The 66,699-nt window shown below is 42.6% G+C and overlaps 2 protein-coding genes across 3 annotated transcripts in view; both read left to right on the top strand.

The window, feature by feature from the left end:
• Positions 1 to 8,850: 8,850 nt before the first annotated feature.
• On the top strand, positions 8,851 to 52,032 carry LOC143131798 (transmembrane protein 236). Its single transcript, XM_076291389.1, has 4 exons — positions 8,851 to 9,122; positions 27,159 to 27,231; positions 48,588 to 48,711; positions 51,353 to 52,032. Exons 1-4 carry the CDS (start codon positions 8,851 to 8,853, stop codon positions 52,030 to 52,032), a joined length of 1,149 nt encoding a protein of 382 aa, XP_076147504.1.
• A 6,087-nt stretch (positions 52,033 to 58,119) lies between these two features.
• Positions 58,120 to 66,699, top strand: part of mrc1a (mannose receptor, C type 1a) — an 80,475-nt gene continuing 71,895 nt past the window's right edge. The window contains exons 1-3 of one of the 2 annotated variants that reach the window (XM_076290024.1): positions 58,120 to 58,870; positions 61,093 to 61,497; positions 65,493 to 65,666. In XM_076290024.1, the coding sequence (XP_076146139.1) occupies positions 58,798 to 58,870; positions 61,093 to 61,497; positions 65,493 to 65,666 (652 nt within the window). In that variant the 5' untranslated portion in view covers positions 58,120 to 58,797. Of the gene's footprint in view, positions 58,871 to 59,489; positions 59,548 to 61,092; positions 61,498 to 65,492; positions 65,667 to 66,699 lie in introns of those variants that run through there. The other variant, XM_076290025.1, reaches the window with a different exon arrangement.

Below are 66,699 nucleotides of genomic sequence, written 5' to 3'. Positions count from 1 at the left end.
GTGTGTGCTAGAGTGTGTGTGGGTGTGTGTGTGCTAGAGAGAGTGTGTGTGGGTGTGTGTGTGTGTGTGCTAGAGTGTGTGTGGGTGTGTGTGTGCTAGAGAGAGTGTGTGTGGGTGTGTGTGTGTGTGTGTGTGTGCTAGAGTGTGTGTGTGTGTGTGTGTGCTAGAGAGAGTGTGTGTGGGTGTGTGTGTGCTAGAGTGTGTGTGGGTGTGTGTGTGCTAGAGAGAGTGTGTGTGGGTGTGAGAGATACAGAGAGCATATGAGTGAGGGGGAGAGAGAGTAAATATGTTTCATGCAAGACAACTCAAACGAAAGTGTTTGTTTGTTAATTGTATATCTAATATAAACATTTCCAATACATTTATATTACATTTCCAATACATGTCCAATACATTTATATTACATTTCCAATACATGTTCAATACATTTATATTACATTTTTAATGGCGCGAAGGGAGGCACTTACCCCTGAGATGCTCCAGGGAGTTTAACCCGGGCAATAAGTGTCTATGCATTGTCTGTGTCTATATGTGTCTGTGTCTATATGTGTCTGTGTCTATATGTGTCTATATGTTTCTAAAAGAAAAAATAGCAAATTATAATAGAGCTATTCGGAATGAGAGAAGGAACCACTTCTCTAAGGTAATTGCTGAAAACAGTGGAAACTCTAGGGTGTTGTTCTCTACCATTGATAGGCTACTGCATCAAACACCTTTTGATACACTCAGTCAGGCATCCTCTCTAAGATGCGAAGAATTTGCAGACTTCTTCAAAAACAAAGTCATTTCTATAAGGGAGGCTATTGGTAACACAAGTAATATGTTTGATAGTACACCCAAAAACAGCCCCCCAAAATTAAGGTCCTTTAGCACTATTACTCAATCTGAGCTTAGTAAAATTATAACTCAAACCGGCTCCTCAACATGTGTTTTAGATCCAATCCCTACTAGATTCCTCAAAAAAGTATATGATAGCTTAGCTCCCTTTATTCTCAAGGTAATAAATACCTCATTAGAAACAGGTATATTTCCAACTGCTTTTAAAACCGCTGTTGTGAAACCTTTACTTAAAAAGTCAAATCTTGACCATACCAATCTGAGCAACTACAGGCCTATATCAAATCTACCGTTCCTGAGCAAAGTACTTGAAAAAGTTGTTTGTAATCAGTTAAATACCTTCCTCAACGAAAACAGTATCCTTGAAAAATTCCAATCAGGTTTTAGATCAAATCACAGCACAGAAACGGCTCTAGTAAAAATAGTCAATGATCTCAGACTGGCTACTGACTCAAACAAAGTCTCAATCCTTATTCTTCTGGATTTGAGTGCGGCATTTGACACCATTGATCATAGCATCCTAATTCACCGCCTTACGAAGTGGGTGGGTCTCTCTGATAATGCTCTAAACTGGTTTCAAACCTACATTACTGGCAGAGATTTTTATATCAGTCTAGGAGATCATGTATCTGAAAAACATGACTTGCCTTTTGGTGTGGCCCAGGGGAGCTGCCTTGGTCCTCTGCTATTTTCCCTATATATGCTTCCATTGGGAAACGTCATAAGTCAGCATAATGTAAACTTCCATAGCTACGCAGATGATACCCAATTGTATATTTCTGTGGAGCCAACTAACCCAGATGGCCTTTGCTCCCTCACTGCATGCCTAACCTCCATTAATGCAAAAATTTTCTGAAACTAAATGATGACAAAACAGAGGTACTTTTGGTGGGACCAAAACTAAAGCGAGATATTGTTCTTAGTAATCTGGGGAACTTGGCACACCAGGTCAAACCAAAAGTAACAAGCCTCGGTGTCATCTTAGATGCAGAGTTAAGTTTTAAGCCCCATATCAGTAAAGTTACTCAAACAGCCTATTTCCACCTGAGAAACATTGCCAAAGTGCGGCCCTTTTTAACTCAACAAGATGCAGAAAAACTAATTCACGCCTTTATCACTAGCAGGTTAGACTACTGCAATGCACTTTTCACTGGTCTTCCCAAAAAACATCTAAATAAATTGGCACTCATACAGAACTCTGCGGCTAGACTTTTAACTAAGACTAAGAACACATCACCCCTGTGTTGGCTAAACTGCACTGGCTCCCTATTTCCTATAGAATTGATTTTAAGGTTATGTTAATTACTTACAAAGCTCTGAATGGCATAGCACCTTCATATATCTCTGAGCTTTTAATATCTTATCAACCACAAAGGAAACTTAGATCATCCAATTCTAATCTTTTAATTGTACCCAAAGTGCTTCACAAAGTGGAGAAGCTGCTTTTATCCATTATGCCCCCAAACTATGGAACACCCTGCCTCTGTACATCAAGCAGGCGAGTTCAGTAAATATTTTTTAAAAAGATCTGAAAACATACCTGTACAGGAAAGCTTTTAGTTAACTCGTCTTATCCTGTAGACTACTTTTTCAGATTATTCTACATCTGCTGCTATTGGAGGGTGCAGCTAGCCAGAAGCAGATGGGCTCCCCCTATTAAGTCAGGTTCTGCTCAAGGTTTCTTCCTGGAATATGGGAGTTTTTCCTTGCCACAGTTGCCATATGGCGTGCTTGTGGGGGGTAAGAGGGCTAAGGCTGCCAGTCTTATGACATGTCATTTTGTATATTTTTGATATGTTGCTGAGTGGATCATAAACGGCCCCAGCAATGAAAAAATGTGATTGATAATGACTGACTGACTATTATTGTGTTACATGCTTCAAATGTAAAGCACTTTGAGCTGCATTCTGTGTATGAAAGGTGCTATACAAATAAAGCTTATTATTATTATTATTATATTATTATTATGTGTCTGTGTCTATATGTGTCTCTATGTGTCTGTGTCTATATGTGTCTGTGTCTATATGTGTCTGTGTCTATATGTGTCTGTCTGTGTCTATATGTGTCTGTGTCTATATGTGTCTGTGTCTATATGTGTCTTATGTGTCTATATGTGTCTGTGTCTATATGTGTCTGTGTCTATATGTGTCTATATCTATATGTGTCTGTGTCTATATGTGTCTGTGTCTATGTCTATATGTGTCTATATGTGTCTATGTCTATATGTGTCTGTGTCTATATGTGTCTATATGTGTCTGTGTCTATATGTGTCTATATGTGTCTGTGTCTATATGTGTCTGTATGTGTCTGTGTCTATATGTGTCTGTATGTGTCTGTGTCTATATGTGTCTATATGTGTCTGTGTCTATATGTGTCTGTGTCTATATGTGTCTATGTCTATATGTGTCTGTGTCTATATGTGTCTATATGTGTCTGTGTCTATATGTGTCTGTGTCTATATGTGTCTATGTCTATATGTGTCTGTGTCTATATGTGTCTGTGTCTATATGTGTCTGTGTCTATATGTGTCTATGTCTATATGTGTCTATATGTGTCTATATGTGTCTGTGTCTATATGTGTCTATGTCTATATGTGTCTGTGTCTATATGTGTCTGTGTCTATATGTGTCTGTGTCTATATGTGTCTGTGTCTATATGTGTCTATATGTGTCTGTGTCTATATGTGTCTATATGTGTCTGTGTCTATATGTGTCTATATGTGTCTGTGTCTATATGTGTCTGTGTCTATATGTGTCTGTGTCTTATGTGTCTATATGTGTCTGTGTCTATATGTGTCTGTGTCTATATGTGTCTATATGTGTTTGTGTCTATATGTGTCTGTGTCTGTGTGTCTGTATGTGGCAGTCGTGGCCTAGTGGCCTGGTTAGGGCTCCGGACTTGTAACCCTTGAGCAAGGCACCTAACCCCTCACTGCTCCCCGAGCGCCGCTGTAGCAAGGCAGCTCACTGCTCCGGGTTAGTGTGTGCTTCACCTCACTGTGTGTTCACTATGTGCTGTGTGTGTTTCACTAATTCACGGATTGGGATAAATGCAGAGACCAAATTTTCCTCACGGGATCAAAAGAGTATATATACTATCCTAATATATGTGTATGTGACTGTGTGTTTCTGTCTGTATGTGTGTGTGACTGTGTGTGTGTGTGTGTGTGTCTGTGACTGTGTGTGTGTGTGTCTGTGTGTGTGTCTGTCTGTATGTGTCTGACTGTGTGTGTGTGTGACTGTGTGTGTGTGTGTGTCTGTCTGTATGTGTCTGTGACTCTGGGTGTGTTCGAAACGGGAGACAGCTGCCTACTGCCTCCCTCCCTACATAGAGAGCTGTCTCACTAGACATGACTTTGGATTAAATGCATCTTTTAAAAATGAGCGTAGCACTCTAGAATCTTTGGTTAACACTACGGTATGACGTTAGCAAAGGCCTGACGTTAAACTAAATTAGCTTACGTAAGCTAGCAGGCTAACGGTATAAATTAGTTTTACGGCCGGCAGATATATCAGACCAGACGCTATTAATGGTTACAACAATGGCATAATCAGATAGTAAGTTGTTTATTTTTCATCTCTTATCTACAAATCTAAGCAAAATAAGGTCACACAAATGACATTTTAAACAGATTCAGCAGCCATTACCGATGTCATCCGCCATGTTTGTTTACCTTTCACAGCTGTTTCAGACGTTGCCGCAAGGGATTAAGGGTAGGAGGGAGCATGAAGTGTGCATCGATGCTGCCTCCAAAAATGACCGTTATTTGGGAATTCTAAGATATCTTAAAAGGCAGCAGAATTTGTTTTTTCTGTTTGGAACGGCATTTGCTGCCTTGCCCCCCAGTTAGATATCTTAAAAGGCAGCAACTTTACCCGTTTCGAACACACCCTGTGTGTGTGTGTCTGTATGTGTCTGTGTGTGTGTGTGTCTGTGTGTGTATGTATCTGTGACTGTGTGACAGTGTGTGACAGTGTTGTGTGTTGTGAGTGTGAAGTTAGGTGTGTGTTTGGGAGTGTGTTAGTGTGTGGGAGAGTTTTGTGTTAGTGTGTGTTGGAGAGAGTGTTTGTGTGTTGGAGAGAGTGTGTCTGTATACGTGAGTGTGTGTGTGTGTGAAAGAGAGAGAGTGTGTGTGACTGTGTGTATGTGAGTGTGTGAAAGCTTTGTATTAGTGCGTGTATTTATAAGTGTGATTGTGTGGTGTGTGTGTAAGATTGTGTGTGTGTGTGTATATATGAGTGTGTTTGTGTGTGTGAGAGAGAGTGTGTCTGTGTGTATTTGCATTAGTGTGTGTACTGTATGTATAAGTGTGATTGTGGTGTGTGTGTGTGTGTAACAGAGTGTGTGTATCTATAAGTGTGATTGTGTGGTGTGTGTGTGTAAGAGAGTGTGTGTGTGTATATGTGAGTGTGTTTGTGTGTGTGAGAGAGAGAGAATGTGTCTGTGTGTATGTGAGAGTTTTGTATTAGTGGGTGTATGTATAAGTGTGATTGTGGTGTGTGTGTGTGTAACAGAGTGTGTGTATCTATAAGTTTGATTATGGTGTGTGTGTGTGTGTGTGTGTGTATGTTTGTGTGTGTGTATGTGTGTGTGTAAGAGAGAGAAAGAGTGTACTGTATGTGTGTATGCGAGTGTGTGAGAGTTTTGTATTAGTGTGTGTATGTATACGTGCATGTGCGTGTGTGTGTGTGTGTGTGTGTGTGTGTGTGTGTGTGTCAGTACTACACAATGCTGAGTGCAGGGTAAGCATTCTGTTGCCCCATACACACAGGCAGTAGAATATGCTAGCACGGGGCAAACAAAGGGCTCCACTGCCCCTGCCCCTCCTCTCTCTCTCCTTCCTCACCAACTCCTCCCTCCATCTCCCCTCTCCTCCCTCCATCTCCTCTTTTCCTCTCCTCCCTCCATCTCCTCTTTTCCTCTCCTCCCTCCATCTCTCCTCCCTCCATCTCCTCTTTTCCTCTCCTCCCTCCATCTCCTCTTTTCCTCTCCTCCCTCCATCTCTCCTCTCCTCCCTCCATCTCCTCTTTTCCTCTCCTCCCTCCATCTCCCCTCTCCTCCCTCCCTTCTTCTCCTCTGTCCCTCTTTCCTCTCCTCCCTTGCTCCCTCTCCTCCCCCTCTTTCCTCTTGTCTCTCGCTCCCAGAATGGGATTTGACATTCCCTCTCTCTCTCTTCTCTCTCTCTCAATTCAATTCAATTTTAATTCAATAAGCTTTATTGGCATGAATGTAAATTTTACAGTGTTGCCAAAGCATTCAATACAATAACAATAACAATAATAATAATAAAAATAATACAGATAATAATAATAATAATAATAATAATAATAAAAAAACCAAAACTATGGATTATTATGTTATTGATCATGTAACATGGGCTGTTCTCTCAGGATGTGGCAGGATTGGATGTACTCAGCAGCTAGGTGGACACAACTGTCTACTTCCCCCAGGAGGAATGATAGTTTTTGTTCATTGTTTGTAAGAAAATGCTGTTCATTTTCTACTACATTACCGCAGTGAGCACACATCCTTTTTTCAGGGGCCAGCCAGGTTTGCCTCTGTTAAATATATGTGTTGCCCCTTTTCTATAGCAAGGCTATGGTCGCTGAGCCTGTACCTTGTCAATAGCTTTCTATACTTATAGTATAGATATATGGTGCCAATTTGTAATCAGATTTTATTAATTTAAATACATTGAGTTTACTTATTTGTTTAATTTTATCCCTCCAATTGTTAATGTAATTTTCTTTCAAGGTTTTTTCTAATTGTTTTAATTTTGAAGCAGTGGTTGAGTCAATTTTGTTTAGGTCATGTTTTTCAATTAGGTAATTTAGGGGGTTCTTCTCTGGGTTTCCCTCCCTCAGCTGGGCAGCAGTCTGGCTGGTATCTGCTTGGTTCACTGTGTTGTAGGTGATGCCAGAATTTTGCCGCTCTTTTGTGGATATTGAGAAGGAGAGGGAATCTTCCTAATTCAGCTCTACAACCCATATTCGAGCAACTTCTGTTCACTCCTAATATATTTTTACAGAACTCTAAATAAAAAAATTTCGGGCTGGCTTTTGTCCCATTGTCTTTGTATTTGGAGCCCCAAATCTCACTCCCGTATAATAGGATTGGTTTAATTACAGAATCAAAACATTTTAACCATATTTTTAACAGGGGATTGTATTTAATTAATGATTTCCTTAAAGGAACACGCCACCCAATGTCAGTAGTAATATATGTTCTTACCTTAACTTTCACGAGTTGAGTCATACCTCTCCCATGTCCGTACGTGCACTCAAACGCTCTGGTGCGCGGCTGGACTGTGTTAGCATGTTGCTATGCTAGCGGGCTTTGACGGCAACTAAGCGTAGAAGTAATCAAAAACATCCACGTTTTACCGACTTAAATACAGTTGCACGAGTAGTTGATAGAAATGCTACGGCCACGCAACGTGAAACGTGGCGATTTTCCAAGCGAATAAACCGGAGAACTACAATGTGTGGCGCAATAGCACTTGGGAGTACTTCGACCTAGCGTAGTAGTATTGTTAACACCTAATTGTAGATCCTATCCACCACAGAGTTTAGAATCCATGCTGGATCGACCCTCAGCGTCTCCCTCCCCTCTGAGCGAGAGAGAGGCACACACACTAGAGATGCGCTGATGGGCTATTATTTCAACCATAACTGCATAGCAAAACTTATCATCCATCAGCCATCCATCAACACCAAAGTTTTTTGACCAATCTTCGAAACGGCACCCGCACCATCCGCTGGTTGTTTTAATGTAGGCTATATGGGTGATGCAGCGCTGCTGACGTGAGGCTAGAAAGCCCTTGTCTGTTCTAGGAAGACTGATCCAATGCAGCAAATATATTAAAAGGCTAAAGTCGTACATGCAACTGTATTTAAGTCGGTAAAACGTGGATGTTTTTGATTACTTCTACGCTTAGTTGCCGTCAAAGCCCGCTAGCATAGCAACATGCTAACACAGTCCAGCCGCGCACCAGAGCGTTTGAGTGCACGTACGGACACGGGAGAGGTATGACTCAACTCGTGAAAGTTAAGGTAAGAACATATATTACTACTGACATTGGGTGGCATGTTCCTTTAAAATGTAATATGTTTTTCTTGCCTTTTCTGTTAAATCTATGATTGCTTTGTCAAATTGTCCGGTATATGAGATTATTAATCCTAGATAACAATAATGTTTCACTTGTTCTGTTGATTGTTTGCAGATTGTGAAATGGTAATTGTTAGATGTTGATTGTTTTTTTTTGGAAGATCATCATTTTTGATTTTTCATGATTGATTGGTAGGGCCCAAGTTGTGCTATATTTGTTTATTATATCAAGGCTTTCTTGCAGTCCCTCTGCCGTTGGCGATAGTACGAGCAGGTCATCTGCAAAGAGTAGACATTTTATCTCTCTACCCAGGAGGTTAAGCCCTGGGGAAGAAGTTTTTTCTATGTTGGTGGCCAAATCAGTTATATAAAGGTTAAATAAAGTCGGACTAAGGCAGCAACCTTGTCTGACTCCTTTGGTATGGCACCACCATGAAATAATTTATTTGATTTGGGTCTAGGTCTGTTATAGCATAATCCACCACACTGCTGCCCAGGGATGAGGAGTAAGTGAATTTGCCCAGAGAGTCACCCCTTGTTCTGCCATTGACAAGGTACATAGTACCTTTACAAAGTTGTACAAGTTCCTTGCCATGTTTATTGAGTATATAGTCAAAAGTATGCCTTTGTCTACTCACCACAGTGTTTTGTTGGGGTGTTGTAATATATTTTAGGCCAGATGGGTCAACATAATCAAGGTCATTAAGTCAGGTAGTAGTATTTTCCCAATGGGTTGAAGTTCAGTGATATCCTTTTTTAAGATATCAAATGTATCTTCAGAATAATATGGTGACTCATAGGGAGGACTCTCTCTCCTCTCGTCTCTCGCTCTATCACTCTATCAGGATGGGATCTGACATTCCCTCTCTCTCTCTTCTCTCCTCCCTCTCTTCTCTTGCTCTCAGGATGGGATCTGGTTGGACTCTAAAATTCGCCGTCTGTGAGCTGCTGCAGTTTGCTGCTCTGGCCACGCCCCTCTTGGTGGTGATGCAGCGTTTTGCCGCCATCGTCTCCCGGGCGAAAGAGGAAGCAGTACCACCGGGCGACGCCCTCACCGCCTATTGGCTGATCGTAGCGTCGGGCGTGGCCTACATCACCACCGTGGCTTTACTGGTCTGGCTGCCACTCAAGTACATGGTGTTCATGAAAAAGAAGATCTTCAGTGGGCACAAGAAATGGTGAGAGAGAGAGAGAGAGAGGAAGAGAGAGAGAGGGGGAGAGAGAGGGAGAAAGAGAGGAAGAGAGAGAGAGGGAAGGGGAGAGAGAGAAAGATAAGAAGAGAGAGAGGGGGAGAGGGAAGGAGAGAGCGCGAGTACATGGTGTTCATGAAGAAGAGGAACTTCAGTGGGCACAAGAAATGGTGAGAGAGAGAGGGAAGGGGAGAGGGGAAGAGAGAGAGGAAGAGAGAGAGAGGGAGGGAGGGTCAAAGTTCATCCGTGTTGAACTTTGACCCTGGTGCGCTGTAAACCATAGGTCTGTTGCGATGAGCCCGACGGCAACACAACACAAATCCTCAGGACATAACCTCCACCAAGAGCAACCTAGCGGAGAGAGAGGGTGAGAGAGAGAGAGAGAGTGAGGGAGAGAGGGGGAGGGAAGAAGAGGGAGGGAGAGAGTTTTATTAAAACAATATCAGGTGTTTAAATACTACAAATTAAAAACATTGACAAGTGTTTTAGCCTCAAATAAAACCATACACAGAGCTCACAGAACAGTTTCAAATTTTAAAAACAACCTGCCCATCCTCCCCACCCTCACATAGCAACCCTCCCACCCCTTATACTGTCAAAAAACCCTCAATGTTGTTGACCAATGTCGCTCAGTTAAAAAGCATCTTGATGCAAGCCCCAACATCCCTCTAACATCCCCCCGCAGAAAGAGGTGCTCAACTGTCTCCTCCCACCCGCAAAAGGGACACTTTCTCCTAGATTCAGGCTCACCACGTGTGTCTGTTCATAGCTATAGCCTCATGAATGAGCCTCCAATGCAGACCGGCCTTACATTTCTTGATTGGAGGCTTGTAAAAAGACCTCCAAGAAGGTATAAATCCCGCCCCACTTCTGGCCACCTCCACGTCTTCGTGCATGACAGGTACAGTGCAGCTCAGGTATCTCAGGTACAGTGCAGCTCATGTATGACAGGTACAGTGCAGCTCATGTATGTCAGGTACAGTGCAGCTCATGAGTCTTCATGTATGACAGGTACAGTGCAGCTCATGAGTCTTCATGTATGTCAGGTACAGTGCAGCTCATGTATGTCAGGTACAGTGCAGCTCATGTATGTCAGGTACAGTGCAGCTCATGTATCTCAGGTACAGTGCAGCTCATGTATCTCAGGTACAGTGCAGCTCATGTATGTCAGGTACAGTGCAGCTCAGGTATGTCAGGTACAGTGCAGCTCATGTATGACAGGTACAGTGCAGCTCATGAGTCTTCATGTATGACAGGTACAGTGCAGCTCATGAGTCTTCATGTATGTCAGGTACAGTGCAGCTCATGTATGTCAGGTACAGTGCAGCTCATGAGTCTTCATGTATGACAGGTACAGTGCAGCTCATGAGTCTTCATGTATGTCAGGTACAGTGCAGCTCATGTATGACAGGTACAGTGCAGCTCATGAGTCTTCATGTATGTCAGGTACAGTGCAGCTCATGCATGACTGCTGCTCTCCACTGTGAGCTGTGAGTCCAGCCCTCACAAGACAGCTCCTCATGCTACTGCAGACATGATCCTCGTCTTTAGGAAGCAGTGGAATAGAGGCTACCCCATGACCCTCGTCTTTAGGAAGGAGTGGAATAGAGGCTACCCCATGATCCTCGTCTTTAGGAAGGAGTGGAATAGAGGCTACCCCATGACCCTCGTCTTTAGGAAGCAGTGGAATAGAGGCTACCCCATGACCCTCGTCTTTAGGAAGGAGTGGAATAGAGGCTACCCCATGACCCTTGTCTTTAGGAAGGAGTGTAATAGAGGCTACCCCATGACCCTCGTCTTTAGGAAGGAGTGGAATAGAGGCTACCCCATGATCCTCGTCTTTAGGAAGGAGTGGAATAGAGGCTACCCCATGATCCTCTTTCCTTGTTGTTAGGACAGACACATGAAAGGGGGACAGTCTTGTTAAGTCCAGCTCATTAAAACCCAATATGAAAGGTTGACTGTCTTGTTAAGTCCAGCTCATTAAAACCCAATATGAAAGGTTGACTGTCTTGTCCTATTGGCATTACCTTCCTCAGGAGGAAACAAGCAGTTGCTGCCCAGCACATATCTGCCCCATAGAGCAACTGCTGCCCAGCACAGATCTGTCCCATAGAGCAGCACAGATCTGTCCCATAGAGCAGTTGCTGCCCAGCACATTTTTGTTAGTCAAGTTTTAGTTCACTAAAAGTCTCATCATCTTAGTCTAGTTTAATAGCCTGACGAGCCATTAAAATGTAGGGTCTGGGCACTCACTGTTGGCAGTGCTCAGTCCGAGGGGCGGGATAATCGTTTTTCTTTCAAATTCCCTCTGCACGCAATATAGTTGGGTCATCTATAGCAGTTCCGTGACCGTGGAGAGCGAAGGTTCGTTTCTCACTAGATTTGTCATCTATAAAGGTTAAAGAAAAAAATTAGCCGGGGTGCCCCTTACAAAAATGTGGGGAAATTTTGTGAGAGCCCTATATCCAAAATGGCTGCCGTAAGCCAAGCTGGATATTAACTTGTTAATGGTTTTGCCCACAGTGCTGCATAACACATGGTTTCTGAGACTATTTGGGTCAAGAAATTCATAACTTATGTAAATTTATTGATTTGACCTATTTCTGACCTTCAAATTCAAGATGGCCGCCAATTTTTGGCTCTTTAAATGTTGATGTTTCAAAATCGTCATAGAGTTGTAATATTAGGCTCAAATGGAAGCTCTGCTCAAACTGAGTTCAGTTTTGGGCAGCAAAATTACAACATACACATAGGTCATCAGTGTCATTTTTTTATTATTACAGTGCATGAAAATGCACTGTACTGTTCTTCCTAGGCATTTTATTATTCTTGTTCTAACGCAGTTAATGCAGCTTCAACTGTTTAACGTAGAAACTTCATTCAAACTATGTTACGTAGGTCTTACTTAGGACATGTGGGCTATGTATTTTTCAGCTTTGTAACTTTTATACTTTTTAAGGCGAGACACGGCAGGTGAAAACATCGTTTTTTCATGCACTGGTCAATTTCGAGATTTTGAGCTAGTATGTTACCTTAGCATGTATTCTATCACACTACTACAACAAAAAAGTCCGATTTACACATTTAGGTGTTTATTTCATTATATTGTGTCTACTCGCGCCTGTATATTTCTCCTAAATTCAGCAAAAGTTAGCATTCTAACCTTGCATGCACTCCCGCGACCGTGGTCCAAAACATAACATGTGTACTACCGTTGGAAAGCTCTGTTTTTTCTGTATCACGCTATGTGATCCATATATGGACACTTCCTTTGTATCAGCAACCAATCGCGAAAGTTCAAAGGCGAGTCTAGGCTAAGAACGGAATCTCATTGGCTGTCTTTCAAGGCTGTTTTCTCAAAATGAGTTTCCGCTCACATTCTGAGCTCAAAAACTCCACTTCAGAAGCACGTACATACACCAAACGTTCTAGACTTATGCCTAACTATATGTCGAAGATTTCTACAGAGGGGTTTGTTGATATATTATTCCTAGCCTGACTTACATGACATGATTTTTTAGGGCTAGTGACATAATTTTCTGATTTACAGGATAACAAAAGTAGATATTCATAAATCCCTCTGTAAATGTTTTCCCATCTAATATCTGAACACAATGAAAACATAATTTTGAACCTGGCTGTATCCAATGCTCAGGTTTCGTGCCTTAAAAAGTATGCAAATTAGCGCATATTTAATTAGATAATGTCTAATTTGCATATGTAAACATTAAATTACAGCAAACTTGTAATAAATGTTTTTCTCATATTAATGTAAGTAATCAACTGGGGAAGTTTCATAGTGATATCTGCTTGTTAAAAATTTTACCCTATTCACCTGTAGTGTCTCGCCTTAAACTATTAATTAAAAACTGTTCAAAATTTCCCCATAGACTTAACATGGGCTGATGACATCACAATAGAGCCGTTAAGCAATTAGAATCCTATGGCAGGTGTTCAGGCCACCTGGATCTCAACTGCCAGTCTCAGGCTTTAAGCATACAAACTGGCCCTATTAAGACTACACATCCTGTCCAACTGCTTCCTCTGCCAAAAACTGTTTCAAAATAAAAGTCCTCACTACAATATTTCACTGTTAAACAATTTATCCCTTTAAACTACTGAACTTTTTAACTGTTCAGCCATTGTAACTTTTACTTGTCATCAACTATGACTCCTACCCGCTGTAGCTAGTTAGCATAGTTAGCATGTTAGCATTGCTAACATTGTTAGCATTTTAAGCAAAACTGCTAAAAATGATTAGCTAAGTTAGCTAAGTAATTTGGTTAGCATAGTTAGCATGCTAGCATGTTAGTTAGCATTTTTAGCAAAACTGCTAAAAATGATTAGCTAAGTAACTTGGTTAGCATAGTTAGCATGCTAGTTAGCATTTTTAGCAAAGGTTAGCTAAGTCACATGGTTAACATAATTAACATGTTAGCATGCTAGTTAGCATAACTATTAAAAATGATTAGCTAAGTCACATGGTTAGCATACTTAATATGTTAGCATGCTAGTTAGCATACCTACTAAAAATGATTAGCTAGGTAAGCTAAGTCACATAACATGCTAGTTAGCATAACTACTAAAAATGAAAACATTAGCTAAGTTAACTAAGTTAAGTAACTTTGTTAACATTATTAACTTTGATAACATAGTTAGCATAACTGCTAGCAAACATTAGAGCCATTCCAACTGTCAGTTATCGTCAATTATCTACCTAAATAATTTAACCACCTATTTAACCGTTCAATCATTCCAACCATATTAAACCTTATCTACCAAGCAACCAATATAGTTTGTTTTTACTCTGTATGATATTTGACATCATATTTTTTGCATTTTCATGCACTGTATTTCCTTCAGGAAATGCTTTTCTAGTTTATTTATTATGATTTATTTATTGAATTAACTAAAAACACTTTCAATCTGAATCTGTTGAATCTCCACACTGACTCCTCTTATAATCACTGCTACTCTCATCTGAGCTTTCATGAGGTGTGAGCTGCTGGGGCAAGGGGGTGTGACGCACTGGTCGACACTTTCCGTTCCCAGCCGTGACCAATGGGAGGAGGATGCTCTTGCAGGTTGTAATGGAGCTGGAAATGTAAGGTAGTTTGTCCTTTCCATATGAAGATTCAAAGAGTCATCATCAGATGAGACATGGATTGTACACTTATTCAGCAGGCCAGGCAAGAGTTTCCAAATGGCACAAACTGAAGAATAAGAGTACAATCCGTCTCCCACCTGATGATGACTCTGAGTCCCACCTCATGACTGCTCAGATGAGAGTAGCAGTGATGATAAGAGGAGTCTCTCCGAGAGTGAGATAGATTCCTGACAGGTAGTCGTCCAACCACATGCTCATTGGACCCCTACCTATGAGCCTACTTCAGTCCATCAGCCCGACTATCACACCAGCTATCACGCGTGATCAATGCTTCGCTAACCTCTGGCACGTTTCCAACAGCATTCAAAACGGCCCGGGTAACACTGTTACTTAAGAAAACTTCTCTCAACCCTGCTCAAGTTGAGAACTACCGTCCTACTTTACTCCTACCTTTCCTATTCAAAGGTATCGAACAAGCAGTCTCCAAACAGGTCTCTGAATTCCTCTCACAGAACAACCTTCTGGATCTAAATCAATCTGGGTTCAAGAGGGGCCACTCAACCGAAACGGCTCTGCTGTCTGTAATAGAAGCATTAAAGGAAGCCAAGGCGACCGCTCGGTCATCAGAACTCTTTCTGCTTGACTTAAAGGCTGCCTTTGACACTGTTAATCACTGCATCCTTCTCTCTATACTCGCTAACATGGGAATCTCCGGTTCTGCTCTCTCCTGGTTTGAATCCTACCTCACAGGACGCTCGTTTAATGTATCATGGCTTGGACAGCTGTCCGCATCTCACTATCTCACCACAGTGGTCCCCCAGGGCTCAGTGATGGGCCCTCTTCTCTTTGCTATCTACACCACCTCTTTAGGACAGATTATCCGTTCGTATGGCTTCCCATACCACTGCTATGCAGACGACACACAGCTCTATCTGTCCTTTCCACCATATGACCCCTTGGTCTCGGCATGGATCTTGGATTGCCTCTCAGACATATCTACATGGATGAAGGCAAACCACCTCCAGCTAAACCTCTCAAAAACCAAACTACTGTTCCTCCCAGCTAAACCATGGCATCAACATCAAAATGTACTCCCTGTCTGTTACACCTACCAGGGCTGCAAGAAATTTAGGAGTCGTTCTCAACAACCAATTAGCCGTTTCGCACTCTACAACATACGGAAAGTCAAGACTTACTTCACTCAAGATGCTACCCAACTCTCGTTGGGTAGCTAGTCATCTCACGACTCGACTACTGTAACGGCCTCCTGACAGGTCTCCCAGCCTGCACAGTGAAACCCCTTCAGATGATCCAGAACGCGGCGGCGCGCCTGGTCTACAAACAACCCAAAAGGGCACATGTTACCCCGCTGCTCATCCAGCTACACTGGCTACCTATGACCGCCCACATCAAATTCGCCTCTAACGCTTGCCTACAATGTAGTCTCCGGTTTGGCTCCCACCTACTTGAATGCCCTCATATAGGCATATGCTACCTCCCGACCGCTGCGCTCCTCAGACTTGTTCCTTTGTTGTTCCTTGTTGGTGGAACGCACTACCAGTTCCTACTAGAGCAGGGACATCCCTCTTCATCTTCAAAAAACTCCTGAAGACCCAGCTCTTCAGAGAATATCTGCTCTCGTAGCACTACTTACAACTAGCTAATTATAGCACTTACCACCGGACTAGAAGTGACACTTGACTGTATAAAAACAGCACTCACTGATGCACTTTTTCTTATTGTGCTCTACCTTTTTACATTCTTTTAAATTGTTCTAGTATTTTTGAGAGAATTGTTCTAAAGCTTTAAACTGTTTACCATGTTGTAAGGCGCTTTGGGTAGAAAAAAGCGTCTGCCAAATGTAATGTAATGTAATGTAATGAGTCAATGTGGAGATTCAACAGATTCAGATGGAGAGTCTTTTTAGTTAATTCAAATAAATAATTAGTTTGAGCAGAGCTTCCATTTGAGCCTAATATTACAGCTCTATGACAATTTTGAAAAATTAACATTTAAAGAGCCAAAAATTGGCGGCCATCTTGAATTTGAAGGTCAGAAATAGTTCAAATCAATAAATCTACATCATTTATGAATTTCTTGACCCAAATAGTCTCAGAAACCATGTGTTATGCAGCACTGTGGGCAAAACCATTAAAAAGTTAATATCCAGCTTGGCTTACGGCAGCCATTTTGGATATAGAGCTCTCACAAAATGTCCCCACATTTTTGTAAGGGGCACCCCGGCTAATTTTTTTCTTTAACCTTTATAGATGACAAATCTAGTGAGAAACGAACCTTCGCTCTCCACGGTCACAGAACTGCTATAGATGACCCAACTAATAGGACAGCGCTATGAGTCCCATGCGTTTTTCATACCAGCGGAGCTAGTTTGCTAGTTCAAACTTTTGCCAACTTAAAAAAAGCTTAACTCGTGTCACACTGTTTGCCAACAGCAACAATCATCTTCTTTGTTTTCAAGTAGCAGGGAATTCAAGCCAAACCGTTGCAACTCTGCCATCAATCATTATGTTAAGCCCGCCTATTGTCTCTATACACGATTTGATTGGCCTGATAGAAGTTTAATTTTTACAGCTCACAAGCCAACGGAGAGTTGCTAGACTAGCCATGGCAGCAAATGTAGCAAATGCTAGCTCGCTACTCCCTCCCCCTTCCTCCTGTGCAATTAAAACTCTACTAAACGCGCATATCGTCGGTTATTGGTTGAAACACTTTATTTTGCCTTTAAGTGGGCTGCCAACCCTTGTTGGTAGCAATTGTTTTTGTGTACAGATCTCGGAGCCTAGGCTGCCTACAGACACACGTTTTTTTGAAGGCCTGCTTATGGGGCAGACAGCTAGCTGATCGTTAGGAAAGATTAGATGACTGTGATCATTTATGTTTAGGCCTTTTTTGGGCCTTTTTGTAATTATTCCATATTTAGTGTAGTCATTCCATATCAGAACCCCTGAAGTACAATTGCATTTGAGGCCAACTCCCCTTGCATTTGAGGCCAAGATTATGCAATAATCATTTGATTGTCAGTAAGCATTTTGGATAACCAAAAGTCCTATGGGGAGTTTCCATAGGGCATTTGACAAAACACATACCTTGGCAAATAATGGGCTAAACTCATTTGTTCATTCTATATTGATCTACTTTTGCACACAGCTTCACACGACCTGATTCTAGGTCTCAGTTCTGTTTCTAAGTCATATCAAGTGACCTAGAGGTCTGAAATGTGGTCAGTTCAGAGATGCTTGTTATCCGGCAGAAAGAGAAAACAATATTCTAGCCTCTGTAACGCTATCAGTACATCACACACAGTTATTCAGATTGTTTTCCAAAAAATTACAGTGTCTCACCTTTCCAAACAGGTCAGGCATTTGATTGTTGCTTTTTACCTGACATTTTTGAGACAGATGCAATTATTGATGCATTTATGGCCAGGATATAATGATAAAATATGACAAGATTTTAAAAGTGACCTATAACATCGACTGCAATGCCCTTTAATTTACTTAGCCTATTTATTTACTTTTATTTATTTAGTGCTAATACATATAATGAGCCTATTTGGTGACAGGGAGATGCTTATAATGCAGGACTTAAAGCTATAAAAAATGTCTGAAGTTATCAGACATTTATGAGGACGTCATATGTTGTCTCATTGACTATTTTCAAATCTTAAGCATACCAGCTCACGCCTGAATTTAGGCACGGTGCCTGAACACGTTAAGCCTGATAATGTGACAATATGTCAGTCATCGTATGATAACGAAAATATGACTAGGCCTAGACTGTTCTGAGCAGGTGTTGTCGGTGAACAGGCTGTAACTGTTGGCTAAGTTCAGACACTCATGAACAACTGATTCTATCTGGACAACATTCTCTAACAGCAGTCAAGTTGTCATTGTTTGTGTCAAACAAGTTGTGAATTTGTTGTAACATTTAAAGATGACTTACTCTGTGCTCAAAGTAATGCTCGAAGCTTCAGTGGTTTCCTCTGAGGGCGAACGAAACTTTCGGTAGCTGAATCATGTGAACAATTCCAGGATATGCTTTTTTTCATTGGTTGTTGTGTTAAAGGAACACGCCACCCAATGTCAGTAGTAATATATGTTCTTACCTTAACTTTCACGAGTTGAGTCATACCTCTCCCGTGTCCGTACGTGCACTCAAACGCTCTGGTGCGCGGCTGGACTGTGTTAGCATGTTGCTATGCTAGCGGGCTTTGACGGCAACTAAGCGTAGGAGTAATCAAAAACATCCACGTTTTACCGACTTAAATACAGTTGCACGAGTAGTTGATAGAAATGCTATGGCCACGCAACGTGAAACGTGGCGATTTTCCAAGCGAATAAACCGGAGAACTACAATGTGTGGCGCAATAGCACTTGGGAGTACTTCGACCTAGCGTAGTAGTATTGTTAACACCTAATTGTAGATCCTATCCACCACAGAGTTTAGAATCCATGCTGGATCGACCCTCAGCCTCTCCCTCCCCTCTGAGCGAGAGAGAGGCACACACACTAGAGATGCGCTGATGGGCTATTATTTCAAACATAACTGCATAGCAAAACTTATCATCCATCAGCCATCCATCAACACCAAAGTTTTTTGACCAATTTTCGAAACGGCACCCGCCGACCATCCGCTGGTTGTTTTAATGTAGGCTATATGGGTGATACAGCGCTGCTGACGTGAGGCTAGAAAGCCCTTGCCTGTTCTAGGAAGACTGATCCAATGCAGCAAATATATTAAAAGGCTAAAGTCGTACATTGGCTATGTTGTAGCCTATCCCCAGAATATCAGCAGCAAACTCAGTCTCTGTCTCGCGAAACAGTCTCCAAATAAAACGCACATCGCCCTGTTGCCTTTTCTGCCAGCTTGTGAAAATATATCGTCCAAAATGCTTGATTGCATTGCATTCTCCACATTTTTAGCTACATTTTCATGTACCACATCAGCATTTTTGTTCAGTGAATCTTTTGTAAATTGCTTTACAATTACCGTCGGGCCCATAGGCCTATTGCCTGGCTTGCCTCAGCTTCGGTCACGTCCTTTTACAATTTTATCATTGTAATAAAAAACGCAATTTGCCACATAATTTCAACATGCTCCTGGCCTACTAATTAATGCCTATTGTACTTTATTTTTTGCAAAAAGAAATAAATCCTTGATAAAATAACAAATCATTCACATTATAGGCTACTTTACACACTGTTATGTCAGGGTGACTGAAAGCCTGTTCTGAAGACTCCCATTCATTTTGACTGCACGAGCGCGTCTTTTTCAGACAGACAGCGCAATTCATTTTAAAGCAATTTACAAAAGATTCACTGAACAAAAATACTGATGTGGTACATGAAAATGTAGCTAAAAATGTGGAGAATGCAATGCAATCAAGCATTTTGGACGATATATTTTCACAAGCTGGCAGTATAGGCAACAGGCCGATGTGCGTTTTATTTGGAGACTGTTTTGCGAGACAGAGACTGAGTTTGCTGCTGATATTCTGGGGATAGGCTACAACATAGCCAATGTACGACTTTAGCCTTTTAATATATTTGCTGCATTGGATCAGTCTTCCTAGAACAGGCAACGGCTTTCTAGCCTCACGTCAGCAGCGCTGTATCACCCATATAGCCTACATTAAAACAACCAGCGGATGGTCGGCGGGTGCCGTTTCGAAAATTGGTAAAAAAACTTTGGTGTTGATGGATGGCTGATGGATGATAAGTTTTGCTATGCAGTTATGTTTGAAATAATAGCCCATCAGCGCATCTCTAGTGTGTGTGCCTCTCTCTCGCTCAGAGGGGAGGGAGAGGCTGAGGGTCGATCCAGCATGGATTCTAAACTCTGTGGTGGATAGGATCTACAATTAGGTGTTAACAATACTACTACGCTAGGTCGAAGTACTCCCAAGTGCTATTGCGCCACACATTGTAGTTCTCCGGTTTATTCGCTTGGAAAATCGCCACGTTTCACGTTGCGTGGCCGTAGCATTTCTATCAACTACTCGTGCAACTGTATTTAAGTCGGTAAAACGTGGATGTTTTTGATTACTTCTACGCTTAGTTGCCGTCAAAGCCCGCTAGCATAGCAACATGCTAACACAGTCCAGCCGCGCACCAGAGCGTTTGAGTGCACGTACGGACACGGGAGAGGTATGACTCAACTCGTGAAAGTTAAGGTAAGAACATATATTACTACTGACATTGGGTGGCGTGTTCCTTTAAATCTTACCCACATACAGTAGTGCTATTTTCTGATTAGATATTGTGTAGCCCCTTTCTTTCTTTTGATTGGCTGGCAGAACTGTCTCCTGGGGAGACGCGCTTGATTCCTGTTGGTTCCAAAGTGAGAGCAGCGCAGCCATAGAACATTTATTTATCATAAACATATCATAAATATATCAATACATTTGAGGTTGCCTAGTAACGGGGACGCTGGCCAGATGCGCCGCTCCGTTTGGCCTATTTTTGTTTGATTATTTTCTAATATTTACATAACTTGATTTACATATGTTTCTGATTTGTATATTTTATTCGTTAACATATCAACAGTTGTTTTTTGTTGCGTTTTTTTCCCTTTCCGTGGTGGTTTTTTGTCTGTTTTTGCCTAAGAGACGGCATTCCATTGAAAGACCGTTATCTCCGTAACATTTAGGCCTACTATCCAACTCATCAGCATACGGACTCAGTGGCTGTTTCAGTCGGTTGACTGTCAGTTGGGAGTAAGACTCCTCATTCAATCTATGAACTTAAATGGCTGATGTAGTCGGTTGACTCTCAGCTGTGACATCGGTGGCTGATCTAGTCGGTGGACTGTCAGCTGGCCTAACGCAGGAGAAGGACGCAGCTTGTGCATAGCTCTCTTTGGACTGTGTCAGTGTGAGAATGCCTTGCTGATGTTGGACCTACGATACACTGCCCTACAACTTTTGCAGTCGTCATCTTTCAACGCGGCTATCAGGGAAAATGTGCTCGACCTATGCCGGGCAACGCAGGGATATTACGCAGGAAACGCTACATCCATCCAGGATCCGGCCGCACTGTCATCAAGCCGACAACAGAGGATGGTATCCTCCTGTATCCCTGTGTCCCTTCACTCAGGTACAACTCCTCAACTCATCTTCCTGGTGCCTGTCAACAGCGATGGTCTGATGAGCGCGTCTCACCAGAGCGTAGGCCAACTGACTCTGTCGTGTCAACTACAAGCCATCTCATCTACCGAAGTTCTACCCCAGCGATTACACAGCTAGAGTTGGACTAAGTTAACACGGACTTTTCTTTATTCTAATTTCTTATTTATTTATTGTATTACTTGTTCATTTTTGTTTGTTGTCTGTCTTGTATGTCTACCGTTAGGTGTCTCGGGTACGCTGGCGGTTACGCCGCTCCATCAGGCATCTTTTGTCTTGTGCGTCAATTGTTATTTTGTAAATGTGTTTGTTTGTCTTGATGTCGCGGGAACGCTGGCGACTACGCCGCTCCGTCCGGCATTTTTTGTCTTTTTGTTATCTGTAGTGTTTATGTAATCTCGGCTTCACTGAAAATGAGGGCTTCCCTCAATGACCCTCCGAGAATAAATAAAGGTTGAATGAATGAATAAATATTTTTTCTGCGTGAGAAATACAATGTGTGGCGGGAGTGCGTGACTAAAGACCGAAATGAGTGACTGTCACGCTCAATGTGTGACACTTGAGAGCCCTGCATTCACCAAACTTTGCATATTAGCTTCATTAGCTTACTTGCTAGCGAACTTTGCATCATCAGTGTAACTAGTTAAATAGGTGACATTACTTGCTGAACATTTTCTTATGGACATTCTGGGGGATGTTAATTTGTGTATGTATGAGAGAAGCTTCAACTTATGAGTATGTCGTGTTGTGGTATAAGGCTTAGCTTGCTAACTTGTGTTGTGGTATAAGGCTTAGCTTGTTACTTACGCATATGTCGTGTTGTGGTATAAGGCTTAGCTTGCTAACTCGGGCAGAAATCTCCGGTGTTGTTGTTCCATGGAGTTACAGGGTTGCAGCAACAGCACATAGCCTAGCCTAGCCTACAGGAAAGCTGCTGAGCATGAACTCATTCTGAATATTTTGAAAGCTTAAAGCGATGGTTCGGAGTAATTTCACCCTAGGGTCCTTTGCACCATGATCCCGAGCCAAACATCCTCCCAGAACCTTTTTTCCCTTGGTCGAACCCTGGTCGAGTAGCACTGTCAGAAACTAATGACGTTCTGCAGTCGTGATGGAACCAACTTTTATCTCGTAAATTACCCCACTAATAATGCCTGAATGGTACGAAACTTCTGCTGTAGTACAACTATGACCTTAAGTCCAATAACGAGGCATTAGAAAGTTTGTAAGTGCACCAGGAGTTTATTTAAATAAGACTTGCCTGATGATCTGCTACTATACCGCTGCGTCGACGTTTCTTCCGTGATTTGGGAAAAGCCCGTAAAAGTCCTTGCAGGAAGCATGCATAAGGATGTAGATCCAGGAATGCACTAATATTTTGTTCGTAGTCCAGGTTGCAACAATTATTAGTTAACACTAAGTTGTAAACACTTAGGGAAAAAAATATAAAAAAATGGATATACCAAAAAACGTTTATGTAATCGCTTCCTGCAAGGACTTTTACGGGCTTCTGTTGTACTACAGCAGAAGTTTCGTACCATTCAGGGCATTATTAGTGGGGTAATTTACGAGATAAAAGTTGGTTCCATCACGACTGCAGAACGTCATTAGTTTCTGACAGCGCTACTCGACCAGGGTTCGACCAAGGGAAAAAAGGTTCTGGGAGGATGTTTGGCTCGGGGTCATGGTGCAAAGGACCCTAGGGTGAAATTACTCCGAACCATCGCTTTAACAACTAGATATTCTATCGTCTCATTAGTAGACGAAAATTAAGAGAGATTTTATCTTAGTTTTTATTTAATGCAAAACATTTTAGTCTCAACTTTTTTCGTCAACAATAATGCTAATATAGTCTTCTCAGTGTTTCAGGACATCGGTGCCGTCTCGTCCTCATCTCTTACTCATGGAAAAAAAAGTTGTTGACGAACACATTTCGTCTCATCTCGTCAGACGAAATTAACACTTTAATTACAGCCTTTGTCGTGTCCCCCTTTTAACCGGGACTGGGAAACTGAGCTCACCTCCTACTTTGAGCATAACTGAAGACTGAAGAACTGTCTCTCTGACACTGTGATCAGCAGCACCGGAGCACCACAGGGAACTGTGCTCTCTCCAGTCCTTTTCACCCTGTACACATCTGACTTCTGCTACAACACCGAGTCATGCCACATGCAGAAGTTTTCTGACGATACTGCAATTGTGGGGCGTATCAGGGACGAGTAAGAGGAGGAGTACAGGAGCCTGGTGGAGGACTTTGTGCAATGGTGCAAACTCAATCACCTCAACTCAACACTTCAAAGACCAAGGAGATGCTGGTGGATTTTCTAAGACCGCTCTGCTACCAGTCTCCATTGATGGGGTCAATGTGGAGGTGGTAAGCACCTACAAGTATCTGGGTCTCCACCTGGACAATAAACTGGACTGGTCAGCCAACACTGACGCACTCTACAAGAAACGGCAGAGCAGGCTGTACTTCCTGAGGAGGCTGCGGTCCTTCAATGTGTGCAGCAAGCTCCTCAGGATGTTCTACCAGTCTGTTGTGGCCAGCGTCCTCTTCTATGCAGTGGTATGCTGGGGAGAAAGCACAAAGAAGAAGGAAATTCAATGCTTCACTAAAGGGAAGAGGAGAGATAGACTTCTCTGCTTAGTCTGTCTGCCTCTCCACCCTCTCCATGTTTGAGTACTGACTGCCCACTACTGCTTTACTACTGTTTTACTACTGTTTTACTAATGTCCACAGCCTAATGTTTTTACTACTGTTTTCTTGCTACACTTTTTTTCATGCTATATTAGCACACATCAATGGCTTCTGCTACAATACTGAATGGCTATAACCCTATTACCTCAACCTGTTCTTGCACTGACATAGTTTTTTTATATTACCTTGTCTACATTATACTTTACTCTCCTATTTGTCCATATTATTTTTGCTGGTCTCTAGACCTTATTATTGCACTGTTGGACTAATGTTGGACTACTTTTTGCACCTTCACCATGACACTCACTCTCTTGAGCACCTTACCATGCACACATAACTAAAGGACTACTGTTGGACTACTTTTGCACCTTCACCATGACACTCACTCTCTTGAGCACCTCACCATGCACACAGAACTACAGGCCCTGTCACTACAAGCGTCTCATGCTTGATCACCCTCAAGCACACTGGATTTTTTACATTTAATTTATATAGTATATTTAGTATTTAGTTTTGTTAGTTTTTCTTATCTCCTACTGTCTCTATTGTACAGTGGAGTTTGGTTATATGTTTATACTTATACTTATATTTACCATTTCTGCTGTAAGTGCATGTTGTGCGTGATGTCTGTATGCTACTGAGACCCCCTGAATTTCCCCTTGGGGATCAATAAAGTATCTATCTATCTATCTATCTATAACTGATGCCCCTCTGTACAGTAACCTTAGAAAGGAAACAAATCTTTCTCCAAACCGAAAGGCCTACAGGACATTAAAGAGGTACTCATGCCCCAACCAATCAAATGCTTTTTCGTGATCAATAGACAAAAAAGCAAGATCAAGATTATTTCCCATTGACACTATAATGTCTCTCATTAAAAGCTAATTGGCCATGATATAGTCCTACCTGGGATACAATATGTCTGGTCCTTTACGATTAAAACATCCAAATATCTTTTGAGTGTGTTGGCTAAGACTTTGGACAATATTTGGACAGTAATCCGGCCCCATTAAAGATAAGGGTCTCCAATATTTTAGGGAGCAGACCTATTACTGTTCTCCTGCAGCTAACCGGCAGCTCGCTCCTCCTGAGAACCTCTTGCAGCATCTCAATATAGTCCTTGCCTAAGGGTCCTCAAAAGATCGAACAAATGCCGCAGGCAAGCCATCAATTCCAGTTGAACGCCCCTTGGAAAGCTGCTGGACAACCTCAGACACTTCCTGTACGATGATGTATTGCATTGGAAGGCCTTCCAGCAGTTGTCCTAAGTATGCAGGATCACACTTAGAAGTCCCATACAGATCAGCATAAAAGTCCATTGCCATCTTCCTCATCATCATCATATGTAAATAACACATCTTCCTCATCTCCACAGGATCATGAGCTAACCCTTTAATGTCCCATCACTCGTACATAAACTAGATGTACCGCAGAGCGGTACAAAATACGACCGCCGCCCAGTCCAGCACGTTTTCCACAAAAATAAGTCACGCTGAAAGGCATATATGATTCTAACTGTCTCACTGTATTGCATTATGCACACTCAATTCTCACTGGTATCTGCTAGACAACAAGTACCAAAACATGATTAGTTCATAGATTTCACATGTAATATACATTTTATACAACCCCACCCCCATCTTGCCTGTTCATAATTCTGAGAAATTCTTGAATTGTGTGCATGTGTATGTTTATGTTGGTGGGTGTGTGTGCGTGCATGTGCTTGTGTGCCTGTTTATGTGCCTGTGTGTGTGCATGTGCATGCATGCGTATATATGTATACTGTGTGAGTATGTGTCATACGTAGGATTACTGTGAATGTATGTGTGTGCGTGTGTATCTGTTTATGCACATGTGTGCATATGGAATGGGTTTACATGACCCCTGGAGGCAAACATACACAAAAAATTGGTCATCCTAGGCCCTACGGTTCTCAAGATATTCACAGAAAACTGTGTCTGCCCTACACTCCTTTCGGGGGGTCCAGTCCAGCGGGGGGGCTACAGATCAAAATGAAAAGCGATGGTTCCATGCTATCCATGTGGGGTTACATGCCCACCAAGTTTCGTGTACCCCGGTCTTTCAGTGTCCCGGGAATCCTTGTTGGTGTATGGTCACTAAATGTACACATATATTATTTTATTGTAAGGCCCCCCATGAACGAAAGTCCACGAAACTTGGCATGCATTCGGAGGGTGTCATGATGATCCTACACTTTCAATTCCGTGCAGTTTTGACCATGTCAGCCAGAGATATTGTGATGAAAACACCTAATGTTTTGCTTTTTAATTTTTAACTAGGTGGCGCTATACATGAAATAAGTGGTAATGGGATAGGTTGACATGCCCCCTTAAGACCAACATACAAAAAAAAGGTGGACCTCCTAGGCCCTACGGTTCTCGAGATATTCACAGAAAACTGTCTCCGGCCACCTACAGGCCAGTTGGTGTATAGTAATATAAATTAATTTATTGTGTGGCCCCCCATGAACGGAATTCCACGAAACTTGGTGTGCATTCAGAAGGTGTCATAATGATCATACACTTCCAATTTCGTGAAGTTTTGACTATGTTAGGTCACAGATACCTGCGATTACAACACCTCATTTTTACTTTTTTGTGTTTAACTAGGTGGCGCTATACATGAAATGAGTGGTTATGGAATGGGTTGACATGGCCCTTTGAGATCAACATACAAAAAAATCGGTTCTCGAGATATTCACAGAAAACTGTGTCTGCCCTACCCTCCTTTCGGGGGTCCAGTCCAGCGGGGGGGGGGGGGGGGGCTAGAGATCAAAACGAAAACAGGAGGTTCCATGCTATCTATGTGGGGTTACATGCCCACCAAGTTTCGTGTACCCCGGTCTTACAGTGTCCCAGGAATCCTTGACGGAAATTTGGACATGCGAAAAAAAAAAAGAAATAAAAAAAATCTGACTAAACCTATATGACCGCCGCTTCGCTGCTACATCAAATGATATGATTTCTCTCTTTCACAGTTTAGACATCAAATGATATGATTTCTCTCTCTCTCACAGTTTAGACATCAAATGATATGATTTCTCTCTCTCAGGAGACCCGTGGCGTTGGCCTATGTGATCTTGTCCACTCTTCCCTGCTTTGCCTTCCTTATCGCCAGCTCAGAGGTAATCTGTCAAACCCGTTACACACACACACACACACACACATATATACACACATATAGACGTTGCACAATCAATTAAGCCGCTATCTAGAAAACAGTAACAGGCTAAGTGACTGTCAACATGGTTTCCGTGCATAACGGTCCACCATGTCTGCTTTACTACTTTTCATTGAGGAAATTTGTAACTTTCTCAATAGAAGACACATTACTGGAGCAATTTTTATCAAATTTTTCGTAAAGCATTCGACACAGTAGACCACCTGATTTTATTATCCAAACTTCACCCTTTTAACCTATCGCCCTCAGTATTAGACATGATCTCTTCTTATTTAACTGATAGATCACAAGTTGTCAAAATTGACCATGCAATATCTCAGCTCTTGGGATGTGGTATGGGTGTCCCACAGGGAAGCATTCTGGGGCCTTTACTCTTTCTTCTATATATTAATGATCTCCCAGCTGTGTGTAAATACTCTAAATGCCTAATGTATGCTGATGACACTGTGCTCTTTCTATCTAATATGATAAACTCCAAACTGTCATCTGCCTTCAATTTTTACATAAGTGGTTGAATTAACAATCAATGTTAAAAAACTGAATGCATGTATTTCCACTCACCCAGAAAGCATCTGTCCATCACCAGTCCTGTAATCTTTTCAAATCAAACTCTTGTCATCACCAAATCATATAAGTATTTGGGAGTACTACTTGACTCACACCTTACACACCGTGAACACGCTTCCAAGCTAGCTAAAAAGTTAAATCAGAAACTATATGTATACAACAAGATCAGATCATATCTATCCTCTACTAAAAGCGATTATATTCTCAACCATCTCATACTGTCTACCAATATGGTCCCTCACCCACAAAGGAAGTTACTGAACCCATTGCACGGTTATATTACCAAGCTTTGAAAATCCACAGTTGGACAGTTGGGCTCTATCGATTTGTCTTGAAGAAAGGCATCCAGGACACTTGGTCTGGGGTCTCTAGGACCTTCCTATCCTGAGATATGGCTTATCGCCGTTATCGTCGGGGCCGACGATAGGTAGTTTTTACCCTATAACCTAAGTGTTACCCTAAGAAAAATTTGTATGGAATCTTCCCAAATGGACACACCACTGCACTGCGCTCACTCAATCACATGCTCTGACCTTTCAAATTTTTATCTACAGTCATGCGATTTCTATTTACTATCAACTCCATCACAGCACTTCACAAACACTCATTAGTACAGCGGCTAAGCACCGGAATCGTTCAGTTTTTGCAGGAAGCATGAAACTTGGCACAGTTATACTACTACCCCTAGTGATCAAAAATTGAAATGGACCCCAACACATAGCGCCCCCTAGTGGCCGCCATCTTGAATTCAAATATGGCTACCATTCTTAATAGAATTGTTGATACAACAAGATAAAAAAGTATTTTAAGTTCTAACACTCAATTTTTAGGGCCAAGGAAGCTATTGAAATGATTTCCAAACAAACTTGATGTTCGCCATTTTGAAATCCAATATGGCGGATACCAAATGTGAAAATATAGACCATCTCAATTGTTATTCATGATAGAAATATCATTCAAAAACAATTTCAAAGTTTGAACAGTCATTTTATCACATGACAACCTCAATAATATATGAGGCATCAAGTATAATCTGGTAAGATTCCAATATGGCCACTATGTGTAAGAAAATAAGCCAATTATTCTATATTTTGGTTAATTGAAGTAACTACCTACATCATCAATAAATTCTTATTCTACCTTCTTCTCTTTCTGAGCAAACCTTAACTCTTACTATACACTGCTCAAAAAAATTATACATTTAAAAAAATAAAACACATCAGATCTCAATGGGGAAAAAACATCATGCTGGATATCTACATTACATTACATTTGGCTGACGCATTTTTAGCTAAAGCGACTTACAGTGGGCAGTGCTTCGACTTGGCCAGCTTCACTCGCGGTCCGCGCGTGGGATCACGCGGTATCACGCGACTTTAATTTGTATTTTCCCAGTGAGACGCTGCAACAACCGATACAACCGGTAGATGGCTCAAGTGAGCAGGGTGTCTCGTAAAAAGAAATGGAGCCTGGAAAACCTACACAGACTTCACTCTACAGACTTTAGCAGACTGGTTTAGAAATAATTTAATAGCCAGAAATATGCCTGCCCTGCCCTAATAAAGAAATATTTGGTTAACTGTGAGTGAATCCCGTTTGCAGCCATAGAAGAAACGCAGGACAAATTAAACATTCTGGTTTTCTCCGAGTGCAACAATGATAGACAGACATCATTTGGACAAAATATAGAGCATATTAACCTCCGTTGCTCAGCCAAATGCCTTCCTGTTATGACGGAGTTACAGGCGATAAACGGTTTTTGATGGTCACAATTTTACTTCATTAGCGGTTTATTTTTTTGATTATTAAAGAGTGTTTTTCATTTAAAGGTTTGACTTCGTGCTTATTCAGTAGAGCATTTAGTGCTCTTCCCAATCCCAGACGTTCACATTGCATGTTTGTTTGTAATGGATGCAACCGCGAGATAGGCTACGCGTTTGACGGCAATGAGTTGTTAACAGACATGAACCAAGACATATAGCCCAGCAGCTATCTAGGGACTGTTCGTTATTTATTTAAGGGGCCACTGGAGGAATTTTGAGTGCTTCAGTCAAAAGTTGCATGACCCTCCCTTGCCTGCTAGAAATTGTTCAATGACCCTCCGACAGAATTGTTAAAAAAGACATGACCCTCCCCTGCCAATTGTCGCTGTCTTCTGCCCGCGCTGCTTTGCGCCACAGCCACACACTGTGATAACGTTCTTAAATCAATCTTTCCCGTGAGCTTGCATGCTACCAGTCCTTCCTTTTCAAATATGTTGCGCCTGTTTGCACAATTTCACAAATAATCATATGTGATTAATATTATGACAAATAATCCCTGTGCACGGGGACAGAAACAATGCATGCCGACTTTTTCCGTGTTTCTCACGTATTTTAACTTCCCCCCGCTGTCTTGCCGTTTTAATGTTTTCCCATAGAATATCCCATATTTTAATACTCTCATAACAGCCCTGCCATCGGGCCTGTCTCTGTGTTGCCCTGTTGCTACCCCTTGCCCTTCCAACGAAACAGATGTCTTCAAATCATCGTTTTCCTTGCTTGAAGGCGAACTTAGAGTGATGTTAACCTATTTAAGTTTAACAGCGTGATTGTCGTGAGAGCACGATTTATTGGCGCTTGCATGTTCGGCCTTATGTCTACGTGCGCACCTGAAGCTATTCAGCTACTAGAGAAAGAATTTCCCCTGTTTGTATGTTCACTCCAAGTTGGCCTACCATAACTTACCAACTCTGCACTGTAGACCCTAACTGGCTAATTATATTTTTCTGTGAAATAAGCAAATGTATTTGTTCAACTTTATGAAGCAGAATTACGCACTAGGCTACTTGGAACATAACACATTTGACAAAGGACAGATGTATGTTATAGTGACAAAATATTAACTTTCAGTGTTTTACGATGTCTTTGTCATGGGGAGGTTTTTTTCCCCATGCATTTATTCTAGGTTACTGTCAGTGACTGCCGTGAGAAAAGCGGGTTCTGTGTTTCGTTCATGTCAGTGACTGACGCGAGAGAAGCGGGGTCTGTGTTGCGTTGCGTTGATTTATTTTCAATTGGGCATACCGTGCCGTGTCGTCCACAGCTCAGTTCTGACAAAGCCGAATTTACTCCTTTTGAAACAATGAGTGCGCGCGTTTGTATGGTTATATTGCTTGACAGGGGGGATCCCAAGCAGCTTTCAGCCATAAGGCTACTTTGAGAACATTTCCTAATTCACCCGACACTAATATTCAAAATGTTGAAAACTATTTCGGTATAGCCTATTAACTGACCACCCAATTCACGTTGACTGGGGGACAGGGGGGGGCATCAGACATTTGTGCCCAGTTAATCCGGCCCTGCCCCCAACAAATCACACCTTCCCACCAGCTGTGACAGCTTAAAAGAAGTCAAGAGGACTCCTAACTCACAGACCTATTCACAAACCGGTTTTGTGGCATTTCGCCTGTTTTGAAATCATATGCGGCTACAGGAGCTTCCAATCGTGAGGAAGCAATTTTGCATTGTAGGCATAACTAACATGCAATAACGCCACCAACAATAACCAAAACTAGGCTACTCATTGTCAACATTAATTAACAACAGTAAATTAAATGTAACATTATTGTGAATCAAATTAAAATGTTCTCTTTTGCAAACGTAGGCATAGGCATAGTAACAGATTAATTTAATAATGTTACAAAGATACTACATCAATCTGTATGTTTCATTAGGCTACTAGGCTATTTGTTTTGCCTTACTCTTGATTCATTTAGGCTAGGCCTTTTTATTCAGTTATTCATCACCTTCTGTCCTTGTGCACGCATTCTCAGACCTGTCACCTGCCACTCATCGTAAGGGAGGTGTTTGGAATCATTCCCGCGTTACAATCATCAGCCAATCAAGGTGGTCACTTCAGTCAAGCTCGTACATGAGTAATAACGTCATCCATAGCAAAGAAGACTCACTCACTCTTAGACTGTTAGTCAAAGATTCTAGAGCGCTCAGCTCCAGAATCTGTTCAGGAGTTGTCATTTTCCCTTATTATGAATAACTTAATAAGAGAAACTACTATAGCTAAAATCTTTTATTGCTATTTAGGATTAGCCTACTCCTAGTGGTAAGATACAAGGCTTTGTGAATATGGCCCCTGGTGTCTAACCCAATGCATAGCCCATTTACACAAAATAATGGTCGAATATTAGGCTACTGATGATCATTGTTATTTAAGAACATGCCAAGCACCAAAAACATCTTGCTCGTAAAAAATCAGCAACTTTCTGTTGCAATCTAAAGGCAACTTTCTGTTGCAATATTCTGTGTTCTGGACTGCAGGTAACTTGTTAAGCCAGTGGTTCTCAAACTTTTTCTTTCATTCCCCACTTTGATAAAGGGGCATGACTGATGATAATGGAGATAACGTGTTATCCCGAGGCCTTTGCAAGTCAGCATCTCCGACGGTAGTCTACCCTATTAAAAATTTTCAATGTCCCAAACGGAAAGCCATACTTTATTGTTTTAACGATCTCTACTCACCAAAATGTAGGCATGGGAACATGATGAAGTATCCAACTGTCGTGTGTTAAATTATTGTGATTACGAGCCAGTGGTTTTCAAACATTATGCGTGACTCGGCCATCTATGCAACAGACTCATATCGTCCTCGCATTCGCAAAATGAGGACATACAGACTGCTCAGATAACAGGTGTACCTCCAGTTATGCACGGTTTTAGTCAAGTAATTTAAATGTGCTGGTGAAACAGTTGTGTACTCTGGGCACAGTTCTTCCAGAGCTTCGTGCCAAGTAATAAGCGTTGAGTCGAGATGTTTGTGTGAATGAAACGAAGCGTATAGGCCATAGTGTGACATGCGTAAACCAATGGTGTAGAGATGACGCCACAGGGTTTTATTTAAGAGAGCCTACGTTTGTATGTAGGCAATTTATATTCACAATACTTAGGCCTACTAAAATAAATAGTATTTTATTTGTATTGGTTGTTTAGAGTAAAAAAAATCGGTCTTAACGCAAGTTTACAACTGGCAAGTCGGTCGGACTAAAAGGGGAAAAAAATAAATATTTGGGTCGGTTCTAAATTGACAGGGTCGGTCGGGTTACGGCAAACGAAAATATTTTTAAGAATGGCCTGGCAGTGTTTTTTTGCGGGTCTGCAGAAGTCAGCCTAAAATGAATGTAATTCTGCGGCATAAAGCAGATGTATTTGTTTATTGTACAGAAAAATAAAAATGACATGTCAAGCAGTCAATTGACTACATTGCAGTCAAGAAGTAGGGCAAATTAATTTACGAAACCAAAACGTGGGTCATAGTTGTCTAAGCCTCTATTGCGTAGCCTGTTAAAAACGTCGCCAGATAGTATTAAATCGGCAACAACATTGTTTTCTGCAGAAGCCTACCCAAGGCTACAGATTGATTCTGAACAGTTATTTCTCTACTGGCTCAATTATCACACCACTGTTTTGATTTGCGTAGCTGCGTTACCCCCAACACTGACAATAATGTAGACAGTAAATTTCGATTTCGATTTTCGTTACCACCGTGTAGTCAAGCCTTAAGACATACCGTAAAACTTCAAATAATCGCCAAGTCCCTAAGAGGTTTGGGTTAAAGGCCGGTCTCCAGTAGAGGCCTGGTCTGTTTTTTAGTTTCGGGTTGTATTTAATGTTCTAAAACCCGTCAGATCGTCTGTTTAAAGATTCGCAATGACACAAAACCGTTACAGAAAGGATGTTACAGCAGTGTGAATTAGATGTTGCACGTCATTACAAGCCGTCGCAAAGCATTCACATGTCTGGTCACAGTTGCAAGGTTTTAGAATGTTGCATCAAGTTGCTGCTCATCTCGTGAATCTTGGGTGTGATTTGGGCTTAAGTATGGCGCAGACTGCGCACGTTATGACTAGATGGCATTAAAAGACTGCGGTGGGGAAAAGCTAGAGTTCCAAATTGTATAACCTTTTTTCCAATATGAACTATGCCTATATGTCTGACTTCGTCATCGTTCAATTCATCCCTTCAACCCATCCCTTGTGTTAATTTGCGGATAGGCCGATGGTAAGCTTGTTTTTATGCTGGCAACAAAACCAGAACGGTTCACGAACGTTATTCTTTATTCTAAATGCCATGGCGATAAAGAGAAAGAAGTCAGAAAAGGAATTTACCTTAGACTAGGCTATATCAGAGCCGGTCTACGGACATTCTCTGTCTATATAACCTACTGAAATAGGTTAATGATGTAAAATCAAGTGCGCTTCTATGGGACTGGTGTGTGCGCGCATAGTTGCAGTGGAATGTGGCTGCCCAGGGCATTATAGAACTTCTCACTCACGTGTATGAGACCTACTCATACACGGCGGTGAAATGGCGTATTTAGCTGTCTAAATTCAAATCATATGCTGGGGGAGAAATCGTCGGACATCCATGATTATTTTGTTATTCAGCACCCCTGGTCAAAAATATGTTCCCGTGAGCCTGGAAGTAGGCTATGATTTGAATGTAGACTGTTGTCAAATTTGGCAAATACAAAACGGGAGAAACAGTATGGTTCATGCTCTCTCATGCTCTAATGTTTCATTCGTGCTGAAAAGGAGGGAGAATGAAACATTAAGCACGTTCCACTTTTGCATAAATAATTCCTGAACGGTTTTGGTCAGGGCTGATAATGCAACTGTATTTGACAAAGGACCGATATAGGCTATTTGCTAGTGACAAAATATGAGCTTTCAGTGTGATACGATCTCTTTGTAGATTACGTTTAATTAAAACGTGTTTCATCTGGCTATCCCCGCTATTTGGATCTTACTGTATCTCACTCAATGAACAACATCTCAACACTAAATGAATGATGATCCGTTGTCATCAGATAGCCTAGTCATATAGGTAGACATTCAGTGTGTTTGAAATAATTAATTCGATAATATTTTCCATCTTTGCAGAGGAAAAGTTTTGTGTAAAGGGAATTAAAGGCCTGTCTCATATAGACGCCTAATACTAGCCGGTGCAGTTTGGCGATTTGGGAAAATAAAAGCCTGGGCTATTATTTGGAGTTTTACGGTACCCAAGTAGCCTAAATCGAGGTAATGTTTAATTATGCATGATTTATTTTGTTATTGAATTCGTAGGCTGGGATTACTCTCGGCAAGTCTCCTGCTTTTTCATTAGGGGCATCAGGCAGAGCGATGTACAGTGGCAGAGCGACGCACAGTGGCTGAAAGTGGTACTAAAGCTTCACGCAGCTTCACGCCTCGTAATGCGCGACTGAAGTGGCCATTTGAAAGCGATGCCCACTGTACAACCTGGTAAACAGTTTAACGCTTTTAAAACAATTCTCTCAACAATTCTATAACAATTTAAAACCATTCAAAAAGGCAGAATACAACAGGTAAAAGTGCATCAGTGATTTTCAGCTGTTTTTCTACAGTCAAGTCAGGTGGTAAGTGCTAGAATTAGCTAGTTAGATACAGTGGGCATCGCTTTCAAATGGCCACTTCAGTCGCGCATTACGAGGCGTGAAGGTGCGTGAAGCTTTAGTACCACTTTCAGCCACTGTGCGTCGCTCTGCCACTGTACATCGCTCTGCCTGATGCCCCTTCTGAAAAAGCTCGATTTACCTCGATTTAGGCTACTTGGGTATGGCTTAAGGCTTGACTACACGGTGGTAACGGAAATCGAAATTTGCTGTCTACATTATTGTCAGTGTTGGGTTAACGCAACTACGCAAATCAAAACAGTGGTGTGATAACTGAGCCAGTAGAGAAATAACTGTTAAGAATTAATCTGTAGCCTTGGGTAGGCTTCTGCAACGTTTTTAACAGGCTACGCTATAGAGGCTTAGACAACTATGACCCACGTTTTGGTTTCGTAAATGAATTTGCCCTACTTCTTGACTGCAATGTAGTCAATTGACTGCTTGACATGTCATTTTTATTTTTCTGTACAATAAACAAATACATCTGCTTTATGCCGCAGAATTACACTCATATTTGGAACTTACATAGTCCAATGCATCGTTACACTACGTTAGTGTTTCCCAAAACCATAGTAGCAACGAACGTTCGCAACCACTATCGTAAAGTTGTGTAGTTACAACTACACCTCTCGACCTGTGGTAGAATGCTAGTAGAAGCATAGTTCCAGGGATCTTCATGTCAAAGACGTCACTGACGCCAGTTATTTGTTTGCAAATTAATAATTATAAATATATTTAGGTTTCTAATTGATATTTACACTTCTAACCACCATACATCCATATTTTAAAATGCCCAAGGCAGAAAATACATAAATTAAAAGTCAATTTGTAGCCATGTGCACGTAAGTAAAAGTCACACACCTGCAGATAATAATAAGGTGGTGCGCACTTTTTGACGAGTCAGCTGAGAATATGTAGCCTTTGATTTTCATGGAGGGGGGGGGTCCTTGTTAGTTTACGCAAACCAAGCCAAGAAGGCTGATTCTGATTTTGAAAATATGATCTGCACAAAAGATAAACTTAGGTAAACAACGATGTCAATATTGTTGTCAAAATCTTAACCCAGATTCGAACTCTTGGACAGGGGACTGGTTACTGCTGTGCAACGGCGGCTGTCATCTGCCGGCCTTAACGCAATGCGCAACAGAAGTATGTGCAGGTGACCGTTCACGTGCTACTAAACGTCATTAACCACCTTAGTCCAGACTACTGAAGTTTGGAAACTATCATGGTCCAAACTTACAGTACTATGTAAGTACGACAGTTTTGGGAAACAGTCGTAACTTACATGTTGGTTGCATCCTGTTAGTAAAAAGCTAACCTCCATAGTTGTACGGGAAACGCACCCCAGATCAGCTTGTAGGCCATTAGCAATCTGTTTATTTTATTTTATGAAGCCTACACAGTAGATCACATGCCACAATCTCACTTTCAATAGACAGATGCAATAGCCATTGGTCAAGTATTGAGTATAAAGCAATTAAGATAGTACCCTATACAAAAAGTACTTCATACTATCATAAAACAAATAGCATTTTGCAACTTGACAAAACACTGGATTAAATATCGTTGGCACAGGAGAAAACTTGTACATCCATTGGAGATCACATGCCAGTTGCCTCTCCCTTCAGTGCTATGACTCGTTCGGCTGTGAGCTTGTTTCGGCAAAAAAAAAAAAACTATTGCAGATATCAATCCGTCTTTGTTCATGGGTTTGGCCTCACAGCAGAGGCTTAGACAACTATGACCCACATTTTGGTTTCGTAATTTGCCCTACTTATTGACTGCAATGTAGTCAATTGACTGCTTGACAGGCTATTTTTATTTTTCTGTACAATAAACAAATACATCTTCTTTATGCCGCAGAATTACACATTTGGCCAGCCTATAGAACGGGCACATTTTGGAGAGAATAGAGAATGTACGCACGCAAGAATCTGTAGGCTATTTGTGGCTGGTTACCAGCAAACAATGTTTAATGCATTAACTCAAGACGTCAAACATTTTCTAAACAATACAAACAGAAAGGATGCAGCAGGCAGCAAATGTAGAAGAGTCATTTCCAGTGGAAGAACAAAATGCTGAATGAAGCCCAAAGATATGAAGGCATATCTGGCAAGTTGTTATTTTTTGAAGACGTAAATGGTTGGGCTATAGGCCTAGTTTGCAAGAAGGAGACATAAAGTGTGAGCATGCCACACTATCCACAGCTGTGGTAACGGGGGGTAGGAGGATTACTGTTAGCGCAGGATTTATATAAAATTCTTCAACAGAAGGCCTGCCGCGAGTGCAGGCTTGCCCAAAAAAAGGCCTGTGGTTTGCGCAGCCTACAGTAAGTAGGTCTAGGTGAGTTAGGAGTCCTCTAGACTGAGCTGTCTCAGAGGTGGAAAGTTGCGTTCGTTGGGGGCAGGGCCGGATTAACAATTCATAGACCCTTGGGAACAAATGTCTGATGCCCCCCCCCCTGCCCCCCAGCCAACGTGAATCGGGCGGTCAGTTAATAGGCCTATCGTGAAGATTTGTATTGCCATTTAAGGCACGAGCGCATCTGTGAGGCCAAGCCTCACCAAGTAGCCCGTTTGTTTACAACTAACATCACATTTAATTAAACTGCTTATAGGCTATGCCGAAATAGTTTCAACATTTTGAATATCAGTGTCGGGTGAATTAGGAAATGTATTATGGCTGAAAGCTGCTTGGGATCCCCCCTGTCAAGCAATAACCATACAAAAAGTTAAAAACAGATGACATGATGCACGTCACTGACATAATGCGCAAATAATATAGCCTAGATATTCCAATATATTCGAATACATGTGTTTATTTTAGAGGGGATATTCGAACGTCATTTTTGAGCAATTTTGACAGCCCTAGTCCACTGTAGGCTACGCCAATCGTCTATTAACACCTTTCACCTAACCCCGGTAAGTGGGGGTCGCTATAATGCGTGTGAAATAGCACCATTGAGTAGCCTATGCGAAATAGCCTTAAAATCGTTCCTGTGTTGTGTGCCTTCTGGTTTCTCCACCTACTGGTTTCCTTGTGCGTGCATGCGCTGCAGCAGTTGTCAGACATTCACAAACAAGTTGTTTTAGGCGGTTCGAAGTCGCTTTTCATACGCCATGAGCGCTCGGCTACATTACAGCCACTCGAACAAAAGACATGTAAAAAATATATGTTTTGAAAACTAGCATTAAACTGGATTCGATCCCGCAAAAGCCACACACGCGTGACTCTCTCCATCCTGATTCCCTACTCTTTGAGCCAACTAATATGTTACACGAATCAATTAACTATTGTAGGCTACCATTAATTAATAACGTAGGCAACACCCAGGTAACATGTTGTCCAGGCTATCTGAAACAAGGGATTGCCTCATCTACAACAACTGGTTACCTTGGGCTGCTACAGTCGTCAGTGCACTGTGCACAGTAGGCCTATGCTACTCTTTGTGGTTGATCAACTAAAAATAAAAGATGTATTTGGTGATGACGTTATTGTAGGCCTAGTAGACCTAAATTCGGAGAAATTAAATGGTACGAGAAACGATCTACATAGCGCACCAGACCGCGATGTCTTCAAGGGTTGAATGAAGGGAGTTTGCAAAAATTACTGTATTTTTCAAGTCAATAAACATTTTTATTTTCCAATGTTTTTCTCAGGGAACATCTGACTTTTAAAAACCATAGGCCTGGTAGTCGCTCAGACAAGGAGTTATAAGATAAAGGCAAGGTCACCTAATGCAGTTCAGTGAATTAGCAAGATACCATCAGAAGGCAACAATCATAAAGCACAGTGCGCGCGCGCGCTCTCTTCCCTGCGCATAAAGCTGTCTGCGTGTTGTAGGCTAGATTTGCGTGAGTTCTTTCTATCTGCTTTACTTTTGTGAGTTGAGACCACCTAGGCTATGTTATACTGTAGACGTTCTATGAGGTACCAGTGTTTAGCTGTGTCACAAAACAATAAGCTTTGTCAGACTACTTTTAAAATGATATTCAGGGCTATATACATTTTAAACATTCGGGGCTGAAGACCCGACAAAGCCTTGTGTTAATTCTTCAGGTGGGAAGTGTCAGGAATTTTCATACGAGAGACGCTCTCATTGGTGGTTAGTATATGAAGTAGGGAATTGACAGCAACATATCCAATCACATTATGAGAGATGCTGAATTTAACATAAACTGCGACGTTTGGTTTTAAATGAATGTAAATTTAGCCGGGACTGTAAGCTGGCACACGTGGGTGCTCGATGTTTTCAGTGGGTGCCTGAGAGACGGAGCACCCTCGGTATCGGCGCCTATGACAAGCGTATCTCGCGGTTGCATCCATTACAAACAAACATGCAATGTGAACGTCTGGGATTGGGGAGAGCACTAAATGCTCTTCTGAATAAGCACGAAGTCAAGCCTTTAAATGAAAAACACTCTTTAATAATCAAAGAAATAAACGCTAATGAAGTAAACTTGTGACCATCAAAAATAGTTTATCGCCCGTAACTCCGTGATAACAGGACGTAACAGGAAGGCATTTGGCTGAGCAACGGAGGTTAATATGCTCTATATTTTGTCCAAATGATGTCTGTCTATCATCGTTGCAGAATGTTTAATTTGTCCTGCATTTCTTTTACGGCTGCAAATGGGATTCACTCGCCGTTAACCAAATATTTCTTTATTAGGGCAGGGAAGGCATATTTCTGGCTATTAAATTATGTCTAAACCAGTCTGCTAAAGTCTGTAGTGAAGTCTGTGTAGGGTTTTCCAGCTCCATTTCTTTTTACGAGACACCCTGCTCACTTGAGACCTCTGCCGGTTGTTGCAGCGTCACTGGAAAAATACAAATTGAAGTCGCGTGATCCCGCGCGCGGACCGCGAGGGAAGCTGGCCAAGTCGAAGCACTGCCCACTCTAGATAGATAGATAGATAGATAGATAGATACTTTATTGATCCCCAAGGGGAAATTCAAGAGTAATAGTTGTAAGTAGTGCTACGATAGATATTCTCTGAAGAGCTGGGTTTTTTGAAGATGGAGAGGGATGTCCCTGCTCTAGTAGGAACTGGTAGCGCGTTCTACCAACGAGGAACAACAGATGAAAAAGGTTTGGATTGCCTTGAGCGTACCGGTGGCAGAGCTAGACGATGTTTGTCTGAAGAGCGCAATGTTCGGGGGGTAGCATATATGCCTGTATGAGGGCATTCGAGTAGGTGGGAGCAGTAGGTTTAGCTGGGAGGACCAGCAGTTTGGTTTTTGAGAGGTTTAGCTGGAGGTGGTGTGCCTTCATCCATGTGGATATGTCTGAGAGGCAATCCGAGATCCGTGCTGAGACCAAGGGGTCATCAGGTGTAAAGAACAGTTAAAAGTTGTGTGTCATCTGCATAGCAGTGGTATGAGAAGCTGTGTGAATGGATAATCTGTCCCAAAGAAGTGGTGTGGATACCAAAGAGAAGGGGGCCCAGTACTGAGCACTGGGGGACCCCTGTGGTGGGATGGTGAGGTGCGGACAGCTGTCCAAGCCATGATACGTTAAACGAGCATCCTGTGAGGTAGGATTCAAACTGATATGGACTGGGTAATGTTAGGAACAAAAGGATGCCACTTTGTTATTTGGGAATGAAAATTATCAATCCACAGAGGACTAAATTTAAAGACCCCCCGAAAATCTAAGATGACTAGTCCATTTTGCTTGAATTTCAGCGCAGCAACTCATGATGGTACTCATTAGTTTGTATGGTCCCGACATGCTTGATGGCATCGGGGCATGCTCCTAATGAAACGGCGGATGGTGTCCTGGGGGATCTGCTCCCAGATGTGGACATGGCCATCACTGAGCTCCTTGACAGTCGTTGGTGCAACCTGGCGGTGTTGGATGGACCAAAATATCCCAGAGGTGTTCAATAGGATTTAAGTCAGGGGAGTGTGGGGGGACAGTCAATGGTATCAATGCCTTCATCCTCCAGGAACTGCCTGCACATTCTCGCTACATGTTTCCAGCCATTGTTGTGCACCAGGAGGAACCCACGGCCCACTGCACCAATAGAGGGTTAGACAATGGGTCTGAGGTTTTCATCCTGATGCCTAAGAGCAGTGAGGGTGCAGTTGTCTTGCCCGTAGAGGTGTGTGCATCCTTCCAAGGATATCCCTCCCCAGACCATCACTGGCCCACCACCAAACCAGTCATGCTGAATGATGTTGCAGGCAGCCTTACATTCTCCAAGACATTTTCAGATGTCACATGTGCTCAGGGTGAACCTGGTCTCATTTGTAAAAAGCACAAATCTGCCAATTTTGTATTCTGTGGCAAATGCCAATTGAGCTGCACGGTGCTGGGCAGTGAGCATAGGTCCTTCCAGAGGCCATCGGGCCCTCAGGCCACCTTCATGAAGTCTGACAGTGTGGTCAGAGACATTTACATCAGCGGCCTGGAGGAGGTCATTTTGTAGGGCTCTGGCAGGGCTCTTACTGTTTGTTGTTGCACAAAGGAGCAGATACTGGTCCTGCTGCTGGGTTAAGGAACCTCTACCATCCTGCCCAGCTCTCCTAGAGCAACTGTCTCCTGGAATCTCCTACATGCTCTTGAGACTGCGCTGGGAGACAGCAATCTTTCTGGCAATGGAACGTATTGGTGTGCCATTTTGGAGGAGTTGGACTACCTGTGCAATGTTTGTAGGCTCCAGGTACTGGCTTATGCTACCAGTAGTGACACTGACCCTAGCCAAATGTGAAACTAGTAAAAAATCAGTCAAGGAGGATAAAGATGGAAAATGTATCGTTTGCCACCACCTCTAAAACCATTCCTGTTTTTACAGACCTATCTCCCTTCTTCCTTTCGTTTTTGGAGAAAGTGGTTTTCAAGCAAGTCTTGGACTTACTATATCAGAACAACCTGCCAGACCCTATGCAGTCTGTTTTCAAGAGTCATTCTACCTAAACTCCTTTTCTGTCTGTGACCGAAGCATGGAGAGTAGCTAAGTCCTCATCTAAGTTGCTAAGTCATTAGTATTCATTCTACTAGACTTATCTGCAGCCTTCAATACTATTTCTACATTATCTGAACTGGGATGTCTAGGAAAGCCCTTGACTGGTTTAAAACCTACCTTAAAGGGCACATGACCTCACCACAGGTGTGCCTGAAGGATCAGTATTAGGGCCCCTACTTTTCTCTATTTACACACTTCCTTGGGTGAGACCATTCACTCCCATGAATTTGATTATCACTGCTATGCGGACGATACTCAACTTTACCTGTCTTGAGCTTTTGGTGTTTCCACCACAAAGCACACCCAAGGACTGGGCGCTGAACGCACTAGCCAGTGTCCTGAAAGTGCTGGTTCACTGACTAGCATGAGCCCTAATGTGTCAGGAGGGAGCTAAACTCATAAGGTATTACGTATTTAAATTAGCTTCATTGACAGGCATAATCATGTTATGGGATGCAAAATGTTAAACTACAATAAAACAAAATGGATCTTTTCAAACGATCACTATAAGCCTTAAAAGAAACTTTAGCATATGCTAATTGGCCCCACCCACCTCAATTGAATTAGGCTAACAGTAGGATGTGTTGGACTGGGTTATGTACTAATTTATCTAACTCTTACTGGGTGTATGTACTAATTTATCTAACTCTAGGATAGAAGACAAAATAGCTAATTTCCCAAAAGGCATCATATGTTTCTTTGAGAGACTAGACGCTAGCATCCATGGGTTTTAGCCTCCTTGCTAGCATGCCAGGCTCTAGGGGACAAATTAGAAGGATTGAGCCCAGGCAAGTGCAGAGTTTAGTCATTTTAAATATGCATGATTGTCTCATTATGTATGTCATAATGCTGAAAGATGGCTATAGACACATCATAAAAGCAGCATAGCATTATAAAAGTAGAAAAAAGGGCATATTTTGGTGGCCATATTTGAAGTCAAGATAGGAGCCACTAGGGGGCGCTATGTGTTGGGGTCCATTTAAATTTTTGATCACTAGGGGTAGTAGTATACATGTACCAAGTTTCGTGCTTTCTGCAAAAACTGAACGATTCAGGTAAAAATCTGGCCTTAGCCGCTGTACTACATCTCTTTTCTATCGACACATAAAATGCCTCAAGTGCGTGTCACATAACATGCCTCAAGTGCGTGTCACATAACATGCCTCAAGTGCGTGTCACATAACATGCCTCAAGTGTCACTAGGTCAGTTTCCACAGCCCTCCACCCAGTGCCCTCATACAACAATGGCTTTGGCCAGAGGTCCTTCATACATACGGCTACTAGAGTTTGGAATGGCATTCCTCAACACATCAGAGAATTACAATCCATCACACAATTTAAAAAAAACTATAAACTGCTACTCCTCAATACATACACTTGCAAACACTGACCTCTATATATCACTGTCTGTGCTAAGTCTGATGTCTATATGTTTGCTTTGTGTAGTATGTAAATGTGATGTGCCCTGTCCCTGTTACTTGTTATATGTGCTGCAGAACAGGAACCTGCTGGAAATCAGTTTTTTTACTGAGTCAGGCCGGTTTTAAACTGTAACTTTGTTACTTTTAACACTTTCCTGTATAATAAATATGAAATGAAAAATGAAAGTCAAGTCAGAGTCAAGTCAGATTTATTTATAAAGTGCATTTAACATGCACATAGTGCAACCCAAAGCGCTCCACAAACAAGACACATAACAACAAGACACAAGATGCCGGATGGAGCGGCGTAGTCGCCAGCGTACCCGTGACATCAAGACAAGACAAATACATTTAAAAAATAACAAATAGTCCTTCTTAGTCCTTTTTACTGCTTCTAAGTCAGCTGATGTCGTTGACATTTGTCCATTGGGAGCTTGCTATGGCTAGCTTTTGCCCTAGCTGGGCATCGGACATCATTCCATCCATCCGTGAGCGGTGCAGCACTTCACTGTCTGGTCGAGGGGATCTCTCGGGACAGCTGGACCTAGGCTAGCTACTTTGCGTGTGTGTATGTATAGAATAGAGATTTAACGTGTGTGTATGTATAGAATAGAGATTTAACATGTGTGTATGTATAGAATAGAGATTTAACGTGTGTATGTATAGAATAGAGATTTAACGTGTGTATGGTGACACCAGACCAAGCTCCACCGGTAGAGCATTTTATCCAACTTCCTGGTGCCTTCTCAAGCTTAGTTAGCATAAGAACAAACACACATGAACACATGATTTCAACGATTTAGCCATTTCTCTCTCTCTCTTTCTCTCTCTCTCTCTACACTCTGTGTGTGTGTGTGTGTGTGTGTGTTTCCTGAGTGTGTCCTGATTTCAGCACTTTGAGAAAAAGCCATTAATCTCCTGCTGATGACACATAACCAGCTGAATCAGCCACATACACGCACACACACACACACATACGCACACACACACACACATACGCACACACACACTTACATAGGCACACTCACAAACGCACACGCACACACACACACATACGCTCACACACTCACATACGCACACACACATACGCACACACACACACACATACGCACACACACTCACATACGCACACACACACATACGCACACACACACTTACATAGGCACACTCACATACGCACACACACACACATACGCACACACACACTCACATAGGCACACTCACATACGCACACACACACACATACGCACACACACACTTACATAGGCACACTCACATACGCACACACACACACACATACGCACACACACTCACATACGCACACACACATACGCACACATACGCACACTCACATACGCACACACACACTTACATAGGCACACTCACACACACATACGCACACACACACACATACGCACACACACACTCACATAGGCACACACACATACGCACACACACACTCACATAGGCACACACACACACACACACACTCACATACACACACACGTCCTGCTATTCCTCTTGACAGGAAGAGAGCTGTAGCGTTGACATAACTGCAATCTACCCCCCCACACACTCCCACCTACCCCCCCCCCACAAACACACACACACTTACCCCCCCCCCCTACCCCCCACACACTCCCACCTTCCCCCCCCCCACACACACTCCCACCTACCCCCCCCCACAAACACACACTCACACTTACCCCCCCACACACACTCTTACCCCTCCACACACACACACACCTACCCCCCCACACACACTCCCACCTACCCCCCCCACACACTCCCACCAACCCCCCCCCCCCCCACAAACACACACACACTTACCCCCCCACACACACTCTTACCCCTCCACACACACACACACCTACCCCCTCCCACACACACACTTCCCCCCCACAAACACACACACTTACCCCCCCCCCCTACCACACACACACTCCCACCTACCCCCCCCCCCCACACACACACACACGCACACTTACCCCCCCCCTACCACACACTAACTCCCACCTACCCCCCCCACACACACTCCCACACACACACTTACCCCCCCACACACACTCTTACCCCCCACACACACACACACCTACCCCCCCCCACCACACACACACTCCCACCTACCCCCCCCCCCCCCACACACACACACACTTACCCCCCCTACCACACACACACTCCCACCTACCCCCCCCACACACACACTTACCCCCCCCCTACCACACACTAACTCCCACCTACCCCCCCCCCCACACACACTCCCACACACACACTTACCCCCCCACACACACTCTTACCCCCCACACACACACACACCTACCCCCCCCCACCACACACACACTCCCACCTACCCCCCCCCACACACACACACTTACCCCCCCCCCTACCACACACACACTCCCACCTACCCCCCCCCACACACACACACACACTTACCCCCCTCCCTACCACACACACACTCCCACCTACCCCCCCCCACACACACACACACTTACCCCCTATCACACACACACTCCCACCTACCCCCCCCCCACACACACACACACACACTTACCCCCTACCACACACACACTCCCACCTACCCCCCCCCCCCACACACACACACACTTATCCCCCCACACACACTCTTACCCCTCCACACACACACCTACCCCCCCCCCCCCCCCCACACACACACTTCCCCCCCACACACTCCCACCTACCCCTCCACACACACTCTTACCCCCCCCCCATACACACACACTTATCCCCCCACACACACTCCCACCTACCCCCCCCCCACACTCCCACGTACCTCCCACACACACTTACCCCCCCCCCCCCCCCCCCCACACACACACACACCTACCCCCCACACTCCCACCTCACACACACACTCCCTGCTTTAATGGAAATCCTATTGCGTAGCCAAGTAGCCTAAATGTAGTTATTTTTTAATGATGTAAGATTTAGGCCTACTTTTTTATTAAATCCGTAGGCTTGAATGCCTCGCGGCAACAATTGTGTTTAAATGTTGTAGACCTCGTAACTGCTTCAGCCTCTGGCTAGCTCAGAAGAGGCAGCAAGAGACTGGTAGCTTGAGAGCGAGTGTTGGAGACTTTTCATTCAGTAGGCTTGCAACTTTGAGGCCGGTGGCCTATTAAACTAACCGACAATATAAAATATAAGAAGAGCTATTTTCTTTCATTGAGTTAAATCGAAACAATGTCTTCTAGCCTTTATGTGTCCAAATCGACCCGGCTATTATCCGAGGCCCGGCTATAAATAGAATCCTGGCCATAAATTGAGGATTTACAGTAACACCTACTCAACAAACACTTTCATCCACCCAACATCTAGTCAGTAAACACTTTCATCCTTCCAACATCTAGTCAACAAACACTTTCATCCACCCAACATCTTGTCAGTAAACACTTTCATCCTCCCAACATCTAGTCAACAAACACTTTCATCCTATTCTATACATACACACATGTTAAATCTCTATTCTATACATACACACACGTTAAATCTCTATTCTATACATACACACATGTTAAATCTCTATTCTATACATACACACATGTTAAATCTCTAATCTCTATTCTATACATACACACATGTTAAATCTCTATTCTATACATACACACATGTTACATCTGTAATCTCTATTCTATACATACACACACATTAAATATCTATTCTATACATACACACATGTTAAATCTCTATTCTATACATACACACATGTTAAATCTCTATTCTATACATACACACACGTTAAATCTCTATTCTATACATACACACATGTTAAATCTCTTAAAGAGATTCAGAAATTTCTGAAAATTTTCTTAAAATTCTGAACTCTGTGGGCCAAAATGTAACCTTTTTTTACAGTCCCACCTGACACCCCAGTGCTCCCAATACAATCATCCCAACCCATTTTGGATGTCTACAAAAGTTACCAAATATAGTTTTTGGGGGAAAGAAAAATAATTGTGTGTGAATCAGCTTCACAGCTATTTTGCCCAATTTTAGGGTCTGGGCTGCTTGCTTTTGAAGTTATTTATGTATTTATGTATGTTGGTATTTATGTATGAATGTATTTATGTATGTTGGTATTTATGTATGAATGTATTTATGTATGTTGGTATTTATGTATGTTGGTATTTATGCATGAATGTATTTATGTATGTTGGTATTTATGTATGTTGGTATTTATGTATTTATGTATGTTGGTATTTATGTATGAATGTATTTATGTATGTTGGTATTTATGTATGTTGGTATTTATGTATGAATGTTTATGTATGTTGGTATTTATGTATGTTGGTATTTATGTATGAATGTATTTATGTATGTTGGTATTTATGTATGAATGTATTTATGTATGTTGGTATTTATGTATGTTGGTATTTATGTACAGTATGAATGTATTTATGTATGAATGTTTATGTATGTTGGTATTTATGTATGAATGTATTTATGTATGAATGTATTTATGTATGTTGGTATTTATGTATGAATGTATTTATGTGTGTTGGTATTTATGTATGTTGGTATTTATGTATGAATGTATTTATGTATGAATGTATTTATGTATGAATGTATTTATGTATGCTGGTACGGTGTTGGCTTTGTATCCGTCACATCACAATTCCATTTGAGGACTAAATGGGTGTTAAGCTTCTCTCTCTCCCTCTCTCAGGTGCAGGTGGTTAACAACATGTATTATGATACGTTTAATGAGCTTCCTTCTCTCCCTCTCTCTCTTTCACTCTCTCTCTCTCTGTCTCTCTTTCTCTCTATCTCTCTCACTCCCTCTCTCCCTCTCTCTGTCTCACTCTCTCCCTCTCTCTCTCTCCCTCTCTCTCTCTCCCTCTCTCTCTCAGGTGCAGGTGGTTAACAACATGTATTATGACACGTTTGATGAGCTTCCAGTGTCTTTGGTTCTCTTCTCACTCATATGCATTGACATTGTGGAGAGAATTCGCCACTGCAGACTTACTGGACAAGGTACACACACACACACACACACCACATACATGCACACACACATACACACCACATACATGCACACACACACACACACACACACACACACACACACAACATACATGCACACACACACACACACACAACATACATGCACACACACACACACACAAACCACCAACATGCACACACACACACACAAACCACCAACATGCACACACACACACACACACACCACATACATGCACACGCACACACACACACCACATACATGCACACGCACACACACACACCACATACATGCACACGCACACACATATCAAAAAGAAAGAAAAAAAGAACACAAGAAATATATATCTGTAGTTAATCTCAAATGTGAAGGATTGTAAATGTCTCTAAGAAAAACATATGATGTATTGTAAATTGTAAGAGTTTACAGTAAGTGGGATTATTATATTTGGGGGCCAAGCAGCAAAGCTGCGAAGGCACCCATTGTGTTTCTACCTTTTCCTATTATTATTCAATTATAATAATATCTTTCCTCCATCTTTCCGTCTGGTGAAAAGTTGTGAAATTTGGCACACTGATTGGGGACAGTCACATGATTAATTTCACCAAGTTTCATACCGGCACCTTGAGCGCTCTAGCGCCACCAATAGGCCAAAGTTGGACGTGTGTTCACGCACGTAACTTTTGACCCATTGACCCGATTGTCAAAAATGAGGTATCGTTGGAATCCTTGGACCAAGCCGAGTTCAACGCACTCTATGACGTCATTTTCCGCCATGCTGGATTTTCCGCCATTTTGGATTTTGTCAAAAACCTTTAAAAAGTTTCACGACTCACATAAATTGTCCGATTTTCATGAAACTTAGTACATATGATCTTCAGACCAAGCCGCACAAAAGTTATCCCTTTTCGTCTTCGGAACTAAAACCGCTCTCCCGTAACAGCCAATCGAAATTTGTGGCGAAGCCGCCAAACAGGAAGTGAGCTCATATCTCCGCAACCATTTCATGTATCATAACCAAACTTAGTACGTAGACTCAAGACTCCATCAGGAGGATGTTCAAATACTTTAGTGACCTTTGACCTCTAGGGGGCGCTGCAATTAGGAACAATGTGTTTTGGCCTGTAGCTGCTGTTGTGTTTAGAATTAAAATGTACTAGTGGGGTCTGTTAATACAGTCGGAGGTCCTTAAGCTGACCCAAGCAAAACTGTGATGTCATCCTAATTGATTCGGCCGCCATATTGGATTTAATAAAAAACACCTAAAAGTTTTCACAGGTCACAAAGTTTGTCCGATTGACACCAAACTTGACACACATAATCTTCAGTCCAAGCCTCAAAAAAGTTATCCCTTTTTGTCTTCAAACCTAAAACCGTTCGCCCGTAACAGCCAATCGAACAGGAAGTGAAGGGATATCTCAGTAATACTTTCACGTATCAAAACCAAACTTGTTACATGGGCTCAGAACCCAATTAGGAGGAGGCTCAAGAAATTTGGTAAATTTTGACCACTGTGTGGCGCTATAATCACAGGAAGTAGGCTCATATCAGCAATGCTTACACATATTGAAACCAAACTTGGTACATGGACTTGAGACCCCATTCTGAAGATACAAAATAAATTTGGAGTCTTTTGACCACTAGGGGGGCGCTATAATCACAGGAAGTAGGGTCATATCTCAGCAATGCTTTCACATATAGAAACCAAACTTGGTATATGGACTCGGGACCTGATCCTGAGGACACACAATACATTTGGTATACTTTGACCACTAGGGGCGCTATAATTAGGAAGACTTTTTCATATCGACACCAAACTTGGTACGTTGAATCGTAAACACATCCTAAGGACCCACAATAAATTTAGTGACATTTGACCACTAGGGGCTCTATGATTAGCAGCACTTTCACCTATCGCAACCAAACTTGGTATGTGGACTTGGGACTACATCCTGAGGATGCACAATTAATTTGGTGTGCTTTCACCACTAGGGGTGCTATAATTATCAACACTTTCACCAATTTAAACCAAACTTGTTATGTGGACTTAGGAGTACAATAAATTCGGTGACCTTCGAATCCAGTCCAGTCCAATCCAATCCAATCAAGTCCAATCCAATCCAATCTAACACAACACTGTCAAGTCCAATCCAATCCCAACTCTTGCTCAACTGCTTAACTGCTTGGCCCCCTAATGGCTGCTTGCAGCTATATTTAAATATTATTATTATAGGAATTATTATAAATATATGACATAAATGTAGTAGATGTAGATGCATGAACTAAATACTAATTTGATTTCAGGGCAAAATCAGTTAGCTAATTTACAGAAGAGGAAATTCTAGGTACATGAATTCCTGAACTCATGAACTTAAAGCCAACCTCTGCCATGTTCCTCTAGATGTTAAGAAATGCTACAAATGCCTCAGCTGACTCATTGTACTCTGCCAAGAGTCAACAGATGAGCAAATATTGGTACCACTGCCTGTGATCACCGCGTGGTTTACACAGCATGGTAGTCAAACATAGTGTGCGCTGCATCATCAAATTAGTGGCCCTGGACTATGTGTGTGTGTGTGTGTGTGTGTGTGTGTGTGTGTGTGTGTGAGTATATCTTGGTGTGTGTGTGAATGTGTGTATTTCTGTTTACAGCCAGCGAGCTGGATCGAGACTCGGACATCCCCACTCTGACTCACTTGGAGCCAGTGACGCCTGTCAACGCCACGGCAACGGGCACAGCTGCCGCAGCAACGCTTCCTGGGGGCGGGGCCGAGCAGAACGGGGCGCGGCCTTTACGACCAGGGGAGGCCAATGGGACGGTCGCAGGCATGCCTGTGGGCGGGACAGACCCGAGGACACGCCCCTTCGGCCCGGTGCCCGTGGGAAGCCCACACCCAAGCCCCACGTCCTCGGTCGTCACGGCGATGCGATTCCCACCGCCATACTCTGGCCCTCTGCGGTTACTGCTGGCGAGCGACGCTCGGGCGGACGAGTTTGGCCACGCCTTCCTGTTCTGGCTGGACACTGCGGAGCTGCTGCGAGCAGGCGGGCGGCCAGACGTCTGCTTCTCCCGCTGGGTCTTCCCACTCTACATCTGCGGCTTCCTGTCCTGCCTGCGGCTCATCCTGGCCCCCTGCTGCCCTCTGCTGGCTCCTCTGGGAGTGCTGCTGCAGGACATGCCCTTCCTGTTCCTGAGGGGGGCGCTGCTGGGTGCCTTCGGACGCATCTCGCCGCTACTCTACCTGTTTAAGAACCTGCTGGTCTGCCTGGCCTACATCTACTTCAACTTCATGACCAAGCTGCGGATCTTTAACACACAGAGGATGTTCTGAGAGGACAGGCACCCGCTTGGCCCATTGGATGAGAAAAGCAACGGTGGCTCCATTGGATGAGAAAAGCAACGGCACCCGCTTGGCCCATTGGATGAGAAAAGCAACGGTGTCTCCATTGGATGAGAAAAGCAACGGCACCCGCTTGGCCCATTGGATGAGAAAAGCAATGGTGGCTGTGATCTGATGAGAAAAACAATGGTGGCTGTGATCTGATGAGAAAAACAACGGTGGCTGTGATCTGGGACCTCAGAGGACTAATGGAGCCTGCTCTGATGGATTGTCTCTGATGTTTGCTCAGGGCAGCAAAGAACAGCTACTGCCCACTGAGTACCAGATCAGTGCTGCTGCACTCAAGGCAGTGAGAGTGTGTCTGATGACTGCTGATCGCTGCGTCTGTGCTGTCGGCTTCACCAGACTCACTGACACTCCGATTACTGACTCTGTGACTCACTGACACTCCGACTTACTGACTCTGTGACTCACTGTGACTCCATATTCTGATAATCAGACACGATGACTCGTGATTATGTTTCGCTCATTAAGATTGTAACTGACCTTCAGCCACCATGGCTCTTAGATTACGACAATCGGACACTGTGACTGTGGGATTCCCTAATTAAAACTCTTTGGGATTGAAAGAGCTGTGATTGTGATTCGCTAATTAAGACTCACTGGGATTGAAAGCGCTGGGACTCTGGGATACACCAATTAAGACTTTGGTATTCGCTAATTAAGACTCTGGGATTCACTAATTCAGACTCTCTGGGATTCACTAATTCGGATTCACTAAGTCAGACTCTCTGGGATTCACTAACTCAGATTCTCTGGGATTCACTAAGTCAGACTCTCTGGGATTCACTAATTCAAACTCTCTGGGATTCATCGGCTGTGAGGTCTGCGTAAGGTGCAGTGATGTCAAGGGGAGGGGCCGTGCACAATTGCTTTTTTCATTAGGTGCTAAACGGACAGTTAAATCAACAAATTAATTTCTTGGTCTGTCACTGAATTTGTGACTTAGCCAATCATATGAAGCATAATTCTACCTTGTACCTCTGAGCCAGTGAGTAATTCTGCTCTGATAGCAAGATGTATTCCGTTTGCTTTTTTAATATCATCTGCAGCATTTATGTTTCAGAAATGATACATGTGGCTCTCATCTGTGAGGAGTATCTTTAGAAACAACCACTGGTGACATTAGACGTCATTAGGCTTTTTCTAAGGGAAGCCAAAATAATGTTTATTCCCGGTTTGGTCAACAAAATTACACCAGTGCGGGGGAATGGGGAAAAATTGCAAGGAAATGTCCCAATTCATTTTTAACAGAAAATAGAGAACAGAGTTTATATCATCCACAAGTATACTCATATGACTTATAGAGGAGACAAATGTTACAGTTTAAACATCGATGCAAAGCTAACCACTTAGCAGCTTACCCGTGTGTAACACTCCACTGGTCTGTATTAGCACTAGTGTTCAATAAAGTACCCGTGTGTAGCGCTCCACTGGTCTGTATTAGCACTAGTGTTCAATAAAGTACCGAAGCCATGATGTAGCGTTGCCAAGGCAGCAATTTCAGTGAATCTAAACAAATCAATTCAACCATAGTGGTGACCATAACGAAGGCTTTTTCTTAATCTATTTAAATAATTTTACCACATTTTCCCGTGACTACAGAGTTTTATTTTAGCATGGGTTTCCTCCGTAAAAGAGACCTGTATTTAACTTCACAGCCTGCGTTTAAAATCCTTAACTTCACAGACGTGTCTTGGCTTTACTTTTGAGGCAAAAAACTTCACTTCAGCCTTTGATAATACATGAAATATCCACTTGGATTCTTTTTCCTATTATTACACCTGACGGAATCTTTGACCGTGTTATGTGTCTAAGCTGCTGCCTAGCCGGTAAAACTTGTCTACATGCAATTCTGTTTGGGTTAATATTGCGACCTTAATCTCAATCTCGATCTAACCTTATAACATTTTAACCTTTATATAGTCTAATTATTTTGACTTTATATCTTTATATTATTTTGACCTCTATATCTAACATTTTGATTTCATAAAATTTACCTCAGGCATTGCTGGAGTAGCAATGCCTCAGGCCGGCTTTACACGACAACGCTCCCGGGTGAAACCGACAAAATATTTTATCAGATGTGCCTTTCGTTTAGACGGCGACAGCGTTTTTGGGGCTTAAAAACGCCAAAAAAATTAACCCACCCTCCAGAGTGGAAATCTTAAAGACGCTCCACCGTCGCGTTCCCGTCTAAAGGGTTGAAAACGCAAAAATGTGCTCTGAGCTGCTCACGCTGGCTATCCTCGCATACGCGTTGACGTCATAGCCATGTGCAGTACAGCCAAACAACAACAAACATGTCGGATTATTTCCGTCAGTCGGACATTCAAATTGCCTTAGCTGCTTAGGATAGCTATTCAGGAGTCCTTTCAGTAGCATAATGAGGGTCTCTACATGTAAACCGAAGCATCGTTCACGTCTGGTTCACATACAGGCAGGCGCCTTGGGAAAACAGAACTCTTGGTGTTGTTGTATGGCAGTGCTTCACAGTACCACCTAGCCACCTGGCATGCATACTATTTCACACACTTTTGCGTCACCGTGTGCATGCAGATTTCCACCCAAAGACGCTCGTCTAAACGCGAAATACAAAGTGGGAACGCAACGCCACTTTTGCGTATTGTGTTCAGATCGTTGTCGTGTAAAGCTAGCCTCAGAAAACCACCAGATTCAGCTCTCAATTTTGGGCAAATGAGGTGGAAACACATCACTCCATTATGATGTCTCTAGCATTGATGATAACAATGCCACTAAAGTTTGTTTAGATCCAGTGAAACTACTGTCATGGAAACGGAATGTCACACTTCGGCACTCTGTTGGGCAAATTAGTTCTCAATGAGCTTTTTAGTTCCATGGCCACAGCACCCCATGTTTTCAGCTAATGACACTAATAGGTAGTCACAATTGTTCAAACCACTGTAGCTAGCTCTCCCATTATTTTTGACACATTACACACAGAAGATAACTAACTAGCAGTTAGACTCTCTGCCTCTGGGACTCTGATTGGCTGGTGTCCCTATGATAGCCTGGTTAGCACGCATTGGCTGATCCTTTAACACTATGCTAGCCTGGTTAGCTGATCCTTTAACACTATGCTAGCCTGGTTAGCACGCATTGGCTGATCCTTTAACACTATGCTAGCCTGGTTAGCTGATCCTTTAACACTATGATAGCCTGGTTAGCACGGCTAATCCTTTAACACTATGATAGCCTGGTAAGCACGCATTGGCTGATCCTTTAACACTATGCTAGCCTGGTTAGCTGATCCTTTAACACTATGATAGCCTGGTTAGCACGCATTGGCTGATCCTTTAACACTATGATAGCCTGGTTACCACGCATTGGCTGATCCTTTAACACCTTTAACACTATGCTAGCCTGGTAAGCACGCATTGGCTGATCCTTTAACACTATGCTAGCCTGGTTAGCTGATCCTTTAACACTATGATAGCCTGGTTAGCACAGCTGATCCTTTAACACTATGATAGCCTGGTTAGCACGCATTGGCTGATCCTTTAACACTATGCTAGCCTGGTTAGCTGATCCTTTAACACTATGCTAGCCTGGTTAGCACGCATTGGCTGATCCTTTAACACCTTTAACACTATGCTAGCCTGGTTAGCACGCATTGGCTGATCCTTTAACACTATGCTGTTTGATTAAACACTATTTGATTGCCCTCGAGAGTAAAGTCCCCTCGATAAGGGAAGTGGGGGTGAAGATATTTCCCTATGAATTGGGACACCACTATATGCAAATTAGCGTAGCGAACATGCTCACCTACGTCACGCGCAGCGTCGATGTGTCTACCGGTAATAGCCTACTACTATATTTTTATTCAGGAACATGCCGGTTCCAGCGGTCATGTTGACTGTTGTGTGGGCTGTGTTGGTTTATCTGCGTCTGGTTGATCAACAGAAATATTTGTGTTCATGTGAACGCTGGAACACACATCCTAAATATTCACGAAACTACCCAGATCAGATATATAACGTTATTTGATGCAGGCGCTCTCAAAGCACTTGGCAGATATCATGAACAGTCAGATAGCTTTGTGAGATATTTTCTAACATTAGTGTTCAAAATTCGACAGTCCTTTGGATGTGCATTAAACATATTCCAACATATTTCGAAATTTTAATATGCTTAGCAATTGTTCCTTTCCAGCGGTGTCAGCCATCTTGGTTGAAAAATGTGGCCGGCTCGCACGGTATCTTGGGTAATTTCATCTCCCACTTCATTTTAAGCCATCATCGGTCCTGGCTATATTTTAAGGGTTGATTTTAAGGGGAAAATAGCACTCCCCCTTGCTCCCTAAAGTAATGGGACACCTTAACACGTGCACGCGCAAAAACGAGGGTTAGGGTAAAAATCTAGGGGAAGGGGAGGTATTGGGACAGGCCCATTAATTCACTAAATCTGAATGATCCTCTCACTCTAAGGGCCCTAGTGAAATTTACGGGCAATCGGAAAAATGTCTCACACATGAGCAAAAGCAATGGCGTGGTGTGTGGGAGCTTTGCGTTCACTTACACGTGTTTATGCTCACGGTTTTGAGTTATCAAAATGCTAAACAATTAAAATACCTTTAGTTCATTTGTGCTCACGTTATTGAATTATCAAAATGCTAAACAAATAAAATAGCTTTAGTTTATTTGTGCTCACGTTATTGAGTTATCAAAATGCTAAACAAATAAAATAGCTTTAGTTCATTTGTGCTTGTTGCCAGACTTTTCCTGTTGCCTGGCGATGAGATTAGGGTCTAGGGTCTGATTCTCTGGCTTCCTCTCCTGGACACACTACACTCCTGCTGTGTTGGATCCTCCATGTGTGTGTTTTGCTGGGCCGTTATTTACTCTTTCTGTTTCATCCCCTACTTCCTGTGATTGCAAAGTTTGCTGAGACTATTTCCTCTCCTCATTCAGATAATAAAATCAGAGCTAAGAGGGTACAAAAACTGTGAACAAAAGAAAAAAACAGCTCAAACATTGTGTTTGTTTATAAGTGTGCATATGTTGTGTACATGCAGGTGAAGGCTTATTTGTTTGTTTATAAGTGTGCATATGTTGTGTACATGCAGGTGAAGGCTTATTTGGCGGCATTTGTAATAAAGTTTTCCATGATCACTGAGCTTTGTTTACTGTGTTGGGTTTGGGCAATGGCATGAGCATGACTGTATCTGTGTGTGATTGTATGTGTGTGTAATTGTTTGTGTGTGATTGTATCTGTGTGTGATTGTTTGTGTGTGTGATTGTTTGTGTGTGATTGTGTGTATGAATGTATTTATGTGCCATTTAAGGTATTTGCATGCTTACAATATGTGTGTGTATGTGAATGTTGGAATGTTATCTAGTTGAAATATATATATAAATATAGCTTATAAATGATAGCTTATAAATTATAGCTTATAAATTAAAACGCTTAATGTGTTGGGATCCAGTTAATCATTTTCATACCACAGCAAAAGTTTGTTTTTGCAAATGTAGTAAGACTGGCATTGGGTAGTAAGACTGGCATTGCTTAGTAAGACTGCCATTGGGTAGTAAGACTGGCATTGGTTTCTCAGGTTTTTCACACCCTTTTTCAAAACAGTTGACCCAAATCTCACAGAAAGACAACTCTATTGGATGAGCTGGGCATTTATAGCTAATAGAGATTACTTGCATAATTACAAATCTCTAATGCACCTGCTCTGTGAAACTCTTTCACACAACATGTTGGCCCATGTGCTTCTGCTGTGTGCTAATCCTTTTGAAAAATTGATGCTAAAGTGGAGAGAAGAGTTCAAGGTATTAAGTAAAACTGTAAGAATTTAGTTTCGAATTTAGAGTATCAAAATGTGATAAAAAATATGAGTGTATGTGGCTGGGTGAGTGTGTGATGTGGCTGGGTGAGTGTGAGAGAGAGAGAGAGAGAGAGCAAGTGAGAGAACAGGAAGCAGGATTTCCTCTAAGAGGTATCTGCTGTGTCGTCTGCCTGCCATTCCTCCCGTCTTCCCGTCTTCCCGTCTCGCATCAGCAATTCTCTCTCTCTCTTTATTACTCTGCATCTCCCTCTTTCTCTCAAACTCTTCTCCTCCCCTCTTTCTCTACCTCTCTTCTCTTCCTCTCTTTTTACCTTTCTTCTCCTCCCCTTTTTCTCTGCCTTCCTTCTCTTCCTCTCTTTCTACCTCTCTACCTCTTCTCCTCTCTTCTTTCTCTGCCTCTCTTCTCCTCCTGTCTGTCTCTTTTCTCCTCTCTCTCTGCCTCTCCTTCTCTCCTACTCTGTTTGTCCTGGTCTCTTCATCCCTCTCTTCTTCTTCTCTCCTACTCTGTTTGTCCTGGTCTCTTCATCCCTCTCTTCTTCTCTCCTACTCTGTTTGTCCTGGTCTCTTCATCCCTCTCAACAAGTGTTAACAGAAGACTTCTGCTGTGCTAAGAAGCTGGAAATCTGCAGGAAATATGTGTGTGTGTGTGTGTGTGTGTGTGTGTGTGTGTGTGTGTGTGTGTGTGTCATGCTCTGCACGTGGGGCCTGGATGTTCTCGTCATGTCCACTCCCCTGTGTGTGTGACAGGATACACACTCTTTAAACGGAGGGGTGTGTGCTGAGGTTCATTTCATGTGTGATCAGCATCGGCACACACATTCACACACACACACACACACGCTCGTACACACACACTCACACACTCTCTGCAGCTCTCAGCTACGATGAGGACCTCCACTGCTGCCCTGTGTGTGGGCCTCTGTGTTCTGCTTCAAATCAAGACCACTTGGCAAATAGGTATGTGCCTGTGTGTGTGTGTGTGCAAATAGGTATGTACCTGTGTGTGTGTGTGCAAATAGGTATGTACCTGTGTGTGTGTGTGTGTGCAAATAGGTATGTGCCTGTGTGTGTGTGTGTGTGTGCAAATAGGTATGTGCCTGTGTGTGTGTGTGCAAATAGGTATGTACCTGTGTGTGTGTGTGCAAATAGGTATGTGCCTGTGTGTGTGTGTGTGTGTGTGTGCAAATAGGTATGTGCCTGTGTGTGTGTGTGCAAATAGGTATGTGCCTGTGTGTGTGTGTGCAAATAGGTATGTGCCTGTGTGTGTGTGTGTGTGCAAATAGGTATGTACCTGTGTGTGTGTGTGTGCAAATAGGTATGTGCCTGTGTGTGTGTGTGTGCAAATAGGTATGTGCCTGTGTGTGTGTGTGCAAATAGGTATGTACCTGTGTGTGTGTGTGTGTGTGTGTGCAAATAGAGGTATGTATCATTAAACAGAAAGGTCTTGAGATGTGTTTTAAAGAAAGGAAGAGAAGGACAGTCACGAAGAGGTTAGGGGAGGGAGTTCCAGAGTTTGGGGGCCAAGGCACTGAAGGACCTGCCACCCAGGGTGGAGAGTCTGGAGCCAAGAGGTTTTGGTCAGCCAATGGAGTTGATGGAGAATGGGGGTGATGTGTGCTGATCGTCTGGTATGGGTGAGGAGCCTGGCTGCAGAGTTTTGAATATATTGTAGTCTTTGAAGGGTTTAGTGGGGAGACCAAGGAAAAGTGAGTTGCAGTAATCTAGACGGGACATAATGAAAGAGTGAACCAAAGTCTGTGCATCACTAGCAGAGAGGAAGGGTCGGAGGCGTGCAATGTTACAGAGGTGAAAGAAGGCAGTCTTAGTGAGTGAGTGTGTGTGTGTGTGCAAATAGGTATGTACCTGTGTGTGTGTGTAAATAGGTATGTACCTGTGTGTGTGTGTGTGCAAATAGGTATGTGCCTGTGTGTGTGTGTGTGTGCAAATAGGTATGTACCTGTCTGTGTGTGTGTTTGTGCAAATAGGTATGTGCCTGTGTGTGTGTGTGAGAGAGAGAGAGAAAAATAGAGAGATTCATTCAAATGAGCACTAGAGAATGCTATATGATTAAATGAGCATTATGTTTAAATGAGCATTAGAGAATGCTATATGTTTAAATGAGCACTAGAGAATGTTATATGTTTAAATGAGCATTAGAGAATGCTATATGTTTAAATGAGCATTAGAGAATGCTATATGTTTAAATGAGCACTAGAGAATGCTATATGTTTAAATGAGCATTAGAGATGAGCACTAGATACTGCTATATGATTAAATGAGCATTAGAGAATGCTATATGTTTAAATGAGCACTAGAGAATGCTATATGTTTAAATGAGCACTAGAGAATGCTATATGTTTAAATGAGCATTGTTTAAATGAGCACTAGAGACTGATATATGTTTAAATGAGCACTAGAGAATGCTATATGTTTAAATGAGCACTAGAGACTGCTATATGTTTAAATGAGCATTATGTTTAAATGAGCACTAGAGACTGCTATATGTTTAAATGAGCATTATGTTTAAATGAGCATTAGAGAATGCTATATGTTTAAATGAGCACTAGAGAATGTTATATGTTTAAATGAGCATTATAGAATGCTATATGTTTAAATGAGCACTAGAGAATGCTATATGTTTAAATGAGCATTAGAGAATGCTATATGTTTAAATGAGCATTAGAGAATGCTATATGTTTAAATGAGCACTAGAGACTGCTATATGTTTAAATGAGCACTAGAGACTGCTATATGTTTAAATGAGCACTAGAGAATGCTATATGTTTAAATGAGCATTGTTTAAATGATCACTAGAGACTGCTATATGTTTAAATGAGCACTAGAGAATGCTATATGTTTAAATGAGCATTGTTTAAATGATCACTAGAGAATGCTATATGTTTAAATGAGCATTAGAGATGAGCACTAGAGAATGCTATATGTTTAAATGATCACTAGAGAATGTTATATGTTTGCTGCTATATGTTTAAATGGCTCCGATATGGTCAGGGGGGCCCAGGGTTTCGGCAACATTCATTAATATGTTTTGTGTTACGACTGTGGATATTATGGGCTGTATGGTACAGCCAGTTGACCATAGAGGGCTGTTCCTTTCTAATCCATAGCATCTCTGCCTTGTGTGTGTGTGTGTGTGTGTGTGTGTGTGTGTGTGGCCTCAGTGGACAGCAGTTCTTTCCTCATCTATAGCGATGACCACTCCAAGTGTCTGAAGGTGGTCGACACGTCCTCATTCGTGGCGGCCGCGTGTGACCCTGCCGCGACCTCACAGCGATTCCGCTGGGTGTCCAATAACCGTCTGCTGAGCCTGTCGCTGAAGCTGTGTCTGGGTGCGCAGGACCTGCGCGACTGGGTCAAGGTGCTGCCCTTCCCCTGCAACGAGCAGAGTCCACTACAGCAGTGGGAATGCAAGAATGACACGCTGGTCGGCCTCAAGGGGCAGCCCCTGCACCTCAACTACGGCAACCGTAACGAGAAGAACGTGATGCTGTACAAGGGCTCGGGCAGCTGGAGCCGATGGAAGATGTATGGAACCAACAGTGACCTCTGTTCCCATGGCTACCGCGGTGAGTGTGTGTGTGTGTGAAGCAGTGTGTGTGTGTGTGAAGCAGTGTGTGTGTGTGTGTGAAGCAGTGTGTGTGTGTGTGTGTGTGTGTGTGTGAAGCAGTGTGTGTGTGTGTGTGTGTGTGTGTGTGTGTGTGAGTGTTAGGGTGGCCTACTCCAAACTACAATACAATTTTGTCCATGATGACAAGTATCATGGTACAGTGATTCTGAAATACTCTATTCATTGCAAGACCATTTGATCTACGATATACTGACGTACTGTACGTGCAGAAGAGGAAAAATAGTCCTTGAAAGGCTAAAAGTGTTTGTTCACAGTACTTATAGTAGTAGTATAGTATTTATTCTATATATTAGGGGGAGCTCTTCCAGGTTAAAGCAGAGCTACAACACTTCTAGGGTCAGCTCTTCCAGGTCACCCTCTGCAGCAGCTCCCAGCACCTCTAGGGTCAGCTCCAGGTTAAAGGGGAGCTACATCACCTCTAGGGTCAGCTCCAGGTTAAAGCAGAGCTACATCACCTCTAGGGTCAGCTCCAGGTTAAAGGTTAGCTACATCACCTCTAGGGTCAGCTCCAGGTTAAAGCAGAGCTACATCACCTCTAGGGTCAGCTCCAGGTTAAAGCAGAGCTACATCACCTCTAGGGTCAGCTCCAGGTTAAAGCAGAGCTACATCACCTCTAGGGTCAGCTCCAGGTTAAAGGGGAGCTTTGCTACATCACCTCTAGGGTCAGCTCCAGGTTAAAGGGGAGCTTTGCTACATCACCTCTAGGGTCAGCTCCAGGTTAAAGCAGAGCTTTGCTACATCACCTTTAGGGGGAGCTCTTCCAGGTTAAAGCAGAGCTACATCACCTCTAGAGTCATCTCCAGGTTAAAGCAGAGCTACATCACCTCTAGGGTCAGCTCCAGGTTAAAGGGGAGCTACATCACCTCTATGGTCAGCTCCAGGTTAAAGGGGAGCTACATCACCTCTAGGGTCAGCTCCAGGTTAAAGCAGAGCTACATCACCTCAAGGGGCAGCTCCAGGTTAAAGCAGAGCTACATCACCTCTAGGGTCAGCTCCAGGTTAAAGCAGAGCTACATCACCTCTAGGGTCAGCTCCAGGTTAAAGGGGAGCTTTGCTACATCACCTCTAGGGTCAGCTCCAGGTTAAAGCAGAGCTTTGCTACATCACCTTTAGGGGGAGCTCTTCCAGGTTAAAGCAGAGCTACATCACCTCTAGAGTCATCTCCAGGTTAAAGGGGAGCTACATCACCTCTAGAGTCATCTCCAGGTTAAAGCAGAGCTACATCACCTCTAGAGTCATCTCCAGGTTAAAGGGGAGCTACATCACCTCTAGAGTCATCTCCAGGTTAAAGCAGAGCTTTGCTACAACACTTCTAGGGTGAGCTCTTCCAGGTTAAAGCAGAGCTTTGCTACAGCCGGTTCAGACCTCCATGGGGCCCTGAGCAAAAACCTACCTGAACTCTGTGGGCCAAAATGTAACCTCTTTTTACAGTCCCACCTGACACCCCAGTGCTCCCAATACAATCATCCCAACCCATTTTGGATGCCTACAAAAGTTACCAAATATAGTTTTTTTGGGGAATAATCACCTTCACAGATATAAATTCTAGGGTCTGGGCTGCTTGCTTTTGAAGCTGGCCGTATATATCTGGTGGTACTAGCTGAGGCTGGCTGTTCTTCACCTGTGTCTGGATTCCCTTCAATATTTTTTTCAGACTATCTAAATGTATAAATGTAAATGTATAAAAATAGGCCTACTTCATATAATTTACCATCTATTGTCCCGTATGCAGCACAGCGAATCAAAGTTAATCCATTAGGCTTTACATTTCGCATACATTCAGTTGTATCTAAACCAACCCAAGCTTGGCTCAAAAATTGTGAAACCATTGACTTGTTTTAAAAAATGTATGGGAAGAGTGAAATCCAACATTAATTAAGAGACAGGTCCGCATGTTTCTACCAGTCGCCTACATTCAAAAAACGGAATATGAGGTTAGGGTTATTCCACGCAAAACTGTCACATCCATAACGCCAACACAATGCCATGGTATTTAGTTGGCATTATGGATGTGACAGTTTTGCGTGGAATTCCCCGTTATATTTCACAACTTTTGTGAAGTACTGGGGAAGGCTGGCAAGCAAGCCGCAGACAGATCAGGGTATTCACTTCCCTGTTAGGTAGGCTAGGCCAGCAACACTGGAGAGATGCAAACAGATCAACTTAACATGTATTTCCTCCTGATTGCAAAAACGTTTGTTCTCTCTCTTTCTATCGGTCCGCGGTCCCTTCATAAATTGCGCAGCACATTATCAGACGTGTGACAGAAGCACCTGGCATGATTTGACCAGCAGTCTCCGAGTCCATAGTTTGAGAAACGCTATGCTGCGTCTGAGCAAAGATTCTAAAAGCCCAGCGCAACTCCAAAAAGGAGGACAAATGAGTGTCCGGCTTGAGGCTGCGCCGGACGCCAGACAGGGCGTTTAAAATTCGGACGTATGTCCACCCTATCTTCACCTGTGTCTGTAGTAGCCTAGGCTACTTGCCAAAGACGTGTGTACTGGACTCCCTTCAATATTTTTTCAAACACAGACTATCTAAATATTTTAATAGGCCAACGTCATATAAGTTATGTTGTGCATCTATTGTTAATCCATTAGGCTTTACATTTCGCATACGTTCAGTAGTATCTAAACCAACCCAAGCTTGGCTGAAACATTGTGAAACCATTGACTTGTTTTAAAAAATGTATGGGAAGAGTGAAATCCAACATTAATTAAGAGACAGGTCCGCATGTTTCTGCTGGAAAACGTGCTGGTTTTATCTCAAGCACGCACGTATTATGAACGCATTTAAAGATGCATGTTTTTTTATCCAGTCGCCTACATTAAAAAAACGGAATATGAGGTTATATTTCACAACTTTTGTGAATTACTGGGGAAGGCTGGCAAGCAAGCCGCAGACAGATCATGGTATTCACTTCCCTGTTAGGTAGGCTAGGCCAGCAACACACGCTGGAGAAATGCAAACAGATCAACTTAACATGTATTTCCTCCTGATAGCGAAAACGTTTGTTTTCTTTTTCTATCGGTCCGCGGTCCCTTCATAAATTGCGCAGCAAATTATCAGACGAGTGACAGAAGCACCTGGCCTGATTTGACCAGCAGTCTCCAAGTCCATCGTTTGAGAAACACTATGCTGCGTCTGAGCAAAGATTCTAGAAGCCCAGCGTTTGCGTGGCGCACCTTAATCCAGCAGTTAGGGGGAGTGTGTGTGTGTGTGTGTGTGTGTGTGTGTGTGTGGTGTGTTAGTGGGGAGTGGAACCGATGAGACAGGTGGCCACAGGTTGTAACAGGTTGCGGGGCTCCTGAAGGGAGTGAGGACTAGCTTTCTCTCGTTGCATTTTCATTGGGGGCCCAATGTATGAGGTAAAGAGGAGAGGGGAGGTATAGTTGGTCAATTTCTTTTTGGGGACAGCAAAACTGACCATCTGGAAGACCAGGAAGAATAGGATGTGGAAGACCAGGAAGAATAGGATGTTGGGGAATGCTTCATTAGGCCTTGTGGAGATCCTTAAGGGGATGGTGGCTGGTTGTGGAGGTCCTTAAAGGCAGGGTGGCTAAACTAGTAAACACAACAGGAGGGTTAAGGGGATGGTGTTAAAGGGATGGTGGCTGGTTGTGGGGGTCCTTAAAGGGATGGTAGCTGGTTGAATTAAAATTGAATTTGCTACTAAAACCTGGTTAAGAACATTGAGGGATTTCTGGATGTTTGAGAGGCGGGGTTTGATATATGAGGTATAAGGTGTTTTATGTATGAATGTATTTATGTATGAATGTATTTATGTATGTTGGTATTTATGTATGAATGTATTTATGTATGAATGTTTATGTATGTTGGTACGGTGTTGGCTTTGTATCCGTCACATCACAATTCCATGAGGACTAAATGGGTGTTAAGCTTCTCTCTCTCTCTCTCTCTCTCTCTCTCCAGAGACCTTCACACTGGGAGGGAATGCATACGGGAGTCCCTGTCAGTTCCCCTTTAAGTTTCAGGAGAGCTGGTACGCTGAGTGTACAGTGGACGGCCGATCTGATGGACAGCTCTGGTGCGCCACCGAAACCGACTACCAGAAGGACAAGAAGTGGGGCTTCTGTCCCACCAAGAGTATGTGGCATCACACACACACACAGACATGCAAGCACTCACACACATATACTAACTCTCTCTCACACACACACACACACACACAGCCAGTGTTGGTCAAGTTACTTGGAAAAAGTAATTAGTTACTGATTACTGATTACTTATCCAAGAAAGTAATCTAGTTACTTTACTGATTACTTATTTTCAAAAGTAATTAGTTACTTTACTATTTACTTTACTTAGTTACTTTACAAAAACACACTAGCTATACACAACCTGAATACGCTTTTTTAAAACTTGGTTTTATTAGTTTCAATCTTAACTTTTTGGTGTGTAGGCCTATACTCCTTCATTCGAATAGATGTAAATAAAATACAGCAAAAAAATATTAAAACCAAAGTCTCTATTAACATTTACATCTTTTAACAGTTGCAGTGCAGAGAGGAGTAATGCATTTACCAAAACAGAGAATGCTGTTGCATGCCACATTTAGGCTGTTCTAATGTCAAGAAGAGTGTGTGTTTGAACTGTGTGTGTGCAGTGCCGCTGCTGGCTATTTTGGTGCCCAAAGCAGAACTGTTAGTTTAAAATATTTCTTAAGAAATACTACTAATTTGATGCAGTTTAACTCATTTATAAACGGTGTCACTTTAAGAGCATCTATACAACTCTCATAATGATCAGCTCCATTCAAATATAAGCCTATGGCTAGTCCACAAACTCCACATTTGGCACTATATTAGCAATAGTCATGATATTAAGTTGGTATAAACAGCTAGCTAGACATTTTCTGTTTGCAATTAAAAGTGATATATGCCTATATGAGCCTGGTAGCACCTATCTGAGTGGAATGTGTTTCAATCGGCATAAGCTACTGTGCTTCATGTAAATGCTTAGTTTAAGGCAGTGGTTCTCAAACTTTTTCTTTCATTCCCCACTTTGATCAAGGGGGCCTTTTCGAGCCCCACCTGTCCCTCATCGCTCTAAGAAAGTGGTATGTCAAGCTTAAAATTGTCAAATGTATTGAAATAATGACAAGTTCTAAATATATCCT

This window comes from Alosa pseudoharengus, unplaced genomic scaffold (assembly GCF_046254945.1).
Source record: "Alosa pseudoharengus isolate Yale_2024_CS ecotype anadromous, Long Island Sound unplaced genomic scaffold, YU_APseudo_1.1 YU_APseudo_1.1_scf_18, whole genome shotgun sequence".
Lineage (NCBI taxonomy): Eukaryota > Metazoa > Chordata > Actinopteri > Clupeiformes > Clupeidae > Alosa > Alosa pseudoharengus.
Note: the sequence above shows the minus strand (reverse complement) of the source record. Positions and strands in the feature narration are given on the sequence as shown.

What these genes read in the sequence shown, in the direction of transcription:
- LOC143131798 (XM_076291389.1), top strand. Translation starts at nt 8,851, where the DNA reads ATGGGATCTGGTTGGACTCTAAAATTCGCCGTCTGTGAGCTGCTGCAG. An exon ending in TTCAGTGGGCACAAGAAATG is followed by an intron (nt 9,123 to 27,158) that starts GTGAGAGAGAGA and finishes TCTCTCTCTCAG; the next exon opens with GAGACCCGTGGCGTTGGCCT. An exon ending in TCCTTATCGCCAGCTCAGAG is followed by an intron (nt 27,232 to 48,587) that starts GTAATCTGTCAA and finishes TCTCTCTCTCAG; the next exon opens with GTGCAGGTGGTTAACAACAT.